This window comes from Vulpes lagopus, chromosome X (assembly GCF_018345385.1).
Source record: "Vulpes lagopus strain Blue_001 chromosome X, ASM1834538v1, whole genome shotgun sequence".
In the NCBI taxonomy this organism is placed as follows: domain Eukaryota; kingdom Metazoa; phylum Chordata; class Mammalia; order Carnivora; family Canidae; genus Vulpes; species Vulpes lagopus.
In genome coordinates this window covers 25,130,503-25,202,591 of record NC_054848.1, presented here as the reverse complement: position 1 = coordinate 25,202,591, position 72,089 = coordinate 25,130,503, and the positions used below count along the sequence as shown (strand labels likewise).

General features: G+C 39.1%; 1 protein-coding gene, 1 long non-coding RNA gene and 1 pseudogene across 2 annotated transcripts in view; 1 reads left to right on the top strand and 2 right to left on the bottom strand.

Annotated features, from left to right (window-relative positions):
• Positions 1–16,635: 16,635 nt before the first annotated feature.
• On the top strand, positions 16,636–16,939 carry LOC121482352 (annotated as a pseudogene).
• Positions 16,940–35,902: 18,963 nt separating this feature from the next.
• On the bottom strand, positions 35,903–56,997 carry LOC121482353. The gene is made up of 3 exons (XR_005985593.1): positions 56,573–56,997; positions 38,548–38,699; positions 35,903–36,119 (listed from the first exon to the last, which is right to left on the bottom strand). It is a non-coding gene; the product is annotated as an uncharacterized LOC121482353 (long non-coding RNA).
• Positions 56,998–60,782: 3,785 nt separating this feature from the next.
• The window catches only part of IL1RAPL1 (interleukin 1 receptor accessory protein like 1), a 1,386,881-nt gene continuing 1,375,574 nt past the window's right edge, over positions 60,783–72,089 (bottom strand). The window contains exons 11-12 of the mRNA XM_041740328.1: positions 62,752–62,922; positions 60,783–62,297 (exon numbers count right to left, since the gene is read on the bottom strand). Of these exons, the coding sequence (XP_041596262.1) occupies positions 61,579–62,297; positions 62,752–62,922 (890 nt within the window). The 3' untranslated portion in view covers positions 60,783–61,578. The remainder of the gene's footprint in view (positions 62,298–62,751; positions 62,923–72,089) is intronic.

Sequence of the window (72,089 nt, the reverse complement as noted above, 5' to 3'; positions counted from 1 at the left end):
GTGCAGACAGTGAAATTATGAATTCCAGGATGGAGAGTTACTTTAAGAATTTTTTTTCCTGCCAAGGTACAAAGAACTCTTAGATAATACCACAAAATGATAACATTTTATACTGGAAGTGAATTTAAAGATTATCTAGAGTGAACACCTCATTTTACAAGTAAGGAAACTAGGACCTAAAGAAGCTGATTGACTCACCCACGAAATCCCAAATCTTTTTTTTTTTTTCGAAATCCCAAATCTTTTTTTTTTTTTTTTTTTTTTATTGGTGTTTAATTTACCAACATACAGAAAAACACCCAGTGCGAAATCCCAAATCTTAAAGCTGGAGTAGACTGGCCCTCAAAATAACCCTACAAGGTTTACCCCAAACTGTAGACAAGCAGTCTAAATAAATAAGTAATGGCAGGAGCTGATGTTACAACTTCAATCTCACTAGGAAACAAAAGGATCGCAACAGGCCTTTGAAATAATGCACTAAAATATGACTGATTCTGCAGCTTGGGGAGAGAAAACAGTTGTATTTCAAGGAAAGGTGCCCTTAACAGATCAGAGAAATAAAGAACTTGAACTTTTCTCATTTCTCTTTGATATGTGTTCAATGGCTGACTCCATCTGCCAATGCATTTTGCCTAATCATTATAGTATTCTTACAATAAAAAAATGGGGAGGGCAGTCCAGGTGGCTCAGCGGTTTAATGCCGCCTTCAGCCCAGGGCGTGATCCTGGAGACCTGGGATCCAGTCCCACATCGGGCTCCCTGCATGGAGCCTGCTTCTCCCTCTGCCTGTGTCTCTGTCTCTCTGTCTCTCTGTCTCTCTGTCTCTCCTCTCTGTGTATTCTCATGAATAAATAAAATCTTTGAAAAAATGGCGGAAAGGTGAGGTCAATGACTAATGCACTGTCCACCTTGATGGGTCAGGAGATTCCGAACTTTTAGATTCAGACCCTTTGAAGTCTACAGGATGAACATCAGCAGATGTGAACAGAAGCTAAGATGATGCTAGCAGCTAAGATAGCATTTAATTAATCTATGTCCTCCTCTGCTCCTCCATCCTTATTCCTGCTCATTCTCCATTCCTACCACCTAGAACTACTCATTTTGAGAGATATGATCTCTTTCCCTTGCCACTAATAATTAACATATTTTGTACTTGTGCTTGCAATAGAACCCAATTAACCAGGGATTCAAACAATTTAGAAGGTGTGATGGTTAATTTTATTTCCCAACTTATCGAGGTTATGGTGCCCAGTTGTTAAACAGTAGCCTAGATGTTGCCGTGAAGGTATTTTTTTTTTTAATGTAACTAGTTGGGATCCCTGGGTGGCGCAGCAGTTTGGCGCCTGCCTTTGGCCCAGGGCGCGATCCTGGAGACCCAGGATCGAATCCCACATCGGGCTCCCGGTGCATGGAGCCTGCTTCTCCCTCTGCCTGTGTCTCTGCCTCTCTCTCTCTCTGTGACTATCATAAGTAAATAAAAATTAAAAAAAATGTGACTAGTATTTACAATGAGTAGACTTTAAATAGAGTAGATTGCCCTGCATAAATTAGGTGTGGCCTCATCTAATCAGTTGATGGCCTTAAGAGCTATGTTTCCTGAAGAAGAAATTCTGCCTCAAGAATACAATATAGAAACCCTGCCTGAGTTTCCATCTGTTCGTCTGCCCTGAAAATTTCACACTTTTCAGCCCCCACAAGTTCGAGCCAATTGCTTCAAATAAATCTCAACCTCTTTCTCAAAATCTGTATCTCTGTATCTGTGTGTATGTGTTGGTGTGCGTGTGTTCTAGTTCTTTGGAGAACTAGAACCAACTAATACATTGGGTTATTATTTTCATAAAACAAGAAGTCCAGAAGTCATCATCATTCATGCCATCAGAGACTCTAGCTTCTTCTAGCTTTCTACTCCTCTAACCTTAGCTAGCAGCTTTTATCCTTATGATCACAGTTGCAAGGTAGTAATTCCACCATCAACATCATAACTGTAGTCCAGAAAAGAGAAGTTTAAGGCAGATAATATAGGTCAGTTGAGTCTACCCTTTTTTTTTTTTAAAATTTTTATTTATTTATGATAGTCACAGGGAGAGAGAGGCAGAGACACAGGCAGAGGGAGAAGCAGGCTCCATGCACCAGGAGCCCGATGCGGGACTCGATCCTGGGTCTCCAGGATCGTGCCCTGGGCCAAAGGCAAGCGCCAAACCACTGCGCCACCCAGGGATCCCCTGAGTCTACCCTTTTAAAGAAATTTCCCAGAGGTCCCATCCAGCAACTTTCACTTATATCTTACTAGCTTTTGCTATGTCACATGGTCATCCTTAGCTGCACAGGCAGCTGGGAAATGTAGTTCTTTTAGCTGGGCACCTTGTTTGAACATAGGAGGGGTTCTATACTAATAGAAAAGATGAGAATAGTTATCAGATAAGCTACCAGCAGTGTCTGCTACGTCCCTTTAGCTCTGAGGATTGGTCCTTAAACATGCTCCAGTACACCGATCTTAATTTTAGTACTATAGTGTTAGCTTCACATCCTCTTAGATACTGTTTTGGTTTTCTTCTGTTCAAGGATTATTCATCTTTTCCAAAGATTACCATCACATCATCTTCTCACTCCTTACATCTCCTCTACCCCACAAGTCATCTCATAGAAGTGACCTTTATTCGAAATGATTGGAAACATGGCCAGTAACTAGTATTTCATGTCTCCTAGAAAGCAGATACTCTTACAACAGTAAAGATTTCAGGGTTGCAACTAAAAATAATAGTTAACTTGGTTGGGAAACATATTTTCCAAAGAAAGAAGATGTCTAAGTTTAGAGGACATATGAGCAGCTAGGAAATTCATTTCCCAAAAGATCAACATGATGAGTTAGCTCAAGTCTATTAACTGCTTGAGATCACAAGAAATTAATACATAAGGCATAGTTGTTTATCTCTGGGTTATGGTACTACTGGGACCGATTTCTGTCTGGCAGAAATAATCAGTAATTATGAAGTCAATACAAAATCAAACAAAGAAACTTTTAAAAATTGCCCTAAAGGGGCATATGTAAGAGATGTAATTAACTTTTTGAAAACTATAAATGAAAGCCCATGTGGCAGAAGATTGCTATTTAATCTATTACGCAAATTCTCTATCCTCAATATTTCAGTATCCATCGTTCTCTGAATCTCATTGCCACTCCTTCACACCAGATCTTCCCCATGCCTACCAATATTCCTCATTTTGATCTTATTCCATCCCCCATACCACTACCTGTGTGATCTTCCTAAGTATGAATTTGATCATGTCATTCCAGTGCCCAAATTCTTCTATACATCCCTATAGCTTTCAAAATAAAGACAAATGCTTCAGCGTAATATACATGATGCTTTTGATCTATCTCCTACCAGCCTCTCTAGCCTTATCTCCCACTGACCATACCTTTCTCACTCTCTAAACATATAATCCATTCACTGACCAGGCATATATTGAACATGAACTGTGTGCCAACCATTCTGCTAAGTACAGGGGATGCAACAATGAGTATGAGAGGCCTGAGCCCTGCCATCCTGGGAATTATGGACTAGTAAAGAATTCAGTCAAGTCAACAGAATGTTAGAAAACAATTCTAAGGCAGACACAAGGTAGGAGGATAATCAAGAAAGGTATATTTAAAAAAAAGAAAGGTATATTAGCTACCTATTGTTAGATAACAAACCACCCCCAACAGTGGGTTAAAACAATAGTAGTAATTTAATACTATCATCTCCCATGGTTCAGTCTATGGGCTGACTCAGCTAGGTAGTTCTTCTACAGAATGGCGCATCCACCTACAGTTGTTTCAGTGCCTAAGGTTGCACATTGTCTCAAAGGTGGACCCATTCATGTGTGGTCTGTGAAGTCTTGAGAAGCCAGGAGCTGCAAGACCTAGAACCCCTTAGGCATCTCCCCCATCTATGTGTTTGCTTCAGCACAGTAGCTTCAGGGAGTCTGGACTTCTTACACAGAGGCTCAAGACTTTAAAGACATATTTTCAAGAGAGAAGTGGAAGAAGCCGCACCATCTTTTAGGACCTACCCCTGGAAGTCACAAAGTGTCATGTTCACCATACTTTATTAACAAGGCACTTCTCCAAAGCTCGCCCAGGTTCAGGGGAAGGGATATAGACTCTACCTTTTAATGGAAGAATGGTAAGGTTCTGGAAAGCATGTGGGTCTGGAAACATTGTTGCAGATATTTTGAAAAACACAATCTGCCACAGAAATCTTTCCAGAAGAAGCATCTTGTTTCTTCACACTCTCATGCTTTCATAAATGCTGTTCACACTTTCTCAAATGTCTTCTTCCCTCTTCTTGATTTAACTTACTAGTACTCATTTGGTAAAACTTATCCCATTTCTTCTCCTTTGAGGAGAACACTTCTTTGACCACTACTCCTTATGTCATTAACTATCCATTGTCACCTCCATGCTGCTCCTTATAGCCTGTTTGCTTTACAGGCTGTGCATGATCCTAGCCTTCTTTTCACAGTATCTTGTGGTAGTGATTTCTTGACTCTATCACTGAACCCAAACCTGAAAGGCATAAAAACTGCTCAATTTTCCATCCTCAGAAGCTGACTTGGTACTTGTTATACAGTAGATACTTAAGTGAATTAATGTGAAGGCAAATCAGATTATCTATGAGAATCTATAGATATGTATAAAAATGTTTATTATATACTTTTTGCTAGAATTTTAGGTATTCTAGATAGGTAGTGGGAATAAAGAATATAAAGGAAAGAAAGGAAGGGAGGGAGGGGAACAAAGGAGGAAGGGAGGAAAGAAGAAATTAACTTCCATATCAAAATTACATGTAGTTATTCTAAGTTATGAGAAGATCATTCTGCATGGAATCTACAGCTAGGACAAATGGGCATATTTGGTAGTGCTGCCTATTTTCTAGCCAAAAGGAGAAGAAAAATAAACTTTATTGGGTCCTCTCTGTGTGTCTGGCAGTTTATTATATTCACATCAAAGATATGAGTTGGCATGACCTCTATTTTGCAGATGAGGAAACTAAGACTCAGTATTCAAGTAATTAAGTTCTAAGACACAATAAACAATTAACAATTATTATAGTTGTACTACCTGTAAAGGATGAAATCAGGATACAAACTCATACCTGTTTGAGTGCAAAATTCATACTTTCTTCCATAGTATCAAGTTTTCATAGCTGTTAATATCTAGTCTCAAATGAGTCTGTATCTTCATGATGCCAAATATCTACCTATTTTGTAGGTACCCTTAGATAACTTTTAAATTTTTTAAGAAAATATAACTTCCAGAGAGGCACAGACCGTTATAATCTCTCTCTTTTGTTTCTGTTCATTTGTCTGTTTCTTACTCTTTCTCTTAGATTTTTAGGTGCTAGAGTGGAAGACAAAATGCCTTCCACTACACAGAGTGGAGATACTGAGAAAGATTCTGTAACCTTCACTACACATGAAGGATTCAGACAATACAATTAGATGTGCAATTCCACTATTTATCTAAAGTGTTACCAGAGGCACTCTGGTTTAGTCTCATTGTCTTTCAACCATTTCTAATATCTCATAATTTTCAACTAGAATTATAGTAATAACATATAAAGATAAAGCACTATTATCTTGGTTTACTGGGTAACATTACTAGGAGAATTAAAAAAACATTTTTTTAAAAAAAGATTTTATTCACTTATTTGAGACAGACAGTAAGAGAGAGAGAAAGAGCACAAGCACAAGCAAGGGGAGGGGTGGAAGGAGAGGGAGAAGCAGATCCCTTGCTGAGCAGGGAGCCCAATGCAGGGCTCAGTCCCAGGACTCTGGGATCATAATTTGAGCCCAAACCAAGAGCCAGACGCTTAACCAACTGAGCCACCCAGGAGCCCCTAAAGAACACTTTTACACAGGAAACTTTAGAGAATTTATCATTTGGATATATCTACCTTAGTGTATGTGAAATTTAGTTGTCTTCTCTCCAACTTCTACTCTTTCTAAATTCTGCTAGTTGAGACTACAAAATTATTTAAGAGTGGAATGGTTCATCATATTTTATAATGGTTATAATCAAAACACTAAATAACCAAGTTCATGTCTCTTAAATCATTAACATTGCTTGATAACAATTTCTAAATTTAGAAGAAAATGTAGAAAAGCAAGTAACTTTTTAGTTTGCTCTTTGCTGGCTGATGCACAAGGAATTAATTTTTTTCACTATTTATATAAGTCAGATCTAGCTAGCCACATACAGTTGATGCAAAAGATCATATAAATTATTCCTAAGATGAAAAGTATGTTTTTAAATATGTTTTTATTAACTATTTAAGGTAATCTTTGTATTCATTTCCATACAGTAATAAAAGCAACTGAGAGCGAGTATATTAAACCTCTTTCATCCTTCCATACTACCATCTTTTCTGGTGGAAAGAGCATATTTAGTTGGCATATTCCCATAGGAATAAATTATTTCAAGACCAAGAGTACTCATAACCCCTCAGCACATTCAGTGAACTCACTTATTTGGGAAAGGACAACAAATTTATTCTAAAATTGAAAGGATATGAGGCTTGACTTTCATAAATTAGAATCATACTTAATAGCTGGTTATGTAGAAGAATTTGGTGATCATCCATTGAGGACATAAAGGATCTTTTAAAAATATGAATAACCACTCCCTACTTTTAAATTAACTACAGATATTACTGTTCTGAATTCTCTTAAATGAGGAACTAGCCATGTTTTTCTTTTTTATTCAAGTACAATTAGCACACAGTGCCATATTAGTTTCAGGTGTATGATATAATGATTCAACAATCCTATAGTTGAATCAAGGTTCGTGCTCATCAAGGTTAGTGTATTCTTAACCCCCTTTATCTATTTCACCCATCTGTGGAACTAGCAATTCTATTTAAAAGGACACCAATGTCATTGTTTTTAAACAGTATGAAGAATTCAACCTGTCTCATGAAGAAAGTGATTGCCTAAATTTCTTTCCTATTGTGAGTTTCTATTTCTTTATTCCTCCTTAAAGACAACCATGAAATCAATGCACTAATTACCTTTCCAATACCCTTGTCTCTGAATTTTGTTCCACAAATGTAGCTCCATAAAAGACCAAAACAGCCAGTCAATGAACTGATTACTGTTGAATGCTTCATTTCCTAGTTACTTGATCATAATTCAATGTCTGTTAAAAAGAAATGTTTTTCTGGTTGAAAAACATGATTCTTGACTTCACAATTTCATATTTTCTGTTATATTTATATATTAAGCTACCTCCAGGTAACTTTGAAATTATTTAAAAACAAGCAATATTATTGAGAAACACCAATTAAGCTGAGTGTGTAGTAAAGATTTATTTGGATGTAGTCCCAGATAATGTCCTTGGCTAATGGGAGGAAGGAAAATGAAGCCTATTTCCAGTAAATATGATTCAGTCCTATAAAGTGCCCTCAGCCAAAAATACTCCCTGAATATATAGTAACCCAAAGCCAATGTCAATGTTCAAAATGCAAAAAAAAGGTGTATGTGCATGTATGAGTGTGCACATGTGATTGTGTGTGCCTGTCTGTCTGAAAATGCACAGAGTTAAATTTTAGGTAAGATAAAGAAATTCTTTTTGGTGCCATAAACATTTAATTATCTATAGAAGATAATAACTGCTTAAAAAACTAAGAAGTATGATTCTCACATCTAAAAAAACATATCTCTTTTGTTAATAACATCAAACTTTCATTCAATGTTCAAATTAAAAGCTTTTAACAATAGTTGTCTTGGGGAAGGGGGCATTATTTTCATTTAAATAATTTTTTACTATTTGAACTTTTACACAAATGTCCATGTATTACTCTTCAAGAAATTTTTAAATCTAAGTTGGAAGTATTATCTTTTGAAATTCAACGTTTTACTTATTATTTCTTTCAGTAGGCTCCATACCCAATGCAGATCCCAACATGGGGCTCAAACTCACAACTGTGAGACCATGACCTGAGCCGAGATCAAGAGTGGGATGCTCAACCAGCTGAACCACTCAGGTGACCCTAAGATTCAACATTTTAAAACATAATTTTAAGATACATTTTTTTCAGTATAATGACCATTCTTTTAAAAAGGAAGGCTGGGTTCCAGGAAAAAAGTGACTAGATTGAAAGCCATCTCTATAGGATTTGACACTGGAATGGATATGCCAGGTTGCTTCAGCTTCATGATCAGTTTATTCGCTGAGAGGAAATTATGTATACACGAATTTCACGTTTTAGGGTTTTCTGTAGCCCACAGAGCCAAAGTGAGATGATCTGGAATTTGTGAAGAATCAAGCAAGAAAGCTTCTCAAAATAACTCTTCCAGTGCCTGTTTTGGTTAATCTATTTTAAAGTGCTTTCCAGGTTTTAAGTCTTCTAATAGGATGTAAACACGAAGGAGGAGTAAGCAAGTCTGCTTTGAACTGCTGTATTTCTCTTGATAGCAACATCTCCTCTTTGTGCCCATGATCTCATCTTTCTTTTCAGTATCAGAGGGAGATGTACCCCCTTCTAGCTCTTAAGAATTTTTGGTCCCATGAATTCTTCCTTTCTGAAGTCCATCTTGCCTTCTTCATCAACAATGTGTACATCAATGGTCACAGTGATTACCTTCCTTGTTATCCAGGCCCTGGGCTGTGCCTACCCACACTGACTCTTGACCTTGTTATAATTCTTGCTGTGTTCAATGAGATAATAGTCAACACAATGCAAACAGAAACTTGGAAAGGGCTTCTTTATTGGGGTTTTCCCTCTCTTGATGCTCTTAGGAAACTCTGTGATCACTGTGATGTGAAGGAGCCCAGTCCAGTCTGCTAGACAATGACAGACACATGTGCAAAATATCCCCTCTGCCCTGCTGAAAGATATCCCACCATCAGATATGTGAGTAAGGCCATGGGCCATCAGCTGAGCACAAAATCACGAGTGAGCCCAGAAAACACTACATGCAACTCTACATGCAAAGATGTGCCATTCAGCTGAACCCAGAGAATAATGAATGGATTTGTATTGGTTAAGAAATCTTTACTTCGGGGGGGAGGGGCAAGATGGCGGAGGAGTAGGGTCTCCAGGTCACCTGTCCTCAGCAAATTACCTAGAAAACCATCCAATCATCCTGAAAACCTACGAATTCGGCCTGAGATTTAAAGAGAGACCAGCTGGAACGCTACAGGGAGAAGAGTTCGCGCTTCTATCAAGGTAGGAAGACGGGGAAAAAGAAATAAAGACACAAAAGGCCTCCAAGGGGGAGGGGCCCCGAGGAGCCGGGCTGAGGCCGGGGCGAGTGTCCCCAGGACAGGAGAGCCCCGTCCCGGAGGAGCAGGAGCTGCACCGACCTTCCCCGCGGAAAGGGGCTCCCCGGGAATTGGAGCAGGATCCCCAGAAAGGCGGGGACGCCCTCGGGCTCCCTGGGACAGTAACAGAGGAACTGCGCCCCGGGAGATGCGCCGAGCTCCCTAAGGGCTGCAGCGCTCGGCGGGACCCGGAGCAGCTCGGAGGGGCTCGGGGGCGGCTCCGCGGAGGGGGCTGCGGGGCCCCGGGAACAGCTCAGCGGCGGCGGCTCGGGCGGAGGAAGAAGCTCCGCGCGGAGGGGGCTGCGCGGCTCCGGGAACAGCTCGGAGGGGCTCGGGCGGCGGCTCCGCGGAGGGGGCTGCGCGGCTCCGGGAACAGCTCAGCGGCGGCGGCTCGCGCAGAGGAAGAAGCTCCGCGCGGAGGGGGCTGCGCGGCTCCGGGAACAGCTCGGAGAGGCTCGGGCGGCGGCTCCGCGGAGGGGGCTGCACCGCCGGGAGCGCGAATCCAACAGCGCAGGCTCCGGAGCACAGGGCGCCGCGACACAGCCCAGGATCCGGCCTCCCCCGGGACAGGCAGAGGCCGGGAGGGCCCAGGACAGCAAGGACGCTCCTGCCTGGAACTGAGCAGATCAGCGGCCCCGCCCCGGAGCCCCCAGGCCCTGCAGAAGGAGAGCCCCGGAGCTACTGCGGGGGCTGACTCCAGGGTCCCAGAGCTGCCCCCGCCACTGTGGCTTCCTCCCGGGGCCTCACGGGGTGAACAACCCCCACCGAGCCCTGCACCAGGCAGGGGCAGAGCAGCTCCCCCAAGTGCTAACACCTGAGAATCAGCACAGCAGGCCCCTCCCCCAGAAGACCAGCGAGACGGACCAGTTCCAAGGGAAGTCAAGGGACTTAAACTACAGAGAATCGGAAGATACTCCCCCGTGGTTTTTTTTGTTTTTTGTTTTTTTGTTTTTGTTTTTGTTTTGTTTTGTTTTGTGCTTTTTTTTTTCTCTCTTTCTTCTTGATTTCTGATTGCTTCCCCCACCCCCCCTTTTTTCTTTTTTCTCCTTTCTTTCTTTTTCTTTCTTTTTCTTCTCTTTTTCCCCTATTTTTTTCTTCTTTCTCTTTTTTCTTTTTCTCTTTTCTTTCCTTCTCTCTCTTTTTCTCCTTTTCCCAATACAACTTGTTTTTGGCCACTCTGCACTGAGCAAAATGACTAGAAGGAAAACCCCTCAAAAAAAAGAATCAGAAACAGCCAACTCTCCCACAGAGTTACAAAATATGGATTACAATTCAATGTCAGAAAGCCAATTCAGAAGCACTATTTTACAGCTACTGGTGGCTCTAGAAAAAACCATAAAGGACTCAAGAGACTTCATGACTGCAGAATTTAGATCTAATCAGGCAGAAATTAAAAATCAATTAAATGAGATGCAATCCAAGCTAGAAGTCCTAACGACGAGGCTTGACGAGGTGGAAGAACGAGTGAGTGACATAGAAGACAAGTTGATGGCAAAGAGGGAAACTGAGGAAAAAAGAGACAGGCAATTAAAAGACCATGAGGATAGATTAAGGGAAATAAATGATAGCCTGAGGAAGAAAAACCTACGTTTAATTGGGGTTCCCGAGGGCGCGGAAAGGGACAGAGGGCTAGAATATGTATTTGAACAAATCCTAGCTGAAAACTTTCCGAATCTGGGAAGGGAAACAGGCATTCAGATCCAGGAAATAGAGAGATCCCCCCCTAAAATCAACAAAAACTGTTCAACACCTCGACATTTAATAGTGAAGCTTGCAAATTCCAAAGATAAGGAGAAGATCCTTAAAGCAGCAAGAGAAAAAAAGTCCCTGACTTTTATGGGGAGGAATATTAGGGTAACAGCAGACCTCTCCACAGAGACCTGGCAGGCCAGAAAGGGCTGGCAGGATATATTCAGGGTCCTAAATGAAAAGAACATGCAACCAAGAATACTTTACCCCGCAAAGCTTTCATTCAAAATGGAAGGAGAGATAAAGAGCTTCCAAGACAGGCAGGAACTGAAAGAATATGTAACCTCCAAACCAGCTCTGCAAGAAATTTTAAGGGGGACTCTTAAAATTCCCCTTTAAGAAGAAGTTCAGTGGAACAATCCACAAAAACAAGGACTGAATAGATATGATGACACTAAACTCATATCTATCAATAGTAACTCTGAATGTGAACGGGCTTAATGACCCCATCAAAAGGCGCAGGGTTTCAGACTGGATAAAAAAGCAGGACCCATCTATTTGCTGTCTACAAGAGACTCATTTTAGACAGAAGGACACCTACAACCTGAAAATAAAAGGTTGGAGAACCATTTACCATTCAAATGGTCCTCAAAAGAAAGCAGGGGTTGCCATCCTTATATCAGATAAATTAAAATTTACCCCGAAGACTATAGTGAGAGATGAAGAGGGACACTATCTCATACTCAAAGGATCGATCCAACAAGAGGACTTAACACTCCTCAATATATATGCCCCGAATGTGGGAGCTGCCAAATATTTAAACCAATTAATAACCAAACTCAAGAAATACCTTGATAATAATACACTTATACTTGGTGACTTCAATCTAGCTCTTTCTACCCTGGATAGGTCTTCTAAGCACAATATCTCCAAAGAAACGAGAGCTTTAAATGATACACTGGACCAGATGGATTTCACAGATATCTACAGAACTTTACATCCAAACTCAACTGAATACACATTCTTCTCAAGTGCACATGGAACTTTCTCCAGAATAGACCACATACTGGGTCACAAATCGGGTCTGAACCGATACCAAAAGATCGGGATAGTCCCCTGTATATTCTCAGACCATAATGCCTTGAAATTAGAACTTAATCACAACAAGAAATATGGAAGGACCACAAACACGTGGAGGTTAAGGACCATCCTGCTAAAAGATGAAAAGGTCAACCAGGAAATTAAGGAAGAATTAAAAAGATTCATGGAAACTAATGAAAATGAAGATACAACCGTTCAAAATCTTTGGGATGCAGCAAAAGCAGTCCTGAGGGGGAAATACATCGCAATACAAGCATACATTCAAAAACTGGAAAGATCTCAAATTCAAAAGCTCACCTTACACATAAAGGAACTAGAGAAAAAGCAACAAATAGACCCCACCCCCAGCAGAAGAAGAGAGTTAATTAAAATTCGAGCAGAACTCAATTATATCGAGACCAAAAGAACTGTGGAACAGATCAACAGAACCAGGAGTTGGTTCTTTGAAAGAATTAATAAGATAGATAAACCATTAGCCAACCTTATTAAAAAGAAGAGAGAGAAGACTCAAATTAATAAAATCATGAATGAGAAAGGGGACATCACTACCAACACCAAGGAAATACAAACGATTTTAAAAACATATTATGAACAGCTGTACGCCAATAAATTAGGAAATCTAGAAGAAATGGACGCATTCCTGGAAAGCCACAAACTACCAAAACTGGAGCAGGAAGAAATAGAAAACCTGAACAGGCCAATAACCAGGGAGGAAATTGAAGCAGTCATCAAAAACCTCCCAAGACACAAGAGTCCAGGGCCAGATGGCTTCCCAGGGGAATTCTATCAAACGTTTAAAGAAGAAATCATACCTATTCTACTAAAGCTGTTTGGAAAGATAGAAAGAGATGGAGTACTTCCAAATTCGTTCTATGAGGCCAGCATCACCTTAATTCCGAAACCAGACAAAGACCCCACCAAAAAGGAGAATTACAGACCAATATCCCTGATGAACATGGATGCAAAAATTCTCAACAAGATACTAGCCAATAGGATCCAACAACACATTAAGAAAATTATTCACCATGAGCAAGTAGGATTTATCCCTGGGACACAAGGCTGGTTCAACACTCGTAAAACCATCAATGTGATTCATCATATCAGCAAGAGAAAAACCAAGAACCATATGATACTCTCATTAGATGCAGAGAAAGCATTTGACAAAATACAGCATCCATTCCTGATCAAAACCCTTCAGAGTGTTGGGATAGAGGGAACTTTCCTCGACATCTTAAAAGCCATCTACGAAAAGCCCACAGCAAATATCATTCTCAATGGGGAAGCACTGGGAGCCTTTCCCCTAAGATCAGGAACAAGACAGGGATGTCCACTCTCACCACTGCTGTTCAACATAGTTCTGGAAGTCCTCGCCTCAGCAATCAGACAACAAAAAGACATTAAAGGCATTCAAATTGGCAAAGAAGAAGTCAAACTCTCCCTCTTCGCCGATGACATGATACTCTACATAGAAAACCCAAAAGCCTCCACCCCCAGATTGCTAGAACTCATACAGCAATTTGGTAGCGTGGCAGGATACAAAATCAATGCCCAGAAATCAATGGCATTTCTATACACTAACAATGAGACTGAAGAAAGAGAAATTAAGGAGTCAATCCCATTTACAATTGCACCCAAAAGCATAAGATACCTAGGAATAAACCTAACCAAAGAGGTAAAAGATCTATACCCTAAAAACTATAGAACACTTCTGAAAGAAATTGAGGAAGACACAAAGAGATGGAAAAATATTCCATGCTCATGGATTGGCAGAATTAATATTGTAAAAATGTCAATGTTACCCAGGGCAATTTATACGTTTAATGCAATCCCTATCAAAATACCATGGACTTTCTTCAGAGAGTTAGAACAAATTATTTTAAGATTTGTGTGGAATCAGAAAAGACCCCGAATAGCCAGGGGAATTTTAAAAAAGAAAACCTTAGCTGGGGGCATCACAATGCCAGATTTCAGGTTGTATTACAAAGCTGTGGTCATCAAGACAGTGTGGTACTGGCACAAAAACAGACACATAGATCAATGGAACAGAATAGAGAACCCAGAAGTGGACCCTGAAATGTACGGCCATCTAATATTCGATAAAGGAGGAAAGACTATCCATTGGAAGAAAGACAGTCTCTTCAATAAATGGTGCTGGGAAAATTGGACATCCACATGCAGAAGAATGAAACTGGACCACTCTCTTTCACCATACACAAAGATAAACTCAAAATGGATGAGAGATCTAAATGTGAGACAAGTTTCCATCAAAATCCTAGAGGAGAACACAGGCAACACCCTTTTTGAACTTGGCCACAGTAACTTCTTGCAAGATACATCCACGAAGGCAAAAGAAACAAAAGCAAAAATGAACTATTGGGACTTCATCAAGATAAGAAGCTTTTGCACAGCAAAGGATACAGTCAACAAAACTAAAAGACAACCTACAGAATGGGAGAAGATATTTGCAAATGACATATCAGATAAAGGGCTAGTTTCCAAAATCTATAAAGAACTTATTAAACTCAACACCAAAGAAACAAACAATCCAATCATGAAATGGGCAAAAGACATGAAGAGAAATCTCACAGAGGAAGACATGGACATGGCCAACATGCACATGAGAAAATGCTCTGCATCACTTGCCATCAGGGAAATACAAATCAAAACCACAATGAGATACCACCTCACACCAGTGAGAATGGGGAAAATTAACAAGGCAGGAAACAACAAATGTTGGAGAGGATGCGGAGAAAAGGGAACCCTCTTACACTGTTGGTGGGAATGTGAACTGGTGCAGCCACTCTGGAAAACTGTGTGGAGGTTCCTCAAAGAGTTAAAAATAGACCTGCCCTACGACCCAGCAATTGCACTGTTGGGGATTTACCCCAAAGATTCAGATGCAATGAAACGTCGGGACACCTGCACCCCGATGTTTCTATCAGCAATGGCCACAATAGCCAAACTGTGGAAGGAGCCTCGGTGTCCATCGAAAGATGAATGGATAAAGAAGATGTGGTTTATGTATACAATGGAATATTACTCAGCAATTAGAAACGACAAATACCCACCATTTGCTTCAACGTGGATGGAACTGGAGGGTATTATGCTGAGTGAAATAAGTCAATCGGAGAAGGACAAACAGTGTATGTTCTCATTCATTTGGGGAATATGAATAATAGTGAAAGGGAATATAAAGGAAGGGAAAAGAAATGTTGGGAAATATCAGGAAGGGAGACAGAACATAAAGACTCCTAACTCGGGGAAACGAACTAGGGGTGGTGGAAGGGGAGGAGGGCGGGTGTTGGAGGGGAATGGGTGACGGGCACTGAGGTGGACACTTGACGGGATGAGCACTGGGTGTTTTTCTGTATGTTGGTAAATTAAACACCAATAAAAGTTAATTAAAAAAAAAAAATCTTTACTTCACTGTGTAACCATTCTAGCTATTGCTCTAATTATTTTCTTCCATTTATTGTCAAGTATTCTATTTGCTATCTAATATTCACTTATTACATGATAGTCACAATAATATAAACATGCTATGTGACAGGGAGTGTGTTAAACAATGCATAGAATAATAAGCAATAACAGACATGGGACTATCTTTATGGGATGATAAAAATGATAGGTAAAATTTACTAAGTGGTTTCTTTGTACCATTTGTAACACTTTGTAACACTTATCATGTTAATCTTATACATTAACTCATCACGACTTTATTATTGACGACATTTTACAGATAATCAATGGAAGCCTAAAGAATTGTAAGTATTTGCTTAAAATCACAATAAGTGGTGGAATTCTGCTTTCTCCAGAGCCTGTGCTCTGAACTGTTATACTTTTTTTTTTTGAACTGTTATACTTTATTCAAGGACAGTTATCAAGAAACCTGGGATTTAGTCTTAATTTTGCCAATAACTTCGGCATCAATGAGAAAGTAAGTCACCTTTCTTTATCTTCATTTGTTACCCTTTAACCATGATCCCAAATCATCTTCAACCTGATTCCAGTCCCTTGCTATCTACACTTTGTTTAATGCCTTGTCCATCAGTATTTGCCCACCTCTATGTGGGAACTGAATTCTTGAAGGTCACCACTAGCTTCCTTGCCAAGATGAAACAATATATCAAACTCATTTATTCTGAACTCTAGCTTGACACAACTGGCCATTCCTTTTTAATTATCCCTTCCAGTTCCCCAATTTAAAAAATTACTTTCATCACTTTTCTACTTCTCTGATTCTTTAGTTTTGAAATGGAGCTCTCTGGAAGTCAAATAGATTTATAGACTGATTGAACTCGTGGGAAGCAAAGCTATCTATACATATGTGCATTTATGGGTGTCCATATCTTTTGTCAATTCTCAAAGAGTCTGTAACCTAAAACAGGGTTCTCATTCATTCATGTACATTTATGGGAAACATTCTATATGCTAGGACCTGTTCTGCGCACAGGTAAGAAAGCAACGATTCAAACAGATAAAGTCTTTTACCTCAAGAAACTTAATTCTAGGGGAAAGAGCGCAGGGTTTGAAAGATGGCAGGCGACGTGGAGCAACAAACTACCAACACCATAGAAGAGCCCCTGGATCTCATCAGGCTCAGCCTGGATGAGCGAATTTATGTGAAAATGAGAAATGACCGAGAGCTTCGAGGCAGATTACATGCATATGATCGGCCTTTAAATATGATATTGGGAGATGTGGAAGAAACTGACTACTATAGAAATTGATGAAGAAACACATGAAGAGATATATAAATCAACAAAATGGAATATTCCGATGTTTTTTGTCCGGGGAAATGGTGTTGTACTAGTTGCTCCTCCATTAAGAGTTGGCTGAAACAAAGAATTTATCGTGTATGGAATATAGGAGATTTTGGATGATTGCCTCTTTAAATGTAGAAGACATCCAAAAGAGAAACCTGCGTTCATTTTGATATTAAGAAATGACCAAGGATTCTTCCACTCCTGAAATGAGTTGATTTGCAGATAACTCAAAAATTCTTGAGCTAAAGGGAATTTTAATTTTTTTCCAACTCTTTATGTGATCAACAGGATGCAGAAAAAAAAGAAACTTAATTCTATCTGGAGCGCAGAAAACAAAAAACATACATAATTACAGGCCATATTGTCTGATAGACAAAAGTGCTGTGAAGAAAAGATAAGGCCAATTGGAGGGATAGAAAATGGATAGGATTAGTATTTTACATAAGGTGGTCAAGCAGTCTTCCATGGTGAACCAGTATGTGAACGGAACACTGAATGAAAATGAGAAAGTAGGCCAAGTGCATCCTAGCAATGAGGATTTCTGCAAGGGATGTTGGGGGTAATTGCCTGACAAAGGAGCATGCCCTGTGCCTCCACACAACACCCAGGAGTCATTGTGTCTGACCAGAGTGAATAACAGGTAAATACTGGGAAGTGAGATTAGAGTCTGGGCCAGGTGAGGGGCCAAGTTAGGCAGTCCTGGTGGGTCATGGTTAGACCCTCAAGAACAGCCAGACAGTATCCCTTGCTCCTCTGAAATTCAGCACAGAAATCCTGTCAGCCTTTTTCAGTTGGATAAGATTGGGCTTTAGAGTATCACATACCTGGATAACTACTGTGACATGTTGAGTAAAATTACTGGTTCCAGTAGTAGAACCCTGAGCAAACCACTTTACCTTTCTGATTCCAATTTTCTGATCTTTACAAATGGAATTCAATTACCTAGCTGATATAATTATTACAATGTTCTAAGTTAAGATAGCACACGAAAGTACCCACCTTAGTGCTGGCGTGAATGCGGTGCTCAGTAATGATCAAGTTTCCTACCTCTTTCCATATCTCTTTACTAAGAGTATGTATACATATTCTCGACTTCAACTACTACCTCTATGAATTGATTCTTGGATGTCCCACGTTCCATCAGTCACTTGTCAATAATGTGTTTTCTTAGGCAGCCTGGGTGGCTCAGCGGTTTAGCGCCGCCTTTGGCCCGGGGTGTGATCCTGGAGACCTGGGATTGAGTCCCACGTCGGGCTCCCTGCATGGAGCCTGCTTCTCATTCTGCCTGTGTCTCTGCACCTCTGTGTGTGTGTGTGTGTGTGTGTGTGTGTGTGTGTCTGTCTTTCATGAATAAACAAATAAATAATTTTAAAAATGTGTTTTCTTGTATCATTTTCCTATGTCTACCTAGATGTTCTAATAACACATTGAACTAAAAATCATCACCTTTCCCCTAAAACTGCCATCAAAATCTCAAATTGCTCCAGAGTAATGCAAGTGGATAAGAATGCATGATCTCCTGGAAACTGCTTGGTGTTGGCTTCCTGGTATGTCTGTGTCCAGCCTTTCAGATCTTCCACCTACACATTCACACAGTATTCAACCCAAGGCCCAAGAGAAGCCATAGGAAGTTTTCTAGAGCTCTTTCTCTGTATAGCTTCCCCCTTTCTGATACTCTGCCCTCAAATTCTAGCTACCTCAGCTTCCTTAAATAGCTCAACTCAAAGAAACCACCGTGCTCAGCTTGGGTTTTCCCTCCAGCATCTCATCCCAGAAAGTGCTGACAGAAAGGTGAGGCAATCCAGGAGCTCACTTCATTCATCTCCCTTCTCTTGGGGACTGCTGTAATGTCCTGGGCATTGTCCAGTGTCTGAAAGCTGCTGTTTCACATATTTTATCCAGTTTTCTGGTTGTTAGCAGCAGGAAGACAAGTATGTCTCCAGTAAATTCACAAATACAGAAGCCCGTTGCTACTAATTTAGTGGTAACCCACTGCAGTATGTACAGCAATGAAACATTTTACACATGGATTTCTTGCAGGGTTCTCAAAAGAAAAATTTTGTGTTTGGAGACAGGACCTCAGGAAGAGCAATTCATTCTAGCTTCTGGCCACCCTTAGAGAGACTATATGTTGTATTCTGACAAATCTGCTTGCCTGACCCTTATGCCAATGTCTTGTTCATCCAGCACAGAGGTACTCTGGAGATGCATAGAAAGTATGCAAATAGTACGTCTCCACTTTGTTCTCCCTTCTCTTTGTTCTCTCCTTTGGGCTTATGAGTATGTCCCTGACATTATACAATGCTTTTCCACCTCTCGAAGCCCACGTTACTTATGTTTTCCATTCATTTCACTGTATTTTTTTTATGATAGTCACACACAGAGAGAGAGAGAGAGAGAGAGAGAGAGAGAGGCAGAGACATAGGCAGAGGGAGAAGCAGGCTCCATGCACCGGGAGCCCGACGTGGGTTTCAATCCTGGGTCTCCAGGATCGCGCCCTGGGCCAAAGGCAGGCGCTAAACCACTGCGCCATCCAGGGATCCCCATTTCACTGTATTTTTATAGTATTATTATTCAAAGATGGCTATTGTTTTCTATTAAGGAGATAAAGCTTATTCAAGCCTTACCTATAACTTGGAAAAGTTTGATTTTTTATGATTTTATTTATTTGAGAGAGAGAGAGAGACTGTGCAGAAGCCAGGGAGAGAGGCAGAGTCAGGAGGGGCAGACTCCAGCTGAGCAGGGAGCCTGCTACGCGGCTCAAGTCCAGGACCCTGGGATCATGATCTGAGCCTAAGGCAGACGCTTAACCGATTGAGTCACCCAGGTGCCCCAGTAAGTTTGATTTTTCAAAATCCTGTCCAACTTTACTCACCCAACTCTACCTGTATGACTAAGAATGCAACTCCAGTAAAGGGACATTTTTCAGGCTTAGAAAAGAAATCATGAATGTTTGAGCTCATGCTTTACATTCACCATGTCAACTTGCCTATATCTTTAGAATTAGAATTTATTCGCTTCACGTTGTTGTATAGGGTCCAGTGCCTGACAAATAGGCTTCGAAAGCTTATTTCTCTTATTTTTCAGGCCTTAAATCAGGGTCTTGTGAAAATAAAAAAAAATGTGCCTACAATAGACTTAGGTGCTGATTTTCACATTGTTCATAGACTACCGATATTAGAGTCCTTTCAAATTGCAGAGTGAGACACAGTCATCATGAACAATAGCTCCGAAGAAGCCTCTTTACTGCTAATACAATTGTTAAGTGTATTGTTTTGAAAATGAAAACTTATGATTTGCACAAAGTTCTCCAATCTGCACTCATGCCACTTTTGAATTGCATAAAATAACAGAAAAATGATAGCATGAGTCTTTCATATGTGAAGTTGTTATTTTCCTTTCTGGAATGCAATATGTATGTCTTTGTATTCACACTGAAATGCCTCATTCAAAACACAGAAGCGAGTATATAATAATTCTTACCCAGGATGAGGTTTCATACAATTGAGTAATATCTCAGCTTCTCAGCATGAAGTTAATTTATGTAATTTGTTACACTTTAAGATAAAATGATGTATGCACATATCTACCATACCCACACTCTTTTTAAAAACAAAATGTTAATCTTCATCAGAACAATGTCCAATCACTTTAATTTCCTAGGGATACTTCTGCTAGCAGTGTAGTCCCATTAGTGCAGACAGGGGCTTCCTGCAGTGAAGTACAGAAAAGACAGAGTAATTGTGTCCTTTTTACCCTTAGAAATTCTCAGAGACTTAAAAAAAATTTCGGAGACTTTTTACAGACATTTAAGTTAAAGAAAAGAGATAAAGACAAACTCAAAGGCCAATAAGATCCTTAATGCTTTCCCTTTTTAGTTTCTTTTTATAATCGGTAGATATCTTAGATCAAAGAAAATGATTTCTTTTTGGTTTTGCTGAAATAATTCTACATTGTTTTAGCAACTGAGCTACCCCATGCTGTGTTTCCTCTGGAAATGTGATATTTCAATAAAGAATATATTTTGTTTTTAACATTAAGCATAAAACCCTATTAAACAACTACCAAAGTACACCTCATCCAGACAAGCATAATTTCCTATTTCTCACAAGACCCTGAAGACTAGGGACGGATCCATTTGAAAACTTCTTACAAAAATTTAAACAGCCAGTCTTTATTTTTTCATATACTTATTTAGCATTATTTAAAAATTAACAGTATTTTTTTTAAAAAAAAGGAAACAATTTATCTCGTCTATGAGTTCTTTCACATGTATGCCATCTTTACTATTTTGTTTTCTGTTGTTTCCTCTAACGTACTGGAAAGATTAAAAACTAAGATATGACTACTCCAGCTTTAAAGACTCAAGAAAGCCAAACAACATGAACTTAATATTAATTGTTCCCCAGGGATCCCTGGGTGGCGCAGCGGTTTGGCGCCTGCCTTTGGCCCAGGGCGCGATCCTGGAGACCCGGGATCGAATCCCACATCGGGCTCCCGGTGCATGGAGCCTGCTTCTCCCTCCGCCTGTGTCTCTGCCTCTCTCTCTCTCTCTGTGACTATCATAAATAAATAAAAAAATAAAAAAAAGAATATATTTAAAAAAAAATAATTGTTCCCCAAAGTTTGCTTTTCAAAATCCATCTTTACTATAAGAGTGAATTTTTAAAAACATATCGTGGGGTTTTTGCCTCATGCCATTATTCATATTTTTACTTGGCCTGTAAGAACTCTTGAATGTTATTTCTCACAGATTTCTTCCTGGGCTGCTGACACAACTCTATAAAAATGCTTATCACCTGACATTATTGGTAATTGAGTGACTGATCACTTTTCTGCTTAATGACGGACATCTTGAAATTCAGGACACTGTCTTACAATTACTGCAAACAAGTCCTAAATCACACATTTCACACAGTAAAACATCCCCAAGTATGTGTTAAATAAATGAGTATTACCTAATAAAATCTACACAATTATTGCTGCCTTTTGATGCGTTCTACCATCTGTCTTAACACACGAAAGCAAAACACACACACACACACACACACACACACACACGAAAGCAGCCCCATTTCTTCCTAGTCTTAGAAACTCTTATTCTTTTGATGTTTCCTTTGAAAAGTCCTTTCTAACATTTTTCCTATGAAGAGAGAAGTCAATGAGAAAATACGTCACCTCTCTGGAGCACCAAAAATAGCGAAAGAAGAATTTAAGGATAGTTTTCTCTTTCTCTAGCCTCATACTGTAGCTTTCTATAAGTTTAGGAGGTAAGAGCATTTATAAGACAGAAGCTAAGCATCAGGACTTATATTTAAAAATCCTTTTCTGAGAAAGATGCATCATCATTATCCATACCACAGGAGTATTAATCACATTACTTTGAGGAGCCATGAAGTCTATGTAATTATCTTGAAAGCCACTGCCTGCCATGGGGACATACATTATTGAGGGAGTGATATGCAACTAGAAGTTAGGAGACTAAGATGGTAATACTCACCCATCCCCCATTCTGTCTCATACCTCCCATTTTCTTCACTCTCCATCTCTTGACTCCACAGTGGGAATCAGAAATAGTCCAAATGGAAAGTCAGTTTTAATTTTTTTTTTTATTATTTATGATAGTCACAGAGAGAGAGAGAGAGAGAGGCAGAGACACAGGCAGAGGGAGAAGCAGGCTCCATGCACCGGGAGCCCGATGTGGGATTCGATCCCGGGTCTCCAGGATCGCGCCCTGGGCCAAAGACAGGCGCCAAACCGCTGCGCCACCCAGGGATCCCTTTTTTTTTTTTAATTTTTTTTTTTTTATTATTTATGATAGGGAAAGTCAGTTTTAAATAACAACTACAAAGAATGCACATGCTCTCAATCCTGTCTACCAAAAATAGGACTCAGTATTTCCAACGAACTTTTAGCCATATATACTGGTCAGGGTTCTCCAGAGAATAAGAACCAATGGAATGCATAGAATGCTAATATACAGAGAGAGAAAGGGGAGACAGGGAGTGAGGGACTGAGTGACCGTAGGGACCTAGATCATGCCATAATGGAGGCTGGCAACTCCAAATTCTGTAGGGTGGACCACCAGGCTAGAGACCCAGGGAAGAGCCAAGGTTGTAGTTCAAATCAGAAGGCAATCTGTTGGCAGGATTACTTCTTGCTCGGGCTGAAGGAGACTTTTGTTCTATTTAGGCTTCAGCTGATCCAATGAGACCCATCCACGTTACAGAAGGCAATCCGTTTTTCTCACAATCCATCCATTTAAATGTTAATTTCATCCAGAACGTATCTTCATAGAAACACACAAAATAATGTTTGACCAAATATCTGGGCACCATGGCTCAGCCACACTGACACATAAAATCAACCATCACAACACATAACATTTACTGGGCCTCTGTCCTCTAACTTCCCCACTGCAAGTATGCGTGGACCAGGGCATGTTGGAATCACAGGCCAAACTGCAGCTGGTCTGGGCGGGGCTAAGGCATGTCTGATTGACAGGACTACACTATATTGGCATTGTGCCTCCAGCTCAGTGGTTAATAGTTCTGTTTGTTTTTTGTATTTACAAACGAAAATGTTATGTTAGTTCAGAGTCTCCTACCTCTTCCCATCTACAGTCAAAAAAAAAAAAAGAATAAATAGTACAAAAAATGTTGAAAGACAACAATTGTTGGACTAAATAATCTCTAAGATTTCTTAAAACTCTAAAATACTAGGAAGGAGAAGGAAAATATCAAGCTAGGGCAATTTGTCTCCAAAGCCCATGTTTGGAGATACTAGTTCTTGTGGTAGCACTTGGAGGGTGAGTGTGTATAGGCAGGCAGGGCTGGAAATAAAAAGGAAGGCAGAGAATAAAAAGATCAGTAAGGCCAAAGATTAAGGGGGCAGGATGGGGGAATGAGCAGGTGAAGCACAGGGGATTGATGAGCAGTGAAACTATTCCGTAGGAGACCATGATGGCAGAAACAGGACACTATGCATTTGTCAAAACGCATAGGACCATTCAATGCAAGCAGTGAACTCTAATGTAAATAATGGACTTTAGTTAACATTGATTTATCAATATTAGTTCATCAATTGTAATAAGTGTGCCACACTCATGCAAGACACTCATAATAGGGGAGACTGTGGAGGGAGGGAAGAGGGAATATATGCGAACTCTGATTTTTTTGCTCATTTTTCTATCAACTGAAACTGCTCTAAAAATAGTCTATCAATTTTTTGGAACAGTAGGAACAACTTAAATGATCAGAAATAAGGACACAGTTAAAATAAGTATGATGCTAAGATAAAATATATTGCAATAACAAAAGAAATGTTTATGGAAAAAAACCAGCCCCAGCCTAAACCTGGAGGAAAACATGCAGGAAAAGGGGGAGGCAGCATCCAAAACTAACTGTGCTATGAGGAGATCCACTCACCTGGGACAGAAAAAGGAATCTAAACAAAGAGCTAATGAATGTGTTCTTACAATGGTCTAATGAGAGATGGGCCTGTGTCAGATGAGTGGCAATGGATTAGAAAGAAGTGAACAGATTCCAAACACTATGGAAGTGGGATGGACCAAACTCGGTAAAGAAGTAGATGTAGGGGTGCAGAGATGGAAGGGTGTCAAGGATGACTCTGAAGTTGTTCCTCATCTCATTTTCTGAAGAAGTCAGAAATCAATTTTTTTTAACAGCTTAACTGTGAGTTGCCTATAAAGCACTGATGTAGGGATTTCAAATATACTTACAGAATCTCACAAAGGCAGCCTGGACTAGAGAGAAAAATGTCACAGTCCTATGGATGTAGATGGCATTTGAAAACGATGAGATGAGATGAGAATATCAACAGGAAGGGTGGGATGATGACAAGCAATACAGTAAGCCATTACTGTGCTAGGGGAGTAGAAGCTAGTAAAGGAAACTAGGAATGAATGACAGAAAAGGGGAAGACCTTGAAATTGTGGTGTCACAGAGGCTCAGAGGCTTTCAGAGAGAGAGGTCAACCATACCAAATGTCACATGGAGACCTGGTAAAACAGGTGCTGTAGTGGACTAATTATGCATCTGGACTCTAGAATTTGGTTTCTTGGTATAATATACCAATTGTACTCCTTACCAGTTATAGGTCCTGAGAAACCATTTTGTCCTCACTGTGCCTCAGATTCTACATGTGTAGATTTGATAAGAATATTACTTATTTCAGAGGGTTTTTACAAGAATTAAATGCAACACCCTAAATTGCATGGAATAGTAGTACCTGGTAAACAGTAAGCACTCAAAAAAAAAAACAGTAAGCACTCAACAAATATTAAAATATTTTTTTTAATTTGGCAATAGAGAGGGTATTAGTGACATAGTAAGGACAGGGTTAGCAGAACAGAAGAGGCAGAAAGTGGGTTGGAGTGGGTTAAAGATCGATTGCTCTGTTGATAAAATTGCTCTGTTGGACAAACACAATGACAAAAAGATACATACTACCACCAGAAACCACTATTCCACTGGATATATCTACCTGTGTAATAATGATCTGTGCTTCACACTTATCACCCTATTGATCATCATGCTTGGTTTTTCACTGGTCTTCTGAACTCTAAATTCAGAAGGTTCCCCCTGGTGTTGAGCCAGTGTAGGCCTTCTAGGAACTTTAATTCAGTGACCTTCTGTCATTTGGGGCCAATGTACTACACAACACTAAAGTATAATGAATATTTTGCTTCTTAAACATCTGTTTTCAATTCTTTGTATAAACTGTAGGCCTCCTTCAGGTCATCTATTTTCAAGGTTCTCAAGATTGCCCATCAGAATTACCTGGGATAAGAAAAAAAAAAAAAGATTCTGAATCTCAGACCTGCCCATCCAAAAACACCAAGAGGCAGGGCCCAGGAATCTGTAAAATAAATGTTTCTTTGGCAAACTCAATGGACGGGCAAGTAAAGGAACCACTGATTTATTGTCTATGTGACAAAAACAGCTTTCATGACCCATTTTTCTTTTTTTTTCTTTTTTTAAACTCAGAGACTCCAAAGTTACCCACCGTCACTTAAACTGGCATCTTTGATATTTGGCATTTCCAAATTGCAAACATACTACGTTTTGCAGAGATACCAGTTACTCCCAATCTATGACCATGTAACAGCTGACTGCAACACACAAGCTTTAGCATGCAGATGTCGCATGACTGGGCATGCCCACTTAGCTACAAATCCTTTCAGTGACTGCACTTTTCTGCCAGAGAGATGCTGCATCTGGTTGGCAGAGGATGAAGCCTAGGTAGCGCCCACTGTGCTCTGGCGATGCGTGTAGTGTTCACAGTGAGATTAATTTTACTTCCCCACCACTACCAATTCACAGTTCTTGCACTGTTCTTTGAATCCAGCTATACCTAGCTCCTTCTCACCAGCGGCAGGGTGGTGGGTGGTGGAAGCTGGCAGTTTGCTGAAAACCAAAGGCCAAGCTGATATCACACTTTGAAATTGGCCTCCTGCTTTTCTTTATAGAAGAAGGGAACTGCTGTAGGCTACCTTGTCCTATTCTTGCTGCCCTGGATTTTTCTCCACAGATATTTCTGACAGTTTGGGCCAGATCCCCAGGATCACAAAATGAGACTGGGAACAAGGGAACCAACCCATTTCTCCCCATTTTGTGATTGGCTTTCACTTTCATTTATGATTTATGATTGAACTATACCGCCACTGTCCCTTGCATCCTCACTTCTCCTTGCCAAGCTCAGCTTTAAGGGCTGATTTTTCTCTTCTGTCTTTGCACATTCTCCTATTTCCCAGAAATGTTCTCCTTCTTAGCTCTGGTTGTTTTGGTTTCAATACTGGCTTGGAACTTGCACCTCCATATGTTTTTTTTGGCAGGGGCTCAGCATCTGGAAATCAGCCTTTGCAGTGTCCTCTCACTGGAACAATATTCACACCTGCAACATCACACACGGCTCTAGAAAACATGTCAGGATGATCCAGGATCCATTAAGGATTGTCTACAAGAAGGTAGCTTATTCGCTGGAATGTTTAAAACTAACATATCTCACCAGGCCTTAGGTAAAGTCAAATTTAGTGGTTTCCTTATGCCTCTTAGCCTCTGGGAAAAAGTAAACCCCAAAACCACTGCTTTTGAAATGATTTATTTTCTATCTTTGTTTTGAAAGTTAGGTTTAACTTTCCTAGGGCCTGTCTTCACTCAGACACTAACTCTAGCTGCCTCACTTTTAATTTGTACTTTCTGATGCCTCCTTTAAGTTGCTCCAGATTGAGTCTGATTTTAAAATGTCTTCTTGCTCCAAAATCTTGACAGGCTCATTTCTGTACTCATCTAGCAAACTCTTTCACAGCAGAATCCATTCGGGTCCCCAGAGTAATTGATGCTACCCTTTACACATGATAGGTGCTCAATAAATGTTTATGCACACATTTGCTCATTTATTTAGCAACTATTTGAGCTCCAACTATGGCAAGACACTGTTTTCAGTTTGGGGATTTCACAGTGAATAAAACCAGGTGCTTATTCTTACAGAGCTTACACTGTAGAGGAAGAGACAACCAATAAACAGAGCAGTAAATATATGTATCAAATGTGTAAGAGTTGTTGAGACAAATAAGAGAGATAGTGAATTCCAGGGCCCAAGATTGGCTATTTGTTTTAAAGATTTTATTTATTCATGAGAGACACAGAGAGGCAGAGGGAGAAGCAGGCTCCATGCAAGGAGCCTGAGGTGGGACCTGATCCCGGGATTCCAGGATCATGCCCTGGGCCAAAGACAGGCACCAAACTGCTGAGCTACCCAAGGATCCCAGATTGGCTATTTTTAAAAAAGATTTTATTTCTTTATTTGAGAGAGAGAGACACAGACTCCTTGCTGAGCAGGGAACCCAACAAGGGCAGATTCCAGGACCCCAAGATCATGACCTGAGCAGAAGGCAGACACTTAACCTACTGAGCCATCGAGGTGCCCTAAGATTGGCTGTATTAAACAGGCTGGTCAAGGGAAACCCTCACTAATGAAGTGGCATTAGAGCAGAAACCTGAAGAAAGGCAGAGGATGAGGCATGCCAATTCTTGGGTAAGTTTTACAGGTAGAAGGAAAAGTAAGAGCCAAGATGCTAATGGATGGATGGATGAATAGATTAATTAACAATGAATACTGAATAAATTATGGAAGTGAAACGCGGGGACAGATCCTCAGGTGATCCCCATGTTCATATCCCAAATAAATTTCCCCTTGAGTAGGGTGGGCAGACTGCGGAACCTGCTAACAGAATATGGCAATGGTGAGGCAATGTCGCTCCCTGATCACATTATTATAACCTTATTATGTGTTACATACAGTTGACGACTGAGCAATGGCAGGGTAAGGGGTGCCACCCCATGCAGTCAAAAAAAAACTATCACCTTTGACTCCCCCAGAATTGTAACTATTAATAGTCACCTATAAACCAAAAAGCCTTACCCACAACATAAACAGCTGATTAACACATATTGTGTATGTCATATGTATTATATACTATATTCCTGCAATGAGGTAAGCTAGAGAAAAGAAAATGTAAGTTACAAAACCATAGGAAGAGAAAAATACATTTAGAGCACGGTAAAAACTAGGTACTGGCGGTTAGCCTGCCGTCCCACTGATCGGCGCCCTGCTTCAACAGTACTTGCACGGAACATACGAGGGGCTCCCCTCTATGCGGCCTCCCAGCACCCTCCCAACCTCTAATCCAGCCACAACTTCCAGAACCATCTTCTCAGCCACTCTAGGCCTCCCAGACCACCCAACACCATTTTGTGAGCTTAGTCCCTTACGGTCAAGCAACCATGCGATCCCAGGTTGGTCAGAATAATCCCCCCGCCCGGGGGAGGCCGCCCCAGCCGCCTGGCCAACATGTGGCGGCGGGTCTCCCGCACCCACCTCTCTCTGGGCCTCCGTGTCCCCCGCAGGAGGTGGCTTCGGAGGCCTGGGCCGCTCCCCGGCCGGCTGAGCAGAAGCAGGAGGGCGCCTGCGTCCCCACAGCAGTGGGCCTCACACCAAGGAACACCTGCTACAGCAGGGCGCCCCCATGTGGCTGCGCACGACCTGAACCGCGCCCTTCCGGACCAGCCCACGGCCCCTCCGCCCCGCCCCCCCCCTCACCCCCCCGCCCCCCCCCCCCCCCCCCCCCCCCCCCCCCCCCCCCGGTGACTTCCCCGTGAGCCACTTCCCGGAGCTGAGGCTGAGCCATCTCTGCGAGCCAAGGGCCACCAAGGCACCTCACAGGCTTGCCTGTCCCCAGCTGAGCTGGCAAAGAGCTCTGCCCAAGGCTCATCTAGCGCCGCCTGGAGCCTCTCCAGCCCCTCTGGAGACGGGCCCCTCTGGTCCCCCCTGGTGCCAGGGCTTCTGCCCTTCTGCCTCAGCCTCTCCCTGCAGCCACTGGGCAGCTTTTTAACCACTCCGTTTTTTGTTTTTTTGGTTTTTTTTTAGATTTTATTTATTTATTCATGAGAGACACAGAGAGAGAGAGGGAGGCAGAGACACAGGCAGAGGGAGAAGCAGGCTCCACGCAGGGAGCCCGACGTGGGACTCGATCTCGGGTCTCCAGGATCACGCCCTGGGCTGAAGGTGGGCACTTAACCGCTGAGCCACCCAGGGATTCCCCTCCACTCCGTTTTTTTAAAGAAAAAAAAAATCCACATACAGGTGGGCCTGTGTGTGTGTGTGTGCACATATATACACATGTACCTATACACATTACTTAATGTAATCGTGGGACAGCCATCTAGATCTACATCTACATCTATATATCTATCTTGTTATCCTGCACTAGACAGACTCTTCTACTGGCCTTGAAGAAGCAAGCTCTTGGGATGTGAACTGCCTGGGGACAGAGCCACGTGTCAGGAAATTGCAGATGACCTCTAGGGGCTGAGGGCCACAGCCCTCTAGCCACAAGGAACTCAACTCGGCCAATAACTATATGAGCTAGGAAGAGGACCTCAAGCTCCAGATGAGAACACAGTCTGAACAAAACCTCACGATTGCAGCCTTGCAAGACCCTGACTAGAGGATCCAGTGAAGTTGTGCCCAGATTTCTGACTCACAGAAACTTTGATATAAGAAATGTGTGTTGTTAAGCTACTAAGTTCTTAGTAATATTCTATGCAGCATAGAAAACTAGGACAGCTGAATTAAGTAACCACTACACAATCTCATGTTACCAAATTGTCTAATTCATCCTCTAGCCCAAACTTAGGAGTAACTAATGCCATAGTTTTAGTATGGTTAGTTAGTTTTCTGCCTTCCTTCTTCCCCACACCTAGACCTGCCTAACCCTTCTGTCCAGGCTCTGTCTCAGCTCAATAGCTAGGACCACATTTTAATTTGTGCAGTATTATTTACTGCGTAACCAATTCTCCCAAAGCTTAATGGTTTGAAAGAAGAATATATTATTAGTTCTCACATTCTGGGCCCAGCTAGGCAGTTCTCATGTGGTTGCATTTATGTAAGTGGTGGCTAAAGCGGGAATTATTTAAAAGCTCAGGGGGGCACTTGAGAAGATGAGCACTGGGTGTTATGCTATATGTTGGCAAATCGAACTCCAATAAAAAAATTGTAAAAAGCTCAGGTAGGATATATGTCCAACACAACCCGCTCTAACTGGCAGTTGATTCTGGCTGTCAATGGGGAGCTAGCTGGAGCTATCAACTGGAACACCTACATGTGACTTTTCCCAATGGTTCTTGTAGCACAGTGGATATGATCTGAGTTGAAGCATCCAAGGGCACACATTCCAAGAGGCTTTAAGTGGAAACTGCCAGGCCAGTTAAGGGCTAAATCTTTAACTGGAATATCAGTTCTATACCATATATTCCTTCTCATTGGGGCAGTGGCAAACTTACAGTATAGAAAACCCTGTGGAATAGGAAGTAAGCTTGTAGCCATCTTTGAAAAATACTCTTTGGGCAACTGTAATGATCGAGGGAAATCGAATTCACATCTATGTTTATCACTGAGTTATAATTGAAATCAGGCAGTCTTGAAATCAGTTTATGGCTTTGTCCCTGACTAGCTATATGATTTTGATCATTTAACTCCCTGGAGCTCAGTCTCCTGATCTGTGAACTCAGATAATAATGACTACCTAACCGGTAGTGTAATGATTGAAGAAAAAAGATATGAAAAAAGCATAGCAGGACTTTTGGAACCTGGTTATATATATATATATATATATATATTAGCTCTCATGATTATTAGTTGTTGTTTTAATCCTGACTTTATTCTCAATTCTCATAACTGGAACTCTTCTTTATTTTCAGGACACCTTGCACCCTTCAAATCATAAATAAATTATGTTATGAGTCTCTGAACCAGTATCCTTTCCTATGCCATAACCATCTAGGCATGGCTTTCTGCCTTGGTTATCCCTGCCCTATCTTTCCAAAGATTATAATATCAGTCCAGATCCCAGCCAAGGGTTTGGAGTCCTATTTTCTATTAGTGGACTTCCTAGATAGGCATCACCTACCTTTAGAAGAGTTCTGCATGTGACCTGTTCTGTAATTCCCCACTAGAGTGTTTACTTCATCCCTTAAGATATCCTCAACAGGGTAACATTAGACCATCTGAATTCCACTGCCTAGCTTCAAATTCAAGCTTGGTCTAAGAGTTTATGCTTCTCCCATTCCTTTTTTAAATAATAAATTTATTTTTTATTGGTGTTCAATTTACCAACATACAGAATAACACCCAGTGCTCATCCCGTCAAGTGCCCCACTCAGTGCCCGTCACCCATTCACCCCCACCCCCCGCCCTCCTCCCCTTCCACCACCCCTAGTTCGTTTCCCAGAGTTAGGAGTCTTTATGTTCTGTCTCCCTTTCTGATATTTCCCATTCCTGTAAATCAAACTAGTTTTATTTTTTGAATATTTTATTTATTCATGAGACACACACACAGAGAGAGAGAGAGAGGCAGAGACACAGGCAGAGGCAGAAGCAAGCTCCCTCCAGGGAGCCTTATGCAGTACTCTATCCTAGGACCCCGGGATCACGTCCTGAGCCAAAGGCAGACCCTCAACCACTGAGTCACCCAGGTGCCCCAAATCAACCTAGTTTTAAATTCTGAATTTTTTCCTTTGTCTCCTCCTGCTGGAAGTAGTAGGACAGTTTGGATCAGGTACCAATATGTGACTTTCAGGGTTCTAATTGTTCATACATGGATGCTCTTCAGCCTCTCACTCAGTTCCCCTAGGCATCATGGTCTTCCATGCCCACCCACTCCTTCCTGCTTGCTGACTTGCTCACTTCCTCACTCACTCTCTTCCTCCCTCCCTTTCTCTTTGGCCCCCACCCTGACCCATTACATCTATTCAAGGAGAGCTCAAAGAATCCCTCTGCTCTTTGCCAGCCCCCACATCTACAGTGACCACTCAGTTAGGTGGTGCAGAACGTCTGCCCCTACACCTGCATCTAAAACCATCACTGTGTCTCCTCTCATAGTCATATCCAGAGGTCAACGGGGTTTCATTTCATTCTAATGCGATGAGCGTAAAACAAGAATCCATCCTCATTTAATGGCAGTTTAGTTCCAGGAAGACAGACACAGCCCTTGATCCACAATGATTTACCAAGAAGAGTGCTTTTCACTTCAGCATCTACAGGAAAAGACAATCCTCTAGCCAGCGTGGCAGGTTGATTTATTGCAAATTCCATGTGACGGGGTGACCTACAGAGCAACAGCATTGTGTGCATTGAGCTTGTGCTGTTGGAGATTCGAAGGGAAAGAATGAAAAGTGCTTTTTACTCCACTAGGGGGCCAGTCAGGCTTTCAGCTTCTTAAGGTCTGGGGTTCCCTCTCCCCTACTGGAGACTAATCAGCTTTTGGTTTCAGGGCTCCGAAGGAGATGTTTTCATGTGGGTGGCAACAGACGTCTATCTTAAAACAGACTGCTGCACTGAGATGGATGTAATTAAACACTATTGTCTAAAAAGCATTCAGAACAAATCATTGTGCTTAAAACGTGTTTGTGTTTTGTTTTTTTTTTTTTTTAAACAAAACAGTATGACATGTAACTCCACAATAGGAACATAGGGAAAACCATGGAGGATTTCAGATACTGAAGGGTAGGGATAGAAGGCAGCCAAAGTGTCCCCTCATATGCCAGGTGGTGGTGAGGACTATGTTAGTAAGGGCAGAGCATAACTCACAGCCCAGGGAGCCAGCAAGGTGGATCACTTCCAAGCTTAACCAGGAGACAATTAAGAAAGACATGGCCTCATAGCATGATCTTGCTCACCTGAGAAGGGATGTGGGCCAGGGTCTCCAAGACTGGAGAAAAATGGACACACAAATGGGGTTGGCTTTCTGCAGCTACAAATCCTAACAATGTGAAATAGCAATGAAGACATGAAGCCATGGGCTATCCTTTTTTTTTTTAATTCATGAGAAACACACAGAGAGAGACAGAGGCATATGCAGAGGGAGAAGCAGGCTCCCCATGGGGAGCCTGATGCGAGACTCAGTCCCAGGACCCTGGGATCACAACCTAAGCCAAAGGCAGACGCTCAACCACTGAGCCACCCGGGTGTCCCGCCATGGGCTATCTGGATAAGAATGAGAAACATGGGAGACTGTCTTCTTGGGGCTATTTATGCCCCTCAGAGCTGTGAGACTGTCATCCTGACTCTGCATCATTTCATCCTTCTGTGTTGGCCCAGAAACAGAAATCCCAGAAATACATGTTCAGAATCCCCTTGCCAAGCAGTTCTCCCGCTCAGACGATACCACAGAAAAGGTCTTCTTCATAGGATATTGGGGAAACATAATACAAGGACAAGCCATTATTTCTCCTCTAGAAGTTGTAGGGTTCCTTGCTGGGCTGAAGCAGGCAGGGCTTTGTCAACCACTGTGCATCCTCCAGGAATCTCCCTAGTGGCCCCTGCAGAACCGCAAGCGATCAGTGGCAGTCCCTCTGATCTCTGCATTTTCTACTTCCCTGTTGGCAGCACTGCTAAGATTGTGGGAGCCTCCATTTCCCTGTATTAAATCCCTTTCAGGGACGCCTGGGTGGCTTAGTGGCTGGGCACCTGCCTTCAGCTCAGGGCGTGATCCCAGAGTACCGGGATCGAGTCCTGCCTCAGGCTCCCTGCTTCTCCCTCTGCCTGTGTCTCTGCCTCTCTCTGTGTGTGTCTCTCATGAATAAATAAACAAAATCTTTTTTGTAAAATCTCTTTCAGCTAAAAATATCTATAATGATTTCTACCTTCCTGTCTGAACTACGACTAATAAAAGAGGTAAAGGGATATTCCCCCAAGTGAGTGATATTAAACTTACAGGTGAGATTTGCAGTTGATTTTAGGCAATTTGGGGAAAATAAATGAATGTAACATTATTCACGCTTCATATGCTTTGGAGTAATTCACACTTGTTGCAGAATCAAAGTGATATTGGTAGGAAATTTATTAAGGTAACTGAGAGATATAGGTGATAGTCAACCACGCAAATTCTAATATTTAACATCTTTTAAAATGTCTCCCTATTATGCAATTAATAGCAATAACTTTTGTGCCCCAGGTGGAATTTCAGGGCTGCCTGGGGACAACGAATGGCATAAACAACAACAACAGCAACAACAAAATTATATACTATCATCTTAGTTGCAACCATGTAGTGATTTAAAGAAAGAATTTAAATGTAGAGAATCGTTAGAGATAGAATTAGTCTTTGTAGCAACCAATAAATCTTCAGGTTATTCATCTTTTGACACATATCATTTTTTCAGTCCTTTTCAACTGAAATAGCATCCAGCCTAGCTCTCAGAATGCAAAGTGGATACTTTCAGAAACAATTGTTCCATTTTATTTGAAATGAGCATTCCTTGTGATACACCATTTTAGCTCTCCTTATTAGATTTTGCCTCCACAAGAGCAAATTGAAAAGTGTGGAGAAGTGGACTCAGGCATGTTTTCTTTTTTCAACCACAAGGAACGTGTAAAAATCCCAAGAGGATCTCGACTTGTTAAAAAGAAGTGAATGTTTTGGTAAAGCTACTTAATGGATTTGTTTTAAAAATGATGAATAACGTGAAAAAAATATGTAATGCATATAGGAATATATCCTTGTAGTACAAAATTTTGTAGCACAAAAATATACCATTAAAACCTGTATAAGTGAAAAAATGGCACTGTCCACTTAAATCCTTCCAATTCTCCTACTAAGAAAGACAAATGTTTTCTGGTATACTCCAGGCCCCTGTGAGCTTTCAGTTTGTCGAACATAATCTAGTTGAAATCAGCAACCTGCACTGTGGCTACAGCTGCTGGGAGAGATTTTCCCAAGGGAAGCATGTTATCCCCACCAGAGGAAGTATATGTCATGGTAGACTAGCCATTAGGGATGCTCTTTGTGAACTAGAAAGCCAAAGAAAAACTGATCTTCCAAATTAGCTTTTTAGCCAGTAAAATACAATGACTTGACCTAACATGTTACCCAAGTATTTATTGTCTTTTGTCCAAGTCCTGAGCATATGACACTGTACTGAATTAAACTCAATAAATAGTTCCAGAATTAAATGGATACTTGAATGAATAAGAATGTCATCACATTGATGAATATGTTGAGCTATTTTGGAAATACACAGAAGCGTTTTAAACTGTAGAAATTGAAGGAATTGTAGACGTTATTCAGTATCATTAGGTAGACCACAAAATTACAGTGGTGAATGTTAGGTCAGAAGGCACATCTGGACAACAAGTGTCAACTGGCACTGTTCCAGGCAAACCACGATGTATGGTCTTCCTGAGCATCCAGCTCACCTTCACCAAGTCCGTTGCTAAAATGCCAAATGTGAAGATAAGAGAAAACAGATTCACTTCTAACACGATTTTATGTGTTAAAAGATAACTGACCTGAAATAGACGCTATAGGATGTATTATTTGGGCCAATTGGGAAGCAGACTTTGTTTTTTTGTTTTGTTTTGTTTTGTTTTGTTTTTTTAGATTTTATTTATTTATTTATGAGAGACACACAGAGAGAGGCAGAGCCATAGGCAGAGGGAGAAGTAGGATCTGTGTGGAGCCTGTTGCGGACTCAATCCCGGGACTCCAGGATCATGACCTGAGCCAAAGGCAGATGCTCAACCACTGAGCCACCCAGGTGTTCCAGGAAGCCGACTTTGAAATGCAGTCAGGAGTTCAAGGGCTTTATTTGTAGGAGAAAGAAGATAATGCCAGTGAACAATGAAGGGAGGATGAGCAGGAAAGCTTTCAAACTGCATTTTGGATCTGACACCTGAGAAAAGAAAAGAGAGGAAACAGAATTGGGGAGAAGTGACCATGATGCAGCTCTGACAAATTCTCAGCCAACCCAACAGGGAACTCTGGAGCAAAGTTTGCCCAGTAAAGGAGAAGGGGCAAGCCTGAGAGCCCCTGAATGGGGCCGCTAGGAATTGCGCACCTCAGATCAAAAGCTAAGGCAAATAAGGAAACTGCACTCTGCAGCTGAATGGTGAGCAATGGCCAATGTGACCGGACACCTCCAATGGCTGCCTCGCAGCAGGTCAAGCCCAGTCTTGGACAAATGAAGACACCGAAGTTCAAAGGGATCTGTACGGCACATGACAGGGGACTAGAAGCTCACTTTCTTGACTTTAGGACTACTGAATCACCACACTGATATATATATATATATATATATATATATATATATATATATATATATATATATATATATATTACATTCTTCAAAGAAACTTTGGGGTACTAAGACTTTCTGAGACCCCAAAATATTAAAACAATACTTGATCACATAGCAAGCTAGAGACAGAGCTGAGGGCAGACTCTGGTCTTCCTAACTCCAAAGCCCATCATTCTACCACAAAGCACAGAAAGTGGGAAGAAAACTGATGTGCAAAAATAAAGGCCTTTTAAGGATAATGTCCAGACCTTAAATTGAGTTAGATGCTGCTCGTTTCTTCTCACTCCTTCAGTTCAGTCTAGTCTAGGAGAGGAATGGTTAAAACACTTTTTTGGATTGGTGGAGAGTAGAATTGCAAAAACTTGGTATCCAAATATAATTTCTCATACAAAATGGTCTCTACCATAAAAGAGGGGATGATGTCCACCCAGTCTGCCTTGTAGTCCTATAAACTAATGAAAACTAATGAAGATCTCTCTAAGGGGTCTGGTTTTGGTGACTCCTCAAACACTCACACATCCACCGGTATGGGTTTTTTCAGAGTTTCTGGAATGTGGGCAGGATGATTTCTCGAGGCTAATTCTGCTTGTGTGAGAAAAGTAGTAGAGAATCTAAGAACTGAATGTAATTCTCTTGTTCAACCTCCTCAGAGCTTGTAGCTTGCTCACATGAGTGGGATCGCAAGGGAACATCAGTAATAAATATAGGGCAAGTAATATATGTGTAAGGAAGATGTACACTCATGTGTGAGTGTGTGTTTGTACAAAGTTTCTTATAGATTGGAAATAGGTTCATCTTCAATGCAAACTCCAACTTCTACTGATAAATAGTGACTTCCTAGGGTTCAGTAGTGAGTAGAACCATGAGGCCAAATTCAGGTTTGGCAGGAAACTACACTTGATTAGTCATGTCTACATAGGGACAGGAGGTGGGGTGACAGCATACCTGCCATATATTAGCACCTGTTAAATGTTACTAGACTAAGAAGAAGAAGTTCTTCAAAACAGGCACAGTTCATATAAGGCAAATTTACTTTCCTTCAGAATGTTTCTGATAGTTTTAGTTTGGTCCAGACTGAGTGGATGGGCCTCTGAACACTACTCCCAATTTAACAAGAAAAATTGGCTTTTATTTATTCTAAGTCATGGGCCCTACTAAAAATTTCACTTGGAAATTTAAAGAGGGAAAAAAAAAATTTAAAGAGGGAATTCCATTGCTTTACGATTAAAATACGAAGAAAGATTGTGAAAATGCCGCAACTAGAAGAGCCTATGTCTCTTCTGGCTCTAAAACATTAAAATATTCAGCAGTCTATCTATGAAGCCTAGGAGAAGTGCCCCTGCTTTTTCCACCTGACCCATTCAATATGAGAAACTAATTTTGGAATTTGAGGCAGTCACAGAAGTATTACAGCAGGCAAAGAGCTGCTGACTCTTTGAGTAGGGTCAGATCTGGGAGGAGAGAGAAAAAGATTGAAGGTGTATTTGGAACAAGAGACTGTGCTGAATGTGGCCGCTGCTACAGGAACTGTGAGATCATTGAGCAGAATTGCTGAGCTGAACTATACAATTCATTTCCCGCCCTTATTTTGCAGGTGCTGATATCTGAATATTGAATTTGGGGAGTCTGAATAGAAGACATTTTATACCGATGTGATTTAACACAAAGGTTTGATATACAATTATAAAAAAAAGCTGAGGTGACTGCTCTATTCATTTATCAACAGCAAGCTTCTCAGCATAGTGCCTCGCAGACAGTAGGCAATAAATATTTCTAAGTGAACGAGAGAATAAAGGATGACCACATTCACTGTCATCCAGTACATCTGAATAGAAATCACATTCATTTTTTATGGATCAGCTATTTCCCTTGAAATGGTGCTTCAGTTTGGGAGCCGCATACACATTAGAAAGGTAAAAAGAGATTAGATTAGTTTCAATTTGACTGGATGAGATTAGAGGCAGAAAATGTAGGTTGATGTTTCAAGTAAGAAATATTAGTGGGCTCATGTTTTTACTCCTACCTTCTTTTCGGTTTTGATTCCTGAGTTTGAACATGTGATATGCTGGGGCCAATGAGATGTTATCAGAGGCTTGGGAAAGCACTCGTGTGTCTCGTCTGTGCCATTGTCCTAGTCTTCTGCGGTTACCCAGAGAACACGCTCAGGCTCAGGAGCTGTAAGATAAAAGACACTGGCATAGAGCAATGCCTCTGCAGTCATTCTAGCAAAGGCTGTTCTAGATCATCAACTGTCAGCCAAACCCTAGACATGTGAGTGAGCCCAGCCAAGATCATTAGAGCTACCATGCCAATCACCCCAGCTGTATCAGCCACGAATGCTTGGTTTTACAGGCTGCTAGGGTTCAGCCGTTGCTGGTTATACAGCACTGGTGTGGCAGTAGATTACTAACACATTCCAGCTTCAAGATTACTACTTGTGATACCTTAAGCAAGCCTTTTACCTTTATGAGCCTTAGATTATCTAGCTTTAAAATAGAAATAATATCTTCTCCTCTTACCTCTTCAAGTTTGTGTTATATAATATATATTATTGAAGTTCAATTTGCCAACATATAATACAACACCCAGTGCTTCGACGAGGATGGAACTGGAGGGTATTATGCTGAGTGAAGTAAGTCCATTGGAGAAGGACAATCATTATATGGTTTCACTCATATGGGGAATATAAGATATAGTGAAAGGGATTATAGGGGAAAAGAGGGAAAATGAGTGCTAAAAAGTTTGTGTTGTTTAGATCAAATTAGAGAATGTGATAATCAAAGTGGAAGTTCTTTTCAAAAAGGTAAAATGTGCTCTACATTTAGTCTATCATCACTTATCTTATTACATAGTAGCAATTGTGTAATCCTACTACACAAGGAATGTTCTCCCTCTCCATCCAGGAATGTTCAGAAGCTTCTCTTAATATGTTGTGCACATTCAGGACATTTCTGTCTCTCTTATCTGACAGGTGACAAATTGTATAAGTATACTCTTTTAGCAGAAGCAAACCTCAGCTGTGGAATCTTCCCAGCTTCTGAGAGTCAATGATGTTTTACCATATGTAAAAATTGCTGCCCATGTTAGACTGAATGGTGACTTGCTCATCAGGCATTAGGACTGAACTGAATCCATTGTGACCAGAAGTTGTTTTTTTCATAAAGGGCCTCTTTCAATACGTTTGAATGTTAAAGGGTCACTAATCCCAATCAGAGCTTCTGATTCGCCTGAGAATACTCTATCCCTGATTTAATAAGATTTCATCACAAAATGAAGAATATTAATGTTTCCATTAGTCTTTCAACACTTTCCTGAATAAAAGTGCCATTTTAATTAGATTTTAAACTAGTGGAATATATTAAAATATTTCTTTAAAAACCTCAGGATCTCCATTACTACCTCCGCATAATTCCTTGAGGATTCAGGGTTTGGGATCCAGAGGCCTGGATGCAATTTTTCACTGTTCCCTTTTGGGATTACACAGGACTGTTCTCCTATACAATAAGAGTAAAATAAAATCACTGAATTTTAGAGATACAGGGAATTTCAGAGCTCACCCAGCACATAAAGAGATTAAGATTCCAATTTGAGGAGGGACATTGGAAAGTTGACAGAATTAGTGAGAGAACTAGTCAGAATTATAACTTTGGCCCTTTATTACTTTGCAGTGTCTAATGCCACTCTCGGAGGCACCAGAGCTGGGCCTTGAGCCTCTTCCTAAAGTTTCTGTCAGCTGTTATCTGATATCCTGCCACTTTGGAAATTCACTTGCTAAATTCTAATGTCTAATTCCTGAAAAAATAACAACAAAGACAATATTGGTATGTGTCCACGAACGACTTACCACTTTAGACTCAGCTGTCATCTACCTGCACGAGGAATAAAAGCTCTGACTTCTGTAATTCTAAACAATCCTAATTTTCCATCTTAGATATTCTTTTCTTTACAAAGGCTCGTTTTCCTTCCCTATTTCTGGTAAGTCACCTTCTCCCTGCCACTCCAGCACCACCCACACCACACCAGATTCTGTACCTTAGTTTGCCTTTCTGACTATGCATTTTTCTTTGAACACCCCAAAGCCCAAAATATTTACTTTCTGGTCCCTGCAGAAAAAACCTGCCAAACCCTTGTATACATGCCATTCTCTGAAAATGTACCTCTGTGGCCACGTTCGTGCTATTTATCCTTGTTAAGGCAAAGTATTCAAAACTTAGAAATAAGACCAAAGAATGGCTGCATGTCATTTTGATATCATAGTGAAGCATTGCCTGACAGGCCTACCCAAGGATTATTTAATTTCCGGGAGGATTTACCTTTGTTTGATTTACTGTTTGTTAGTGATCAGGACCCAGGCTCTGAAGTTCGTGTTAACATGAAGATTTCTATTTAGGAGGAAAGACTACTCCAAAAGATATGGTCTTATCACCCTATAGGACATTAATTTTTCATCTATCAGCAAATTCTTTTTTTATTAAAGATTTATTTATTTATTCATAAGAGACACAGACTGAGAGAGAGAGGCAGAGAAATAGGCAGAGGGAGAAACAGGCTCCTCACAGGGAGCGTGATGCAGGACTGGATCCCAGATCCTGGGATCACGACCTGAGCTGAAGGCAGGTGCCCAACCGCTGAGCCACCCAGGTGTCCCTATCAGCAAATTCATTTCAGCATTTCTTTGACTTACTGGGCTTCTATATAGATCTCTGTTTTGTAAAATCCCCTTTGAACCCTTTTTATCATCCTGCCAGTTCTCTCACTAATGATTTAAAATTTTGACACATGCTCATTCTATATTGCTATGAAAGTCATGTTTTTAGCATTTTGAGTATTATATTTTGACTCACAATTTGTAACTCCCTGTGCACATACATCTCAAAGCTTAGCCTTCAAGTCCCATGTTAAATGGCACTTAATGTTGCTTTTGTTGCTCACAGTAGTTTTAACTGATAACCTACACAGCATTTTTGAGTTAATGGACATATCATTTCTCTCACAGACCTTATGATTTTTAAAGTCAGACAGTACATTTTTTAAGACTGAATTTTCAAAAGCCTTGCTTATTGTAAAAACTCCAGAAATGTAAGCTCATTGAATGAGCCTAAAATGCATTTAACATAGAGACTGTTGTAAAAAAAAAAAAAAAAAAGAAAAGAAAAGAAAAGAAAGAAAGAAAGAAAAAGAAAAGAAAAAAGAAAAAGAGGAGAAAGCCAATTGTCATTCTTTATATTAAAAGGGAAAGAATAGAGAAAATAGTGCAGGGCAACAATACAGAGTAATTTAAGTGTTTGCTTGGCATAAATAGAAAATTAGATAAAGAAGTGTCCCTAGGTTTCAGTGAATCAAGACAATGATAAATTACCTGCATTTAGAGTATTCGGATTTCTCCTCTTAACAGTTAGCAAGAATCTTGTACATGATAGGGCAGGTCTCATCCATGTAAATATAATTACCAGCTTCTTGTATACTCAACATTGATGAAGCAGATTCCCACTCTGCACACAGCTTTGAGGAATGAATTTGTTCTGTCCTCATTCTTCCTTTATTTAGAAGTCAATCTCAGTAAAACGGTTATTTTGCTGTTATCAACTTCTAAATAAAGGAGAGTTAAGGCCCATCAAATCCATAACTGAAATACACTTTCTACTTAGTTGAAGTTCAAATCTAAGATATTCTAATATTTAGTTGATAACTAATGTATCCTAAGTGGTATTGTTGCATGTTTCCAAATTTTTTTAACTGCACATATGGTTTTTGTGTTTTTTGTTTTTTTTTAAGATTTTGTTTATTTATTCATAGAGACACAGACAGAGAGAGAGAGAGGCAGAGACACAGGCAGAGGGAGAAGCAGGCTCCATGCAGGGAGCCTGAGTGGGATTCGATCCGGGGTCTCTGGTATACCCTGGACTGAAGGCGGCGCTAAACCGCTGAGCCACCTGGGCTGCCCCAGCACATATGGTTTCTGAAAAATGTGTAGGCATCAACAAACTTGCAGAGAAATTACCCATAATTCTACCCCTAAAGCTGTTGTGTTCCTCTTCATTGACAAGCCATTGAAGTAAGCACTATCATCCTTACTTTGATGATGATGAAACTGAGAATCCGAGAAGCTTCAGATTTCATTCAGCTTGTGTTCTAATGATTTCAGGATTGTGGTGCTAGAATCATATTTGAAAAATCACTGGGGTCAAATTCTAGCAAAGAAAAGATATATTATTTTAGCAAATCTTGCTGTCGGAACCTCCATTCTACTTAGTCTGCAGTCAATTATCTTGTGGTATGCACCTTTTTCTAAGAGGACTCTCAGTGAGCCCCATTTCCTGGTGTTTACTGCCTGCATAATCCTCTCTTTTTGGAGGTGGGCTGGACATAATAACCTGCTTCTAATGAATGAAATACAGCAAAGATGATGGAATGTTACTTCCATGGTTAGGTTATGGAGGACTGTGACTGCCTATGTTCTGGCAATTTCTGTCTCTCTTGCCTTCCAAGCGACCTCACTTTGATGAAGCCAGCTGCCGTGCGGGAAAGGCCTACATGGCGAGGAATTGTGGGAAACCTCTATTCAATAACCAGTGAGAAACTGAGGCACCCAGAACCAATTGTTAGAAACCAAATCATGCCAACAACCATATGATTGAGCTAGAGAGCAGATTCTTCCATAACTGAGCCTTCAGAGGAGACCCCAAACTTAGCAAACACCTTCATTATAATTTTGTGAGAGACCTTGAAACACTGGAGCCTGCTAAGCTCTTTCAAGATACCACAGAAACAGAAGAAATAAAGGAGTATTGTTTGAAGCCTCTACATCTTGGGGTAATTTTTATGCTGTAATAGATAGCTAATATATCCTCCACAAACTTGTTATTTCCATTCCTCTAATCTATATAGTTAGCATTCAGGCTCATTTCCTTCTTTTTGTGAGCTATTTCATGAAATAATCTGATAGATTTATTTAAATCAATGTGTTAATAACTGATAAGAGCCACCCTTACTGCACCCAAGGCACTTGTATTTAATGAGGTGTGGGTGGGCTCCTGCATACTCATAGCCTAAGACCTAGGAGGATGGTAGAGCTACAAAATGGAAAAATTCCAAAACCTAGGATTATGTCTTTGCTGACCAGGAACACCTATAGCAATAAAATTCTGGTGAGTTAGGCCCCTGGATATTTTTAAATTGTTGCAGCATCTAGCATTACAGTACCCACCTGGATACCTGCTGTGTGCCATTTCAATATATATAAATGTAATATTCAGGGGCAGCCCTGGTGGCGCAGCGGTTTGGCGCCGCCTGCAGCCCGGGGCGTGATCCTGGAGGCCAGGGATCGAGTCCTGTGTCGGGCTCTCTGCATGGAGCCTGCTTCTCCCTCTGCCTGTGTCTCTGCCTCTCTCTCTCTCTCTGCATCTCTATGAATAAATAAATAAAATCTTAAAAAAATAAATGTAATATTCACAAAACACTACAGGGTAAGTATTATCTCTTTTTACAGATGAAAAAGCTGAACCTCAAATAGATTAACTGGACAAAGGTCCATAAAAAAGTTGAGGGACTAAGATCAAAAATTATGTTTCCCTGATTATAAAGCTCACATTGTTTTCTTTATATCATGCCAATTCTCATTTAAAATGTCAGAGAAAGAGACAAAGAAGGGAAAAGTGTAATTAGGAGAAGGTAGAATTGAATTAGAGAAAAGGAAGGTGGTTCTGTTTGTGAGGATACCAAGTTAAAATGTGTATTTCCAGCAGTGGAGTATTCTAGAAACCCTGGATCAGGGTCTCAGAGGAATGTTCAGTAGATTGTAGACTAATAAACAGACTTTATAATGAAGAGAAGGAAAGGCTACAAGTAAATGAGAATGGAAACCATCTTTTCACTCTAAAGGAATCCTTGTCTTAATTTACCCTTTAACCCTTAGTAAAAAAAAAAAAAGCACACCCATTTCCTAATATCATGACCTAATGAACACTTGGTGCAACACTTAATTAGTATCTATATTTTAATTTGCATTTGTTCATTTTTTAAAAACGTATTTCAACATTTTAGTGAATTTCACTCTTCCTTGAGTTGGGCAGTTTTCCCTGAATAAAATACCGTGAGTGAATTATTCCCATAAGCCTCTACCTTCATTCTTTTATATTCATAATCCATATTTACTTTGAAAATCATCCCCAGAATCAAATGACTGAGCCAAATTTCAAACAAAACTTTGTATTTGATCTGTATGAACACAGATTTGGGCACTCTCCTTAATAGGTGTCTCAATTTAACTGCAATTGTATTCCATTTGGAATCTCTCTGGGGCACGTGTGGCATTTTGTTAAGACTTCTGGCAGCGGAGATGCTTATAGTTCAGTTGGTAATACATACTTCTTGATGGAGGAGTTCATAGAGACTCTATTTAATTGTACTTTCTGCTGCTTGCTGCTCTGTACAAAAGAGCCAAGTAGAGAAGGTTCATCTTTTCCTCTCTGAGGTGTTGATTTGCATATTTAAACATTCTGTGCATGCTCTCCTAGTTGCAGCTCAGTGGCTAATGTTTAAGCATATATTTGCATTTGAAAAAAAGGTTGTGAAAAGAAGAAAATATACATTTGATCAAAGAAATGCTAACGAGAATTTAACAGAGCTTCAACTTTTCCATTCCTGTTCAAAGTATTGGTGTGACCTCTTGTCTAGGATTGGTTCCCAGTTCTGGGGACTTCATGTGGGAAACAATTGAATTCTATGTGTTTCAGAATCTTTATTTATCTAGGGATTGATTCCTGGGGACTTTGCTAATGGAGGTTCGGCATTAATACATTGCTAGTGACCTAGTCCTCAGTATAAGGCCTCCACTAGCTGTTCTCTTTCTCCTCTAAGCCAAATAAGTGAGGTTTGACCAAGATATGAAAGAACCCTTACAGGAAGGGGAGAAGAAAGGGAGGATTTTTTGCTTGTATGTTTGTTTTGTTTAATTTCGGTGTAGTGATGAACATTCAAGATTAGACAGCTTTGGTCCAAAGGCAGCTGTGGACTTCCTGCCTTTCAAAGGCCACTCATGTGGTGGTTCCATGAGGTGAGACTGTGTGTTGGGCTCTAAATAGAAGTTAAAGCATACATATCCAGTCTTCCTCATTGATTCTGTGGCATTCATGTTCCAAATATGGCCTCTAAGAACCATACCTTCTGGAATTCATGCTTTTATGTGGTCCCCTCCCACAATCGGTCACAATGTATCTGACCTTGACTCACTTTAACCAACGGAATGTACTGGAAGTCATGCTGACCCTTAAGGCCCGGCTGCCTTCACTTTTGTACTTTTAGGAAATCTGAGCTGCCATGTAAGAATTCTAGTACCTAGGTAGAGAATCCATATGGAAAGACCTTGTGAAGGGGCCAAGTGGAGTGCAGAGGCCCTGAACTACATGTAAGAAAAGAGAAAGGTTCAACCATCCTAGCATTCTACTTTACCCTCTCTCCGACTCCGTTCCCAGCTGTAATATGACTGCAGCTGCATGAGAGATGCTAAATGAGACTAGCAAAAGAGCTGCCCATCTGATCCCCCTCAATTCATATGAGGGATAATAAAATGGTTATTGTTTTAAATCCCTGGCATTTGGGATGGTTTATTATATAGCACAAGAGAACTAAGTCAGTACCCTTCTCCCAGGCCTCTTGGCCCATGTCTCTCCTCAACTCTTTCCTTGTATGTCATGAGTTGGTGAGAGGTGAAAGACTATTATATGACATTGGTTCTTGCCCCAGTTTTTAGACATTACATATCAATCTTTGGCCTTCTGCTGCCCTCTCCTTAAGAACCATATAGCCCACTGTCTGATGCAGCCTGTCAAGTCCATAAGCTGAGTGTATGTTTGTTGGGTTTGGTTTGGTTTTTCACCAACTTTGTGAAATTCTTAGAGCTTTGAAGATAAATGCTCTTAAATGCAAGCTGTTAGAATCCTTCTTGGACATCAGTGATAAATTAGAACTCAAACATGTTTTGGATAATACAAAAAGAGAATGAAAAGTAACTACAAATATTTTCATTTGTCATTAAGACAACCAGAATTTTAAAATCTAATCCCCAACCTTCTTTTAATTTTAATTTTTTCTTAGAAAAAGAGAGAGTATGGGTGCGGAGGGGCAGAGGGAGCAGGAGAGAGAGAATCTTAAGCAGGCTCCACCCCAGCTCAGAGCCCAACACAGGGCTCAATTTCACAACCCTGAAATTATGACCCGAGTTGAAATCAAGAGTTGGATGCTTAACTGACTGAGCTACACAGCAGCCCGCCTAAACTGCTTTTAATAACATTAGCTACCCTTTATTTATCACCTACTATGCACCATGCCTTCTATTTATTACTTATAACCTTTATTCACAGTGACCCAGCCATGGGTATTTTCTTTTTCTTCTGCAAACACACCATGCTCGTTCCTGCCTCAAGGTCTTTGTATAAGCCTGTCTTTTGGACTGAACAGCAGTGAATGCCAGATCTTTTCCTGGTTGACCCCTTCTCTTGACTCTAGGTTCAGCCATAATTTCCTTTCTTTCAAGTAGCCTTCCAGTAGCTACTATATGTAAATTAACCTTCCCACTAGGCAATTCCTACCACATCTCCCTAGTTTACACTGTCATTGCATGTATCACTGTCTAAAATTTTCTCACTGATTCAGGGAATTGTCTTTTGTATCACCTCTTACCAGAGACAAAGATCTGTGGGTCATGAATATTGTCTGATTTTCTGCTATGTCCCCAGCAACCAAAACAATGCCTGGCATTAATGAATGAAGTAAGGAAGGAAGGAACTCTTACAACATATGTTCAGGGATGGTATTATTTACTTTTTTTTTCCAGATGTGGAATTTAGGGGTGAAAGAGCTCATGTGACATGCTCAATGTCTTGCTACTTAAAGTAGATTATTTATCTGCTCTTTACCCTCTCCTGCTGTCCCCTCCAGGGCTTCCATGTGGTCAGGTTAGCAGATAAGCAACTCTGTTCAGCACAATCTTAGAAAGGGTCCAGGGAAGACCGACAGGCACAAGCTAGACAGAGTAAACAGCTGCTCTCCTCCGCCAGAATCTCAAAGCAAGCTTTAGGAACATTTCTCTGGTGCTTTGAACCTACACGTTTTGAGAAGTAAATGAGGGCTCTAATGCTTAATTCAATCCTCAAACATTACCAGCTCAACTCAATAGGTGTTAATGGTGTAATGGACTGATTTAACCAAAAATAGAATGTTACCCAAAAGTTGGAAATTAAGGTCAACCTCTGAGACTAAAAGTAGAGCTTAAGAAGAGAAGCTGCCCAAAGCAAGTACATGCTGATGTATAGCTGAGAAGTTCTGTGAACACCCACCTTGCAGCAAGAATAAGACAGCAAGAATAAGGCATGGCTACACTGTCATTCGAAGTTGCACTATTTAATAGGAGATGAGAGGCAACTGGGAGTCTGGAAAAAGGAAACATCAGTAATCAGAATTTGTCTCTGTCTTTCTAGTTTTGTGGAGGAAAAAAAAAGCCACACAGAACAGAGACTTTGAATAGCAGCTATATCTCACTGGTGCAGATAGATGCACTGTGACACTTGGCATTAGGTTCTTTCTATTAACTGTCCCCTTTATGGTACTACATTTGCAAACAAACTTCTAATTGCGATTTAGCTTTTCTAACAAGGTGACAAAAACATTCTGGGTCTCCTTGTTCACAATTATTATTGTCTTTTGCATTGAAGTCGGAGTCTTAAATATCTGATTAGCATGATTCTATATAAGAGAGAATGATGGTTTCTAGGTATGTTCATAGATCTATGCTTAGACAACTCAAGATTGTACTTTTGGACTCTTAAACTCGAAGGCCCACCCAAGTGCTAGCCCCATAGTCCTTCCCTGAGCTGCCTCCCTGGATCTCTTGACACTATCTGCAGAAAGGTTCAATTCTCCAACCACTGTACAGTCCTGGAACTATATCTATGTGGCAACCTACCAGCACTGGAGCAGGGATGCTCAGAATATTGGGGGAAGAAAACACCACGTTAGACCTAAGATGGAGTGGGGTGAGGTGGAGGAGTCAAGGTTAATTTTTGTCTTCTTCCTTTTTTTTTTTTTACAGAGATTAAATAGAAAAAAAGAGGACTCTACATTGTTAACTTATCCAAATTCTTAATTGAATCATAAGAAAAAAATTCATCTCTGTCAATATATTTGAGTCAGTGATACAACAACTGAGGGAAGCAGTAAGACATGAGGGTCAACTCTACAGGTTAATTAATTTTTTCATCGTTGCTTTTATTGATCTAAATGCTCTTCGTCTTTTCCAAAGAAATATCTATAATACGTTTTTGATCAATTGCACCCACTCATTTGTGATTTGAGCATTTCCCTGGGTGTGACCTAATACAGTAATAACTATAAACTTTTATGTAGATCCTCAAAATGTAGAATAACTGTTCATCATTAAAAAGTAGCTATACTTACCATGGGTATAGGGACATCTGTGATAAACCAGAAATTAGATTTTCATTTTAATGCTGTTGGCCTTTCAGAAGAAATACTTTACAAACTTAAAAATTTGTGTCAGCTCAACAGTCTCTCCATAGCCCAGAGTGCTAATGGATATCTTACATCTAAAAAATGTGATTCTTTCTTTGGGTTTCCTGTTACCTGTAAAGAAGGTTCATTTTCAGTTTCTACATTTTTGTCTTACTTAGGAGGGGTTTATCGAACCTCCTCAAGACCACTTATTGGATAATACTTTGAAAAGCATATATGAAAATTCACACATCTTGTCTGGGCCTGTTATCTTCTTAAATGGTCTATCCTGTCATTTTAATCTCCAAGAGACATTTTTAGTTTTGTAGATGCTCTTTGGTCCCCAAACCAACTCACAATCATATTTCTCAATTTCAAAGCAGAGTATCTAACTAAGTACAGGTACATATTAAAGACGTATATTATCATATATATAACTATTAACCAGCACACCATTATTATAAATATTTTCTTTTTCATAAATATTCTAACATTTTTAGCTCAAGACATATTCACTAATAGATACAAATAGAATTTTAACAAATTGAAGAACTTTGGTCATAGGTATTTAATAAGGTCATAGGTATTTAATAAGGTCATAGATATTTAATAAGCATGGGGTACTATTAACCTATCTTCCTCTTAATTTTAGAAAATAACTGATTTTAAACTGAAGCATGAAGAGTAAAAATTCTCCTAAAAACAAGCCATTTTTAGTATTTTTCTTATGAGGGATATATGTTCATACATCGAATGGCAAAACACAATTATAAATATTTCTAGCCTTATACTCACAGAAATGGATATTCACTACCGTTTTCAGGATCTACGGGCATTGATTAAAAGAAGTTTGCATACGCAACTTATTCACATTGCTTTATTTTTGTTATTGTTGTTGGTATTATTCAGTTCACAAAAAAATGTATTTCAAGTCATCATATCCTTGCATTTAACCAGCAAAAGAGTAATCTGGAAAGAAAACATTTACAAACTGGACACATACCCTGTTTATTTTCTCTGAAAATTGCACTCCATAAAGCAAGTCCATTTTTAAACCTTTCCCAATATTATACAAAAATATTCTTATGCAAGTAATAAATTTATCTTTAAACATCCAACTTTTTGAAATTTAAAGCAGTCACACCAAAAGTTATCATTGTTAATTTTTCATCTAAACATAGAACACTTTGTGCTTATACAAACTGCTGTTATCATGTGCTCATATACTCATTACATGGATCTGGCAAATATACTTTGCCATTATGCATTAAATTATGTAAAAAAGTATAATCAGTGCAGAACTTGCCTATTTTTAAACAATGTTCTTTAACCATCCTCATCTATATTTGTTTATATATATAATTTCTTTTTGGAAAAAATTTAAGGCAAGTGCAATCAAAATTACAAAATCACTATCTCTATTGCTAACATATGCAGCATTCATATTTAGTGAGTGATCTTCTTCCCTCTTAAAATGAAAGTACAAGATGCTAAGTATGTTATACTTGCTACAGTCGGTTATGTGACCTTACCTATAAGCCATAGTTAAAATCTTTAGAGATATCAACATAAATATGTACTTTTCTAATGCTACACCAGCAGGAATCTCTGCTACCCCTTCCTATAATAACTTATCACATGTCCAGTTTTCTCATGAAAATACACAGCAAGTTATTCAAATGCCCATTTTGAAGATGACTGTAAATACGAGTTCGCCTCATGGCACAGAATACGTAAGGTGCAGTACTCATAAGCTTGTCAGTTGTAAATTTACTTAACTCTATTGTGTTTCTATCTCACTTCAGTGATGGCATGGATTCTGTAAAGTAAGAAAACTAAAAAAAATGTTTTTATCAGTAACTGTATTTCTCAAGTTAGGCTTTGCTGAAGACATGTTATTTGCTAAGGACATAATTTAAATGGAATCTGAAAAAATAAGTTATTTCACAGCCCTGGAAAAATAAAATCGACTAAAAGATAGGAAACCCATGGTAATAACTTTGATGCTTTCACAGGCTTTTCTTATGATAGTTGTTGAGTGCAATACCTCCCCCATTTTTTATAAATAAATAATTCATAGCTACCACGTAATGGAAAAGTAGGAAATGGAAACAATCACAGAATTCTGCAAAAAGCAAGAACGAGCTGACTCTCTCCTTTAAGATAAAATGCATGTCCTTAAAGAAAAGTTAGTTGAACAGAAACCTGGGTGTTTATATTTAGCCTGTGCAAAAACAATTCACTGAGTAATTTCCTGATGGAGGGCATTATCTTGGGAACTCAGAACTGTTTATTTAATGTAGGGCATATATTGATTGAGCTTATTTAAATGTATGGTCAGTGTGTGTTTTTAATTAGAGTGTGCAGACATTACACATGCATACACACATGTACATTAATTTAACACACTAAATGCTTCATGTTTCCAACATTGACTGTTTTGAGCTGTCGTCCAGATTGCATTCTGAAAATAAATCAGGCTCACTCGGTATACTGTCTTTTGCATTTTAGTGTTGAAATTTAGAGAGGCTGTATTGCACTCAGTAGATTTCTACCACCAAATATTATTTTTTGGATGTTCTAGTTTTATAAACCACAAATGGTAAAAGGTCCTATAGTGGCTGTGGAAGTCAAGTCACCAGGATATGGGTGGAAAAAGTCAAATGAATTTTCTAGAAACTCTTTCATGTGGGTATTCCACAAGTAATGTATAAGAACAGTTTTTCTTAACTAGCAGGAACCATGTCCCTGACATATGTACTTAGGATCAGTGACATGATTAGTTCATGAGAATCAGACATCATCAAATAGGACATTCTTTTCAAGAAACAGAAGCTACAAACGTCATCACTGGTCGTCATTCCTGGTATAACAAGGGACGTAAAGGTCAATATTAGCCCGGTGAGATGAATATATGTGGCCGAAAATACATTGTCAGTATAAATGATTGAGGTTTGAAATTAAGGACCGATTGGTTTGTCACTGTTGTATAGGTTGTCATTTTGTTGAAATAATACAAGATAGTGCATTTAACTTATCACCTCACAAAGAATTAACTAAATTTATGGGCACTGCATGAATACAGTCTTAGATTTTACATTATTCACTAGAATAGGGTTCACCAAATAACATGATCATAAAAATTTTCAAGGGTTCAATTGTTTTGGAGGATGAGCCAGTTATTTGTGCTTTTAACATATACTATAGGTGATTCTTATGCTAAAGGATTTTTGGAAAAGTCTTCATTAGAGGTCATCTTTCAGTGAACTCATTGTTAACATGAGGAAAAATAATTCTTCATTAAATCCAACTAATTAAACGAATTTGGTATCAATATCTTTATTCTCACAATCAATATCTTTGGTATCCCTAATTTTCCTTTTTTTCTTCCTTAATAGAAACAGAAGTGACAATAGACATAAATTCTCTAAGATTTTTATTTTTTATTAACACTTAACTATTTTTTAATTAACACAACTGTTCATTATTTCACTTTTCTTCTATGAGGGGGCATTTTTTTGAAGTCATGTATTTCATGAAAAAGTTTACTAGTTCTTTTTTTCTCCCTTCCTTTTGAGATATTCTCAAATGAAGTATAACTGTCTATATAGAGTTCAGTTTTTTTTTCTCAGGACATCTTCATTGTGAATGCTGATGAACAAAGTCGGATAAATTATCAAAAAAGGATGACCCAGTTTAGGGTGACATTCGTCCGCTGCAAACTTTAATTTTGTATTCCAAAGAGTGACAGCAGTTGTAATGACGGAAATAACAACTCCTACACTTGTGTTTCTCAAAGAGTTGTCTGTAGGCCTTCACATTAGAATCACCTGGGAAGCTTGTTCAATAAAGAGATTTCGGGCCCCACTCCAACACTATCAGATTTAAATCTGAATAACCATTTTTAACAACCTTTCCAGGCAATTCTTCTGAAGCGTAAAATTTGAGACCCTGAAGTTCTGCTCCTCCAGTTGTTTTTTTAATAGAATCACCTGGAAAGTTTGTTCAAAACAAAACAAAACAAAAGAAAATAAAACAAAAACACACAAACATAGCAACTAACAATGGGGACAAACCCCTGACTGGTTTAATCTGAATCTCTGGGACTCTTTAAATCTTCCCAGGTGATTGTAATTGCACCAAGGTCTGAGAACCATGACAAGCCGGCTCATTGGAAGAATTCTCTGAACCAAGGATTTCACCCTTGGCCAAAGGGTGTGATTTCTGTCGCAGTAGCATACCCAAATCTCAATTTCTATTCATACCTTATAATGTTTAGCAATCAGTTTCACCTTTTACTGAGGAAAATCATGCTGAGACCATTTAAGAAAGGATTTTAATTCAGATGTCAGTTTTCTTTTCAAGTTAATAATTATAATATAAATGGTTCTTTATTGCCAAGGACAATTAAAGAACTGAGATATTTCATCGCTTAATTTAAACCAGCTATGGAGTCTTCTAATCTTAAAGTTCTGGCTGTCATTTTTGTAGGTTTTTGGCATATTCTTCTGCTGTTTGGGGGGATGTTTCATCCTTTATCACTTTTCTCCCCCAGAAGTTAGATATTTGACTATCTTGGCAATGTTTCCTAATCCAGTCATTCATGAAGGCTCTTTTTTTTTCATTCATGAAGGATCTTGATGATTTTTGCCATTTATCATCTTTCCTAGATTATTAATTACCTATGTTTTTATTTAAATCATGTATATATCATTCTGCCATATAAACAGAACTAGAAATAGTACCCATCAAGTTTGATGTACTACTTAAGTTTTTTTAATTCTTAACACATGTTCAATCAAATACATAAACATTCCAATAAAATCCTCTCTCTGTGTACCATCTAAAACCAATTGACATCTCACTGTGATAAAAATGTCTAATTTAGGCAAACATTGGCTAAACTATTGGTCAGATTTCCATGTTCTCTACTGCTCAGAGCTTCACCCTGCCCTCCCCTCACACATCAGTATCACTGGGCATTAAACATTGATTGATCAAGGATTTTGTCTGACTTACTCTTACAGACCATATATAAGTATGTAAGTGGGTTGTGACTGTTTTAATTCTCTGAATATTTGCCTCGGCCTCTGTTTCTATTTTTTTCCATAAACGTAGAACTGCTATCAATTAGGAATCTTCTAGAAATAAGTTAAGATGCTCCACGGGTATCAGTCTTTTAACCCCTTGTCAATAGTATGAGTGAAATTGAAAATTCCTGAGAATTTAAATGCGTATGTGTAAGGTGCACACATGGCCCCAAATATTCTTCAACTATAGAGTTCTTTTCTCCTGATACTTTTAATAATGGGTCAGGTCCTAGGACTCACACTTTGCAATATGATATAGGAATTATACACTAAGTCGTAATCCATATAACATTTTACTTTTTCAGTAGAAGCTATTTTTCACATTGAAAAACCCTACTGAGCTAGAAATGACTTTATGAAATTTTAAATATATTAATTGCTTTGAAGTCCAACCTGAAATAACCTTACGGGTTTTTTTTTTTTTAAGAAATATTACTTTCCATTTTCATGATGATTTGTCTTGGCGTCATCTTTGACTAGTGTTTCCTAAAAGGCTGTCCTAAGGTAGGAATTCTGCCTAAACAGCCCGTTCGTTCTAAGAGGCTTCTGGTTGGTCCCTTGTTACATTTGGGATGGAAAGATTTACCACCATTCCCCTCCCCCCGAACAAAGAAATTATAGGTTTACTTATTTTTAACATAAAATGAAAAGTAAGGCCAAAAACATTTCTCTTTAGGAATGACTGTGCACTCTAAGTAAGTGTAGACAGAGTAGAAAAATAAGATGATTAAAGAGCTTGGTCACTTTAAAATATTACCTGAGGGGACTGTATTTTAAGGTTGTTATGTGAGTAGTACCTTAAAAAGAAAGGAATAAAATACCTGGGGAACAAGAAGTAAGGAAGAGAAACAGCAAAGAGGACTCACGTGCTATAATTCCTTTCCTTTCTGTTTCTCCAAGAAAGTTATGAAATAGATGAAGGAAAAATGCAGAGTTTAACCTTGGAGCAATCATTAATGTGATAATAACTTTTAAACAATCAAGTTTGTGATTCAAATCTTTCCATAATCCAGGAGTGAAGAACGGAAGAGGGACTGTAAATGAGCTTGATTTTTTTTTTAAGCAAGGTTTTCTTTTTGTTCAGCCCATTGGCCATTTCTTAAATCCCTTCTTCATAATCATAATAGGAATTAAGTCTAAGAATTATATGCTTATAGAGACATAAACAGAGAGGGAAAGAAAAGTTTAACAAGAGTTATTCAAATTAACGAAGGTACTTACATCTGTTCCAACAACACATTATTTAATTTATTTTCATCTATAATCAGGTAGAAACCAGAAGAAACATTTGTAGCTTAATAAATAATTTAATTTCTTGAATTTCTATGTAACATATAAATTTATTTTTACAGGATATATAGAGAGCATACTCATAGAGAGCAACAGACTTATGAAACGACTATAAAACACAAATTATAATTCAAGTTTAAAATTTCTCATTTTTACACTTGTATTTGTCTATTTTCCTATTGCTAGTCAAAGCAAAACCAAATATATAATTGTAAGTATTCTAAGAAAAAAAAGAGCGCCTCCATCACCTACGCGTGAGTTACATACATTCTAGATTGTACAAAATCAAAGAGGGTAGGCAAAACTAAAGGGAAACACTACGTAAAATGCACTTTTTTACTGACTGTTGAACATATCTGAGAGTGTCTGAGCTTAAAATTTGACTTGAACACCAGCAGAGGAAAATGATGAAATTCACTTTCCTACTTGGGTTCCCTCAAACTCTGAAAATGAAACAGTTTTTACAATTCAATAGCAGATTATATGAACATATCTCCACGACTTTGGTGGAAAGAACACACTAAAAATTCTAGTTACCAGGAGCATATGCTGCAAGGAATTTGGACAAGTGTCCATGTATCCTAACATTAAAGATGTCTTCATCCCAGGTGAGAATTAACCTAAAACACTCACATCTGATCTCCCCAAATTTAGTCTCTCATTGACTAGTAAGGATAGATCCAAATTACTTTGCCACATGTTCATGCACTATGTAATATGTCATTTTACATTAAATCTTTTTTTTTTAATGACCAGCATGCCCTTTGAAACTTAAGGTTATCTGGACTATGAAGATTGAAATTTACAACAACATCAATATTACACATAAGAATCTCAAGTTTATGTGCAGTTCTTCGGTGTCTATTCATTTAGTAGTGGAGGGAACACAGTGTAATGATTTCAAGTGACTGCCTGCTTGTTAAGAAAGAATACTTTTCAGGCGTGTAGATCCTGGGGGATGCATCAGTGAAGGTAGTGAATGGTAGTAAAACAACGGTGCCTGATTTTACTCTATTTAATGAAATAGGAATTTGTCAGTGGACACAGAGACTACTCAAGATAAATATTTAAAGGACAGGAGGAAGATTTTCTTTTTGTAGATATTACATGTCTGTAATAGAGAAATGTTTTGTATTCTGAGCCTGGAAAAAGAAATGATACCTGATGGAAGATGAGAACTGCATCCCTTCTTCTCAGTTTGGTCTTCTCTATGCATGTGACTGAAGTTTAAGGATGAAAAGACCTGAGATTAGGGCAGGGATGAACTCGTCATTGTCATCCTTGTCTTTACTGAAACTCAGTCAGGCCTTCTAGTTCCTTGTAACAGTATCTTAATTATTAACATAGCACAAACTTTCACCTTGCTGCCAGTCATGAGTAAAAAATAAAACTAAATAACCACAATCTCACTTCAGTTGATGTCTTAAAGTTCTTCGCACTACTCCAAAGGCATGTCATCAATCTTGAAACTGGCAAAAGCACAATTGCCGAAAATCAAGTGTATAACCAATTCTAAATCTTGGCACAAGAAAATGAAGTCTTTCTGAAAAAACATGTCACGTGGTTGTTTCTTTTACTCCTGTACCAGATTATTTCTTCTTAGTTTTCTGGTGGGAAACATGATTAAACCCCAGTCATAAAGAAGTTTCATGAAATAAGGCATCATGCCAAGCCATACGTCATTCACATTCCTCCAAGACTATCTTGCATAAACTAAGAAATGAGTAAACTAGCAGAGTGTTTGTTAAGAGCCAATGATCATTTCTCTGGGCACGAATTACTTGCAATCCCAATTTTTTCCTCACTATAAACCAAGTCTCCCACAAAGTCCAGTCATATTGGAAGAGGAGTTTGGTCTGTTTGCTAAAAGAACGATAATCATTCCCTGAATTTTCATGAATGATGGTAAGGAATAATGGGCCTAACAATGCTGGCAAGATATGTGCTTTATGTGAATGTCAGCTTCTGAGAATATGACGTAAATCCAAGCATCAATAGCTTTTCAGGTGATGGATGTCTTTGAGACTCACAACCAGGAAAACGGTTTTGCACACATTCACAGTGTTTTTTTCACATTCACATTTTTGTCTGGATTTTCAAGGACTTCATTATTTCCTTCAGTCCTTTTTATATAGACTCAAAGTGTCCTTGAACCCAAGTTTAAGGATAATCAAAATTTGACTGTTAACTGCTTTCTTTGCTCAGGACTGTAGGAAGGGCTCAGGATAAGGTGAAGAATAGCTCTGCTTCCACTGACAAGCTTCCTCTTAGGGAAGTTCGTTGTATCATCAGGTCTTTGTAATAACTGTAATATACTGTTAAAAACTGTGTTCAGTGATAGGGAGTATGTGCCTGTAGGTGGTATTTCTGACACATTTAATAATATATCACCTCTCTTGATCAACTACACAATGATGGGAATAATGGCCAAACACATTCAGATCAGAGACAATAAGGGATTTCCCTGTTCGGTGCCTGTGCATTCTCTTATTCCATTCATTCATGTCACTTGCACACCAATGATCTCCTTTGAATCTCACTAAGCTTTCTTCTGAGACTAATGACACACTTAAACTAAATAGAGAAAAGAAAGAAATGAAGCAGAAGATTAAAAAAATACTTCTTGGAAAAAGAAGAACTAGGGTATCATTCAAGAACCAAAAAATAATTTATAAATATATGAATTCATGTTTTCCTAGAAATGGTGATCTTAATTTACATACATGGTATCTGTCAAAGTTAATGACTATTCTAGGATAAACAAAACTCACTTGGAGTTCAGAGGTTGGCTCTGAGTTAATATTTGCTCTTGTTACAAAATGCTAAGTAGTAATGAAATAAGGAAGAAGCCAGTGTCTAGATATTTAAGATTAAGCTGATAGGGTTCAAATACATAGGTTATGAAGAAAGTAATAAATACAAAATGATTGACGGCTTGAACAATCAGGTGTTCAGCTATTGAAATATAATAGGTTCAGGTCTCTTAACTCATTGTGTTTTAGATTTAATTCACAGAATTGATCTAAACTTAAATCAGCTGGCTGCATAAGATACAAATTTCTTCCTTGCTCATAGGAAACTTAAAGAATGGATTACAAATTAAATAATCAAGGATTTGAGCACCAGTATACAGGGTAGGACGCTCATAGGCAGCAAGGAGAGGTTACATTAAAGAACCAGATGGACTTTGAATCCATAACATGTCACTCGGAGCCCAAGCAGTGAATGATGAACAACAGGCAATAGCCAACATCACACATGTCCAAGTTTAGAAGCCCATTCTCCCCCTCAGCCGGGCTAACATATTCACACTTTCAACTGTGTTTCTACAGCTAGAATATTCTTATCCCCCACAGCCCCCACCGAAAAAAGAGAAGGATGAAACCTAAGCACTAGGGAAAATACATTTTTTCTCTTTTTATTGTGAGTTCTAACATAACTTTTGTTAAACATAGAGCACGTGAACACATGACAGTTTCCTTCATTTGTTCTCACATGGAGCTGATAGAGGAATACTTGGGAGGAATGTTTCTAAAGCCATAGATAGCTTCTATTCCATTTATTTTCTCTTTTTTTTAAAAAAAAATATGACAAAGCATTAGAGGAAAAAAAGTTTCTTAAATTGTGAGAATATCAAATATTACCCATCAATCCCTGAATCATGCTATTCAAAGTGCTTAAATCTACACTAAAAATAGAACAAAAAAATATACTCCCAATGCAGTTAAATTAACACCTATGGATGCCTAAAATATGACTGTGGTCTGATTACTTCCTCTACATACTTCCATCGTGCACTTGAAAAAAATAAAAAAAACCAAAAACAAAGAAATAAATCAGGCCATTGCCATGTTTACAGTTTTCTGAGCACTGGGGGAGGCTGGAATCCAGTCCAGTGAGATTCACTGCCACCAGTCCCTGACAGGTATCCATAGTACAAAGTAAACAATGGCCTTCTTGGATTCTGAAAATAACCCAATGTGCAAGGCTGACAAAGTTTATGTGTCCTTGCAGCTTCAGTTCTGGTTTGTGAAAATGTGACACAGGTCCGAGGGGAGCATGGGAATAAAGAACAGATTGTAGAGAAGGACCCCAGGTGACTTGTCAGGGAAATAAACAGTTTTTAAGCAAATAAAAATCACTGCACATCCCAAGGCTCCTTTACTTTGTCACACAAATACCAAGACCTTTGCATTGTTGCAAAATTCTTATGTTCATCTCGTACATTTGCAATTCAATCTTACCCTCCCAAATGAACTCTTTTGAAGTTTGCACTTTTTTTGTGTGTGTGTGGCCAACTCACACCTTTAGTATTGTGACCCAAACTGTAGAATTGTTTTCTCGTTATATGGTGGTAGGAATAAACTGAACATACAACAGTCACGACACAAGCCCACAGGCGATGACTGGCATGGAAGTTCCTACAAGGAATCACTACAGGAATGTATAAGTTCTATATCAGTGTTTTCATCACATTGATTTTTTTTTAACTAAAAGCTACGTAGGTAATATTTCCCTTTAACAATTCCACCCTCTGCAAGTTCCTTGATGACTGATTTTGCATCATCTTCAACATGAATATGTATTAGCTGCTTATGCCATTGATTTCAAACATAAAGCTAAATGGTAAGGGATGAATTTCCTGGGAGCATCAGCTTTCTGTTTCTGAAAGATAGAATTACACAGTTAAAATAAAACGAATTATTTATACAGTAAAATTATTTTAAACACTTTCTCATCTAATTTAAAAACTATCTTGTGTAAATAATGTTTATTTTGAAAATATTGATTTCTGTTGGTACTCATGTTTGACCTCCTGAGTTCTTATATAAACACTTCGATGTTAATAAGTGTTGCTTATGTTCACAAACTGAAACCGAACACTTGATTCTGAATGTAGTGTTGAAAATTAAATACAGTGAATTAACATTTAAATACAAGGGGATCCCATAATAAGTTTCACAGATTTGTTCTGACTCTTTAGAAAATAACATTTCGTATAATACAAGGTGACAAACATATTTGATGACACATCCTGTCCTTCCCTTTGGTTTGGAAGCCTTCAATGTAAATTTCATTTCGACTTGTGTTGATTCACCCTTTTGAGTTAACTTGCCTGGCATTTGCACATAATCTCATTTGCAGAAAAATTATAGAGGGAAAAAGAGGAAGTAGAATATTAAACAAAAACAGCCACAAACACATTCATGCCTTTCCAGGAAGTGATCAAATATAGGGCTTGATTTTTTTTGTGTTTTTTTTTGTTTTTGTTTTTTTTTTTTGTTTTTGTTTTTTTGTTTTTTGTTTCTTTTGTTGTGTGTGTGTGTTTTATATATATATATATATTTATATAAGGGTACATCAACTCATTTAAAAAAACAGAAACAACACTCTCTCCCCATTTTCATGCCCTTGATCTTCTCTTCTTAGCACTCTGTAGTGGTCACTGTCAAGTGACTAGCACACTTCTGGGTCTGGAGTGTATTCTGACGAGCAGTGAATTAAATGTTAAGACAGTTAGACCCACCCCCACCCCTCCTCAGAGTTTACACATCATGCCGCCATTAGAAGGGTAGAAGTGGGGAATGAGGTGGGACAAGGAAGAGATTCAGGGCTCTGATTGGCGGGGCCCTCCTATGAACAAGTGTTCTTCTCATCTTTTTTTTTTTTTCCCAAATGGCAATGCTGGCATTCGTTGCACTGCTCTCTGAAGGCCCACATGGCCCTGCTGATCCTAGGCAGAACCCAAGAGAGGATCCGGTGCTCCTTGTCCCATCGGATAGATTTGTCCAAGCACCCCAAGGAAATGTTAAAAGCAAAACAAAATCAAGAAAATAAAATAAAACCCATTCTAAAACTAAACTAATGAAGCAAAAAAGGGTTTTCTATCTACACATAAGTCTCTTCTTTAAAAAAATGTAAATTTACAAATTCCAATGACATATAAAACAAAGTCAAAAAATGTAATGGTAAGAGACATGGTAAAACAGGAAGACACTGATGCTACAAAGAAATTGCCAAAAACATATGTACAAGACCCTGTTTTTCCTCGTGTTCTAGAGATTGTAATGCATGTTTTTAACAGCAGCAGTCGAGGATTTAGTTCCAGGCACTGGACTGCAGACTCCACTCAAGCTCCCAGGGACAGGTTGTCCCTTGCTTTTCTGTCACCAAATCACACTGGATATACTGGTCTCCCTTGGCAACAGCGGCAGGATGGCACTGTTTGTGTGGGCCTCATCTGGATTCTGCTCCCTGCTCGATTTTGTCTGTGGCCGCTGCCCGTTGATGAGTGTCATAGGGATGTTACAATAGGTATGCTGATTTCCTATGGAGGTAAGAGGCAGGGTGCCGGTAGGAGGTACGTCGTACTCGTAGCTTCGGTAGTAGTGTTTCTGACGCATTTGTGAATGGTACGTGTTGTGAAAGGTGGAACGGAGATCTGGATGGGCAGTGGCTAGAGCTGTGGAGGTGGCCGCGGCCATGGAAATAGCCGAGACAGTCTGCAGCTCCCCAAAAGGCCCCTGCTCACTAACATCTAAAGCCTGCTCGTGTGTAATGGGTTCTATCCTCTTAAAAGGCATTTCATATTGTAAACGTTTCCAGAACTTAGAGTTCAACTTGTTGCATTTTGGTCCATGCCACTTAATAACCGTCAGGAGCTTGATGGTGTGCTTGAGGGCTTCCACCTCCTGGTAGTTCATAATTCCTCGTAGTTCACTGCATTCGATCAGTATCACTTTAATTTCTCCAGTTACAAGCATGTTTCGAAGTCTGGTCTCCAGCTCAAAGATGCTCCAGCCCCTTCTGACTACATAATTTGGGGTCATGACAATAATCAGCCTCTTGCTTTGATCTACACACCTTGCCACATCTTCAATGTATGCTACAAAAGAGAAAAGAGTTGATCAGAATGACTGGATCAAACATCTGGTCCAGAAAGCCCCAGTAGCTTCTCTTTCACACGTTACGTGAGAATTGTTGCTTGCTGGGTAATACCTCAGAAGATGAAAATAACCAATGACCACAGTGAATAGAGTATGGGCTCTTGCTTTTCTCAATACTAGAAATATTTTTCCTAGGTACAAATCAAATCTCGCGCTTGTTTTTTCAAATGTCAAGACTCATAGAAGGAGATGCTTTATAGAATAATGGAACTAGCTTCTCAGGGGTGTCAAAAATTAAGTTTCATATAAACACATAATGACATTTCTTTCTTGAGCCACTGATAAATACAATGTTTGATGGATGTAGAGAACCACAAGTTAAAATTCTGCCTTAAAAAGTGATGACACACAGACAAAGAATATGCACACTCTTAAATGAAAACATTAACTTACTTCCAGTTGGAATTAAATCTCTATCTGGTATAAACAACTTATATCCATAGTGCTTTTCAAGCATGTCAGGTAGGATTTCAAGAGCAAAGCGTTCTTCTTCCCCAGTCTCTTGATTCCACTGGTCAGGATCCACTTTGGTGTATGATAAGTATGCATCATAATCTTTATTGTCTGTCAAAAACATTACAAAGTGAAGTTGAAGTCACTACTCTCCAAAGAAAATATTAGGACATGAAAACATTCAACTCTTTTCAAAAACATCTCTAAATGCCCTACTTTGGGGAGACCAAAGAAAGAAGCCTTTATTAATTTTCAATAGGAATTCAAATGATGCCAAATATTGTGGAACTAATGTGGAGGTATAAAGGGTCACATTTTTATTTGTTGTTGTTGTGAATACAGTAGTAAGAAAATTAACAAAAAGGGTGATGAAATGATCTTCCAACATTTTTGATGCACAGGTCATGGAGATTCTTGATTGCTTATAAAAGGCACTTGGTTGGATAGTATGTTCTTACTCTAAATGATTGTACATTCAACTAATCCTGCGTTTAGTCATTTTACTCTGTTGATAAAAAAGAAAACTACACTTGGCTTGCCCATGGAGGAATGATATTTTGATTGTGGGCACTGTACTGATTTTCTGTTAGGGAGAAAATACAATCAAGCATGGAATAATTACTTTTCCACTGAGAGCCAGTTCTTGGATTTGGGGACTAAGAATATTATTTCATTGAATTAATTATTTTAGAACACCATATTGTTTTGCTGATCTCTATTTATCTCACATGTAAAATACTGCCAAATATTTTTACCATGTTTACCAGTACGACCAGAAGAATAAAAAATTACAATATAAAGGAATGAAACTTAGTTCTAAAATCTGTTTCTTTCATTATTCTTTCCCCTTTTTACATGGAAACTCTTAAAATATTTGACTAGTATCATGCATTATCATTATCTTAATTTTTTAACATTAAACATCCCAAATTTCATATTTGTTGTTTCTAATTAAAGTAAGTCATTTATATTCTGGATAGTCTCTCATTCATCCAAGGCATTTTCAGAATGTGATATCAGTATTCGTAACTCACCTCAAATCTAAATACTACCAATATACTGAGTTTACCAAATACCAATATCCTTAGGGCTCTTTTGTACTTCCCTAATGATTATCGGTGTATTACTCAATTATCGCATCAAGTTGAACTGAAACAGCCCTAAATTTCAGAATGAAATGAGCTTTGTATTTGGAACAGAACACTTAAAACTTTGGGGTTATAAAACATCAAAGACAGAGGGACATCCTTAACTATTGCTCTGGGTGGCTTTGGGGCACTCTTTTTGACTTCAGGGACTATAGCTCATTTTCAAAGATCCATATGGGTGTGTTCATTTCAATGGTCCGATAGTCCTGAGCCATCTTGAAGTTATCCTATAATTACAACTTATTAGGGCAAACTCGGAACTATTCACTGTATCTGATTTTAACACAGGTATATAAGAAACTAACACCTCCACTATAGGATGTCTGAAAGAAAACTTTTAGGTATAGAAGATAAAACAACAACAACAACAACAACCAGGCTTTAGGTTAAAAAAAAGTTTAGGAGCGCCTGGGTGGCTCAGCAGTTGAGCATCTGCCTTCAGCTCAGGGCGTTATCCTGGGGTCTTGGGATCGAGTTCTGCATCGAGCCTGCTTCTCCCTCTGCCTGTCTCTGCCTCTCTCTCTGTGTGTCTCATGGATAAATAAATAAAATCTTTAAAAAAAAAAAGGTTTAGAAAAATAGCAATCATCCCAAACATGCCATACTCTGATATTTGGTATTTTCTTTATTCTTCAATCAGGAAATAGTACATATTATAAATAAAATTCAATTTTCACCAAAAAATGATGATTACATTTGCTACATCAGGTCATTCACATATGCCAGTAGTCTATAGTGGTACCATTTTGTTGATGTAAACACTTTAGTTGAGTAAGAAATAATAGAAAATAGTACATAATAAAGCTAGTGTGTAATACCCATTAAAATTGATTTACTTATTTTTAAAAAGGTTTTATTTATTTTTTGAGAAAGAGAGAGTGAGCACAAGCAGAGGGAGGAGCAGAGGGAGAAGCAGACTCTCCTGCTGAGCGGAGAGCCTAATGTAGGGCTCAATCCTAGGATCCCGGGATCATGGCCTGAGCTGAAGGCACATGCTTCATTGACTGAGCCACCCAAGCACCCTACCAGTTAACATTTAATTAAAATGTCCATTCAATAGATATTCAGATGTCATATCTATGAGATAGAAGATTTCCTTTACAATCCCAATCAGTAGCTTCCAATCTAGTAGGTGTAGGTCAGTCAACAGTTTATTTCTAGAGGACAAACATGTTGCTAAGAGTAGTACAGGGGTCATGGGCCAAAGGGAGGACTCCTTGAGCCAGACTGTGAATTATAGACTGATTTCTCCCATATACTATTTTCTTTCTTGAAGGTTTCCTTCCAGTTTGCTACAAAATACCATATAACATACTGAAGTTTGCCCAAATCTGGGAAATGTAATGACTAGATCCTCATTCTTAGCCCTTTGTCTTTTCTAAGGTGAAAAATATTTGAAAAGCAGATCAATATGAACACCAATAGGAACAGAGAATTTATGGCTCAGAAAAGATGTGAACAACCGGTCCACTGATACTGGTAAATTCCAGCTTGATATCACTATTGCTTACATGATGCTGGGTCCCTGTCTCTTCCATGGACATCTCTCTTATATCTCAGAAATGCTGTTACCTCTCAATATGTTTTCTGTGACCTGCTTCATTTCTCTCAGTCCACTTTCCCTTAAACATCTCCTCTCCTCCTATGACATCAATAATCACTTCTATGTAGCTAACTCCCTAATTTAGATGTGCAGTCCTGTTTTTTTTCTCATAAACTACCAACCATACCCTAATCCTACCTGGACCCTTTAATTCGGATGCTCAGTGTGTACCTCACATTTAACATGCTCACAACAAAACAAGCTTCCCATCTCAAGCTCTGTTCTTCACCTTTTATTCCACTTTAATAACAGGACAATCTCACTTGTTTAGTCTCCAAATGTCAGACGTATGTTCCACCTATCCTTTTTAATTACTAATAACCTTATAGCATTCATTGGTAAAAGTCCTTTGGATTCTACTTCCATCCTGGGTCAGGCCCTACTCATTTCTTAGCTGTTATAATTCTATTTTTTTTTAATTTTTTTATTTATTTATGATAGTCATACAGAGAGAGAGAGGCAGAGACACAGACAGAGGGAGAAGCAGGCTCCACGCACCGGGAGCCTGATGTGGGATTCGATACCGGGTCTCCAGGATCGCGCCCTGGGCCAAAGGCAGGCGCCAAACCGCTGCGCCACCCAGGGATCCCTATAATTCTATTTTAGTAGGTCTTCCTCTCTGTTTCTTTCTCCTTGTGGGCCATTCCACATAGCGTTGTAAAATTTATCTTCCCAAACATCACCACTGCTTACGGTATCTCGGAAAGTCTTTATGGTTACTCATTGTCAAAAAACCAGCAACTAGATCTATCATTGATTTCTTTTGAATGTGAGTCTGATATATTTGACTTGAGGTGATCTCTTTTCCCATGTACAATATTATTGTGCTCATATCTTTTTTTCTTTGACTACAATATCTTTGACTCAGATATCTCATCAGGGCTTAGTAGATGCTCAAACAGATCTGTTGATTAAATAAATGAATAATCTTTCATTTGCATATCACATGACTTATATCTTACAGTCAGTGTGGGGATTTTCTCAAGACCTGGGCTATCTTCTAGGAGAAATGGCTTTGGAGATAACACTCCATGCTGCCTAGACTCCTTAAGGAATTACTAGGAGCTATGGGGTCAGCATTTAACAAGTTTCCTTTGGAATAGCCTTGAACTGTACTTTCTCAGTGTAACCCAAGGGAAGATCTTAGAGTCCTTGTGAACTCCTCTGAAAAAGTCGTTTTCAGACTTGAGCATGAATGACAACAATTTGGACAGCTTGCTAAAATATAGATTGATATGGGGTGCCTGCGTGGCTCAGTCAGTTAAGTGTCTGCCTTCAGCTTAGCTCATGATCCTAGGGTCCTGGGATTGAGCCCCACATTGGGCTCCTTGTTTAGTGGGGAGTCAGCTTCTCCCTCTCCCTCTGCCTGCTGATGCCCCTGCTTGTGCTCTCTCACACACATACTCTCTCTGTCATATACATAAGTAAAATATTTTTTAAAATACAGATTATTGAGCCCTACTTCCAGAGTGTTCCACTCAATAGTTCTAGAGTAAGTCCTGAGCATTTTCATTTTTTAGAGATTTATTTATTTATTTGACAAGGAGAGAGAGAGAGAGAGAGAGAGAGAAAGAGAGAGAGAGAATGAGCAGGAGGGGCAGGGAGGGAGAGAGATTCTTAAGCAGGCTCCACTCTGAGTGTGGAGCACTACCTGGGGTTCAAACTCATAACCCCAAGATCATGACCTAAGCTGAAACCAAGGGTCAGATGCCTAACTGACCATGCCATCCAGAAGCCCCAAGAATTTGCATTTACAGCAACATATTGGGTAACGCTGCTGCTGGTCCAGGGACTACGCTTTGAGGAACTCTGCTCTAGGACAGGGTACAGGCATCCAGAAGGCTCAAAGGCATCAAAGAACAGCAGTCAGCTGCTAGGAAATTGAGCAGACAACAACAAAACTAATCACTGCAGCATCAGATCTATGATAAGTGGTGCTGATACTTACAGAGGATGTACTCTAAACAAAGAAGCTGAAAATCCACACTTTCATCAAAAAGAAAGTAGGTTCTTGCCCAGAGTAATATATACATTAGCTGTATTAGGCTTAAATGAACCTCAGAAATTGGTGCTAAGGCCTCAGTCAGTTTTCTATCTCTTTATGTCATCTGGACAAATTTGTAGTGGTTAAGCTGATATCTCTTGGATAAAAAGGAGTCACTCACATGCAGATCATCTTGGTAGTAAATGTGGCTCAAAAGCCCCTTGTGAGCATCTGCAGCAGCATCCTCAATCAATGGAACACTTGATTGATATCTAATTCCCCCTTTTCCCCCCGAGTCTATATCAGAGCAGAAATGGACTGGGCATTTTTTTACTACCAGAAGGAAACTCCTGATTTAAAAGTTATCAGACTGCAAACATCACGCCAGATACCATACTAAATCCAGCAATGTTCTCTGACCTGAAATCATATGGATTCTAAGGTTTCTTCCATTTTCCCAACTACCAGATGAATGTGAATCTTGGGTAACATCCCTTCAATTTGGTTTAATATCTGTGAGAACATATACTGACTAATCTTCATGTTTGAGCTTTATGTGACTGGAGAAATTTGGAAAAATCAACATTTTTATAATCATTGAAAAAACAAAATGATGCTAAGGTTTTTAAAGAATGGGTCTGCAATCTTTTCAATTCAACTTAAGTTTATAAACAGCTTAAAAGTGGTAAATAATAATAGGCTAGTACAAGACTATATTTCTTATTCTAAACTTTATTCTTTGTGCTCGCTTCAGCAGCACAGATACTAAACGTTATTCTTTAAATTTTATTTTCTGTAATTTAAATCCTTAACTATAATTCTGTTCACTGCAGAGATGGAAAACAGCTGGTGTACATACTCTGCAATAGTTTGCACAAATTCGAATATAGTCATTGATTTACTCTTCCCATGACTTTCAAGCGATTCTGATTGCAACGTTTAACAAAAAAATGAAAAACGGGTATGATGTCAGCAAAATGGCCAAATAACACATCCATGCATAAATCCTCTCAGCCATGGTCCAGAGCAAGTCCTGTCTACCCAGGGCCCTAGAGAGTAATCAGGCTGCTCTCCCAGGGATCCGCTGGAAGCCATATCTGTCCACATACCTGGTAAAAGCCCGCTGACTAAAGATTCCAACTCTAGACCTTGAAATGGACAATTATACAAACTCTGTTTTACTGAGCAAAGTACTAGAGTCAGGTCCATATATCCAGGCACCAGAGAAGGTCCTTGACTACCTGAACCCCTGGTAACAAGCCTGCCAAACACGTTGCTCACTGCAGACCCAGAAACAGTCGCAAAATTGGCTCAAACCCAGGATGACTATAACTCTGGAGGCAATCTCACTGGCTTGGGAAAGAGACAGGAGAAGGACTTTACCTGCTGAAATCATTCTATAGAGACTATAAGAGGTGTTTGTTCCTTCAAATGCACAGACATCAATGCAAAGGTACATAGATCATGAAGAATCAGGCAAACACAACACCAAAGAAAACTAATCAAGTTACAGTAACCACCACAAAGAAATGGAGATATACAATTTGTTTGACAGAGAATTCAAGATAATCATCTGAGGGGCGCCTGGTGGCTCAGTGGTTGAGCATCTGCCTTTGGCTCAGTTCTTGATCCCTGGGTCCTGGGATCGAGTCCCACATCGGGCTCCCCGCAGGGAGTCTGCTTCTCCCTCTGCCTATGTCTCTGCCTCTCTCTCTCTGTGTCTCTCATTAATAAATAAATAAAATCTTTAAAAAAACAAAATAATCATCTTAAATAAACTATAGAAACTGAACTGTAGAAACCTTGCAGGCCAGGAGGGAATGGGATAAAATATTCAAAGTGATGAAAGAAAAAAATGTCAACCAAGAATACAAGAACACTATACTCAGAAAAGCAGTCCTTCATTTTGAAGGAGATAAAGGGAGAGATAAAGTCATTCCCAGACAAACAAAACCTAAGGGAGTTCATCACCACTAGATCTGCCTTACAAGAACTGCTAAAGGAAGTTTTTCAAGTTGAAATGAAAGGACATTAAGTAAGAACATGAAAACATAAAAATATAAAACTCAATGGTAAAGGTAAATATACAGTCAAATTCAGAATACCCTAATACTGTAATGGTGGTATAAATCACTTTTATCTCTAGTATAGAAATCAACAAAAATAATATTAAAAATAACTACAATTATTTATACTAGTTCTATGAAAATAACTATTGGTTATTTTGATAGGGATTGCATTAATTCTGTACATTGTTTTAGGTAGTGTGGACATTTTAACAATATTTGTTCATGAACATGAAATTTCTTTCCTTTTGTTCGTGTTGTCTTTAACCTCTTTCATCAGTCTTTCATAGTTTTCAGAGTACAGGTCTTTTACCTCCTTGGTTAAGTTTATTCTTAGGCATTTTAATATTTTTGGTGTAATTGTAAATGGGCTTTCTTAATTTCTCTTTCTGTTGCTTCATTACTGTTGTATAGAAGAGCAATAGAACAAATAATCCAAAACTTTGAATGGAACCACAAAACCCGCCAAATAGCCAAAAGAATCTTGAAAAAGAAAAACAAAGCTGGAGGTTTCACAATTTATCACAATTCCAGATTTCAAGTTATACTACAAAGCTGTAGTAATCAAAACACGATGGTACTGACACAAAAATAGACACATAGATCAATGGAACAGGATAGAAAGCCTAGAAATAAAACCATTATATGGTCAATTAATTTTTTTTAGGGTTGAATCATTTAACTATTTACTTCTTAACCACCAGATACATACATTTATACACAATGCACACACTTCTCACTGTGAAAAATAGTAATACAGGAATTGGGAAAAAATTCATAAAGATCTGAGGATGAGTCCATATTTCAATGTATTGTATACATATTGTATGATATTCTCAGTATATCATACAATAGAAAATAAAAAAGCAAATTTTTTTAAAGATTTTATTATTCATTTGAGGCAGACAGACAGAGAAAGCATGAGCAGGGGAGAGGGTCAGAGGAAGAGGAAGAAGCAGATTCCTCCATTGATGTGCTCAATCCCAGGATCCTGAGATCATGACCTGAGCTGAAGACAGACACTTAACAGATTGAGGCACCTGGGCGCCTCAAGAGCAAATTATTTTTAATGAATTAAAAGGCTTTCTTTCATGTACAAATTAGCCCTAAGTTGTATTTGTGTTTGTATGTGTGTATGCACATTTACATTTTCTTTGTTTATTTTAGAAACATTGAATGAACTTAATAAATTACTTCAGTGATACACGACAATACAATTTCCTAATCTTCCAAATCCTGTATTCCTTAAATATTGTTATAACATGATCTCAAGAGGTGACAGCAATTGTGATAATAAAAGACAAAACATACTAATGTAACTACTTATCTAATTTTTTCAAGTGAGAAAATTAGTGGCAGTCAAGACTAATTGATAAAAGAGTATCATTTCATAGAATAAAACAATAGAAAATAAAAACCCTCACTCCTTCAAATGCTTTTTAATTGTTGCATAATTATAAGAATGTTGTTTTAAAGTTATGTGATCCATAAAATAATTTCAAATTGTAGATGGTGATGCTGATATATTTAAAATTATATTTTGTCATATTACCAACTATTATCATCAAATTAAATAGGAAAACATCAGTGCTAATTGTGGCTTTTTTTTTTTAATTCTTAAGTGGAACCCAATGCAGGGCTTGAACTCAAGACCTGAGCTGAGATCAAGAGTTGGACACTTAACCGACTGAGCCACCTAGGCATCCCTTTATTCTGTTTGTAAAAAAGAACTTCTGGTGCCTTTGTGTATCAAGTAAATGGATCTTAAAAATGTATCTGTAGTGACTGAGTTTCTTTTACTAGGATTTTCTGGATGACGGGAACTTCAGATTTTCTTCTTTGTAACATTCTCCTTAATCTACAGTGCTATTGTGTGGGGAAATATTTTCATGACGGTCACAGTGACATTTAGTTCCAACCTTCATTCTCCCTTGTACTTTCTCCTTGGAAACCTCTCTTTTGGGTACGTGTCTCTCCACTGTCACCACACCCAAAATGATCACAGACTTGCTTAAACACAAGATCATCTCCATATGGGGCTTCATGACTCAGATGTTCTTTATGCACTTGTTTGGGGATGCTGAGATGACTCTGGACCATTCTCTTACACCATACATAAAGATAAACTCAAAATGGATGAAAGATCTAAATGTGAGACAAGACACCTTCAAAATCCTAGAGGAGAACACAGCAGCATCCTTTTTGAACTTGGCCACAGTAACTTCTTGCAAGATACATCCATGAAGGCAAGAGAAACAAAAGCAAAAATGAACTATTGGGACTTCATCAAGATAAGAAGCTTTTGCATAGCAAAAGAAACAGTCAAAATTAAAAGACAACCTACAGAATGGGAGAAGATATATGCAAATGACATATCAGATAAAGAACTAGTATCCAAGATCTATAAAGAACTTATTAAACTCAACACCAAAGAAACAATCCAATCATGAAATGGGCAAAAGACATGAAAAGAAATC